Source organism: Cupressus sempervirens, chromosome 10, assembly GCF_028749045.1.
Source record: "Cupressus sempervirens isolate cs-2001-9-10 chromosome 10, ASM2874904v1, whole genome shotgun sequence".
NCBI lineage: Eukaryota > Viridiplantae > Streptophyta > Pinopsida > Cupressales > Cupressaceae > Cupressus > Cupressus sempervirens.
This window is the reverse complement of record NC_143127.1, coordinates 920,650,931-920,723,019: the sequence shown is the minus strand read 5'-3', so window position 1 is coordinate 920,723,019 and position 72,089 is coordinate 920,650,931. Positions and strand designations below refer to the sequence as shown.

The following is a 72,089-nucleotide window of genomic DNA, read 5'->3' as shown; positions in this document are numbered from 1 at the left end:
GTTTATAAGATACAAAATATGTAAGGGTTTCTCTAACATAAATTCTTGCATCACTTTAATAAATATTTTACATAGTTCAATATCTTGGTTGGCTTTGTGATGGTTGAAGTGTATTTACTATATCATGGTTTTAACGTACCAATTTTAATGGGCGATGTGTGCCTATCATATTTCCCAACCATGAAAAACTTAAAACATGAAGTCAAATATGCAATCATTTTTTTGAGATTGAAAAATAAAGATATAATATCATTTATAAGTGCAATAATAATTGAAAGAGTAAAGTTCCCATAGAATTGAAAAATTAAGAAAAGCAAAGGAGAAGTTGACTAAGGAGGAATTGATCCTAGAGAGAGATCAAGAGTATGCCCTTGAGAAATATGATGAAATTGCTAATTTAAGGCATGGTGATTAAAGTAATAGGGAAGAGCCAATAGATGATTCAAAAGATGAAATGTAAACTATCAATTTTTTAAAATTTATAGGAGAACTCTCGAATGATTCCCCTATCCTGGTTAAAGTTGAAACATGTATGAATAACCTTGTGAGCTGGGAGGAAGGTTAAGTTAAAATGGAAATCATTAATTTGAGTATTAGGATTCCCTACAAAATAGGATCTTGGCATTGAAGGAGGTGGTACTCTTGACTATATTTCTTGATTCCATTAACACAGTTGTCTCTTCTATATGCTAACTCTTTAATGGTATGCTACATAATTCAGTTGTTGAGATCATCATAGGAAGAATAACAATAAATAAAAATATGAAAAAAAAAAAAGACTTGATTGATTTAGGAAACTTAGAAAGGGAAATGGAGAATAAGGAAAGAAGGAAAATGGATGCGAGAAACCTCACCATGACTTGGGAGGCTTTTAACAAATTTAAATGATTATTTGAGTATTATTGTTCTTTATTTTTTTTTGTTTCTTTTTAAAAATTTAACAACCAGAAATATTGTGTATACTATATTAATTTATTTTCGTATTATTTTCCACTAAGGGATTAATGCTATGGCTAATGATAGTATTATATATTTCTATTTTTATAACTTTGGCAAGAACTCTCTAGTAGTTAATTGAAGAAGGTGTACTAATAAATTAAAGTGGTATTATGCCTATAAGATCTTTAACTGAAATACACTTTTTGTTTTGTTTTTTTTGTGATATTTTGAAATAGTTGGGGGATAGCTTTATGTAAGGAAACTCAGGTGTGGAAACAGCTTCCTGCACTAATCTCTTAAGAGAAGTATGGTGCAAATCCTATTAAAATCTTTTACACTTACATATTCAATATCATGTAAACAACAATATTTCAGCAAACCAAGTATAAAAAAAATTAGATAGAGAAAGAAACACATAACACAAAGATTTTTCGGTGGGGAAAAACCTCTCGGTAAAACAACCCCACCCCTCCAGAACCTGCACAATGTATTATCTTCAACACAATGTTACAATACACTTGCAATGCAAGTTCAATAGCGACAACAGAAGACACCAGTAGCAACTCATAGTACCAACAATACACTTTCTTGCATACACCTTTTTGCAACCCTAAAAAACACTTTATAACATGCGCTTGACTTTAGGGCTACTCCCAAAGGTAATCCACATTAGGGTTTTACCATTCTCTGAGAAAATAGGAACCCTAAAAAAAAATTACTATCAGTTGCCACATGTCTTCACCTATCATTGAATCTTCCTAACATAGCTCTTACGTGTCATAGGAATCCATCATAATTGTTTTAGCTATGATCTCCTTATACACAATTCAAGATGCTAACACATCAACATTATTTGTAAGAAATACATTTTAAAAAACAAATAATAAGATTAGGAATTATCCAAGGTTGAGATACCTTATTCCTAACATTCTCCCACTTGTTGAACACCTTGTAAGAGCAACAGGAACTAACCGCTATAGGGGAAAAGGCCCATAGACCTGAACACCATCTGAACTTCTCAATGCCCACTGGTTTCATTAATGCATCTGCAACATTCTTCACAATATCTATCTTCTCCAAATTTACCTTTCCATATTCCACCATATCTCTCACAAAGTGATACTGCACATCAATGTGCTTTGTTCTGGCATGGAAAGTTGGATTCTTTGTAAGGCAAATAGTGCTCTAATTGTCACACCAAATAGTAATCTATTTTGCATCAACACCAACATCAAAAAACAATCTCTTAAGCCAAATGGCTTCCTTACAAGCATGAGTAGCAGCCATGTACTTAACTTCTATAGTGGATAAAGCAACCACAGGTTGTCGCTTGCTCATCCAACTGATGGCACCACCAAACATAGTGAACACATAAGCACTAGTGGATCTCCTGCGATCAATATCACCTACCCAATCTGAATCCACAAACCCATGAATACAAACTAAATGTAGAGATCCAGAAGAGTTACCATGATAACATATGGAGTAATCTAACGTACCCCTCAAATATCTAAATACTCGCTTAACTACATCCCAATGTACCCATCAAGGATTAGCCATAAACCAACTTAGGACTCCCACTACTTGGGCAATGTCTGGTCTAGTATAGACCATAGCATACATAAGACTACCAACTACACTAGCATAAGGTACTCTACTCATGTCTCCATCTCACTAGGAGATTTTGGACAATCATCTACAGATAACTTTGTTCCCACAAGAATAGGAACACATAGTGATCTACAATATGCCATGTTGAACCTGTCCAACACAGACTTCACATACTTACTCTGACTCAACCAGAGTTTTTTGTTAGACCTGTCTCTACTGATTTCCATACCCAAGATGTACCTAGCTGCCCCAAGATCTTTCATCTCAAATTGTGCTGACAACTAAGATTTAAAATCAGAAATCATACCCTTACCCTTTCCAAATAGCAACATATAATGCAACAATAGAAGGAAATCATTTTCAACTCTAAAATAAACTCAATGATCTGATTTCGATCTTACAAATCCAATTAACAACACAAAGGCATCAAACTTAAGGTACCACATCCTAGGAGATTGCTTCAAACCATATAGAGATATCTTTAATATGCAAACTAAGGATTCTTTACCTTTAATAATGTAGTGCTCAAGTTGTGACATATAAATCTCTTCCTCCAAATCACCATGAAGGAAAGTTGTCTTCACATCCATCTGTTCTATCTCTAAATCATATGATGCAGCAAGAGATAAAAAAAATCTAATGGATGTCAACTTTGCAACAGGAGAGAATATTTCACCATAATCTATTCCCTCTACCTGTGAATACCCCTTTGCAACCAATCTAGCTTTGTACCTTTCAACACTACTGTCTACACAAAATTTCTTCTTGAACACCCATTTACAGCCAACAGATTTTCTCCCTTTAGGCAAAGGTACAAGGTCCCAAGTTTTTTTTTTCTCGAATGAAGCCATCTCATCATTCATAGCCTCAATCCAGGAACCTACATCTTCCATGCCCAAAGCCTCTTTCACAGATCTAGGCTCATGAGTGTTAGTAATCAAAGCAAAAGCACAACTAGAATCTAACATAGAATAACCAAACCTTTCTGGTTGCTTTCTTTCTCTCGTGGATCTCCTCAAGGGTTGTGGTTGAGGTTGTTCTTCCTCTTCTTCTGAACTATCAAAGCTGCTAGGGCTCTCCTCATCATTAGACCCAACATGGTCTCTCTATTCAGTCTTCTCAGGGGTAGGAGGCAACTAAAAAACATCTTTTTCCTTTTCTTTTTCATCTGGTTGTAGCACAATAGGAGAAGATGTTAGCTCTCTAAAAATAACATTTCTACTACACAACACCTTACTAGTCATAGGATCCCAAAGCTTGTATCCTTTCACACCAGCACTGTACCCGATGAGAATATATTTAACAGCTTTGTTTTCCAACTTAGATATTTTCTCCTTTGGAACATGTGCATAAGCTTCACAACCAAAAACATGAAGATGTCTAATTGAAGACTTCTTACCAGACCACACCTCTATGGGTGTCTTACCAACAAGGGCTGATGTAGGAGATCTGTTAACCAAATAGCAAGCAGTGGCCACAACTTCGGCCCAAAACCTTTGTTCTAAACTAGCTCCACTAAGCATACTCTTAGCCTTCTCCATCAGTGTCCTGTTCATTCTCTCTGTAGCTCCATTTTTCTCTAGGGTATAAGGAGTTGTCTTATGCCTCTCGATACCTTGTTCTTTATAGAATTTTTCAAACTCTGCTGAGAAAAACTCACCACCATTGTCAGTTCTCACACACTTAATCTTCTTACTAGTCTAATTCCCTACAAGGGCTTTAAATTCCTTGAATCGACTAAAGACCTGTGTCTTACTTTTAAGGAAATAAATCCATGTCCTTCTACTATAATCATCTATGAAAGATACAAAAAATATAGACATGGAGATTGAAGGAACTTTTACAAAACCAAATACATCAGAATGAATAAGATCGAAAACATCAGAAGATTGGTGCGAACTAGAGTAAAACTGAACACGATTTTATTTACCATAGACATAGTGTTCATAGAAGTCAAACTTGAGATTGCAATCATTTAACCCCTCAACAAGATTTTTCTTTTTCAGGGTTCTGAGACCCTTTTCACCAATGTGACCAAATCTCATATACCACAACATTGTCTTTTCTGCAAGAAGCTTTCCTTCCAAAGTGTTTGCATTGCCATCGGAACCAATAACCATAGAATTCTTCATTGCTCATTCAGATGGTGAGGATGAAGAACTATTACATAGAGGAATACATGCATCTAGCTAAAATAAGGTACCTCTCCTAGTACCCCTTGCAAGCACTATCGATCCTCTCATCATCTTGCATCCTTCTTTCAAAAAAACAACTTGCACACCTACATCATTGAGCATACTTACAGATAATAGGTTTCATGTCAAACCTAGAATGTGCATAACTCCATTGATTCCCTTTACTCATCCATCAGGAAATTTGATGGTGACCCTTTCGCGTCCAACTATCTTTAGGTGAGAATCATCACCCAAGTACACCTTTCCACCATCGAACTCTTCATATATTGAGAACCAGTTTCGATGAGTGGTCATGTGAAAAGATGCACCCGAAGCAACCAACCACACATCATTTGATGCATGGGCTACCAAAGCTATTATGAATGCATTGCCATCTTCTTGAGATCTTTCTGAAGCTGAATCTAAACCTTTCTTCTTTTTCTTCGGCTCTTTGCATTCTTTACGGAAGTGACCAAGTTTATCACAGTTCCAACATTTTTCCTTGGACTTATTGGAAGTCTTTGACTTCCCATGGGATTCGGATCTACCCTTATTGTCAGACTTATGCTTATTTTTCTTTCCTCTTTTTTTGGATCTCCCACGAATAGCAAGGGCTTCTTTTTTCGAAATAGAAGTCTTTCTTTGCATCTCTTCTGATAGCAGTGAAGATACCACATCATCCATTTTGAAAGTGACTAACGTGCTTTCGAGAGCCATCACAAGATGGTCCCATGAATCTGGTAAAGAACACAAAAGTGTGTAGCAATGATCCTCCTCCTCTAACTTGACACCAACTGATTTCAACTATGCAACCAGCAGATTAAATGCATTTAAATGATTCGTTAAGGATCTACCTTCCTCCATTCATAGAGAATACAACTTCTTCCTCAGGAATAACTTGTTCACCAAAGATTTGGCCTGATACACGGCCCCAAGTCTTTCCCACAAAATATATGCGATTTTCTCATCTAGAACATTCAAAAGGACTACATCGGTTAAACAGAGTCTTATAAGACCCTTAGCTTTATGGTCTTTGATATCCCAATCTGCTTGAGCTACAGTTGCTGGTCTCATATCATTTGAAGTCACTTCCCATTGGTCACAATCTTCCAACATGTCTTCCATCTTGAGTTTCCACAACTCGAAATTAGTACCATTAAATTTCTCCACCTCCATTCTTCCATATGATGAACTCACCATCTCAATCTACAAAATAAGATTTAGAATGCTCTACACAAGACTCCCACTCAACTTGATATTAGCTCAAAAAACCCTACCCAACAACTAGGATCAAAAGTTGATCAAGCTCTGATACCACTCATAAGGAAACTCAAGTGCGAAAATAGCTTCCTACACTAATCTCTTAAGAGAAGTATGGTGCAAATCCTATTAAAATCTTTTACACTTACAGATTCAATATCATGTGAACAACAATATTTCAGCAAACCAAGCATAAAAAAAATAGATAGAGAAAGAAACACATAACACAAAGATTTGTCGGTGGGGAAAAACCTTTTGGTAAAACAACCCCACTCGTCCAGAACCTGCACAATGTATTATCTTCAACAAAAGGTTACAATACAATTGCAATGCAAGTTCAACAGTGACAACAAAAGATACTAGTAGCAACTCACAGTACCAACAATACACTTTCTCACATACCCCTTTTTGCAACCCTAAAAAATGCTTTATAACATGCGCTTCACTTTAGGGCTACTCCCAAAGGTAAACCATATTAGGGTTTTACCATTCTCCGAGAAAATAGGAACCCTAAAAAAATTTTAAGGCAATGCCTCGAACCCCACTATTGGGGTAGAGTGTATAGTACTCAAATCTTTCAGTTGCCACATGTCTTCACCTATCATTGAATCTTCCTAACATAGCTCTTACATATCATAGGAATACATCATAACTATTTTAGCTATGATCTCCTTATACACAATTCAAGATGTCAACACATCAACATTATTTGCAAGAAATACGTTTTACAAAACAAATAATAAGAATAGGAATTATCCAAGGTTGAGACACCTTATTCCTAACACTTTAGATTGTTCTTATTTTGTTTTGATACTTAGTCTTTGTTGTTTTTTTTTTTTTTTTTTGTAATAGGAATCTTAATGCTTGGTCAATACCCCCTTCCAATTTAATTAATAAAAAACATAAACATTTCATGTCCATTTAGATAACTCTTTCACCTCCTCCTTTTAAGTTTTAGTGTAGTAACATAATCAAGAAACCTCTTGAGGCAATTCTTTAAGTTAGACAAACCATTCCATCTATTTCTCAATGAATAAACAAGTATGATGAGATCTCGTTGACCTAAATAATTTTATAGTTTTCACTAAAAACATAATTATTAATCCCTATCGTTAAGGAAGGAGACTTTTTTATTTACTAATATCTTACCATTAATGTTTTCCTTGGGATCCCTTCAAGTTGAAATAATCATGTTGAAAACTATATTTATTGAAGAAATTCTACAATTACGTAGACATTAGGAATATAATTTTTTCATTTTATTTTCTATTGGTGAGTGGAATTTTTCTCAGTAGTCTTTTCCATATATATATATATATATATATATATATATGCTATAATTTTCATGTAGCATCTTTCATTGAAGTTTCACAATCAACATTTTATAAATAATATATGTAATTTGTTTTTTTATGCTATTTTTAATGCATGCATAGAACTACATTTGCATGATAAAAAAATGAGTTTGTGACTATATATGATCTTCACTATGTTTTGAATAGCATAGGTAGTGGCACCATAATCCCTTCAACAAGTTGTAGTATGGGCTCAATGATCTCTACTATAGAAGCTTCCAAGAACGTCATTGCTATATATTCAAGACCTATGATGTATATTTTGAAACACTTAACTTGTAAGTAGAAGTTTCCCCTTTTATTACATTATCAATACAGGTAATTTTCCATATTAACCTTGTATTAAGGGCTTATATTTTAATTGAAATTAAATTTTCATTTAATTTTGCAATTATTCCTTCATGATTTCCATATTTCTAATCTTGTGTTGTACAAGAGCACTATATTGGGAAAAGGCCTTTCCTCACTATCAATATTTTAAACATATGTGCACAATAATAAATTACATGATTATTTTTCTCATCTATTTTTTTACAAGAGAACTATATTGGGAAATGCATTTCGTCACCATCAAGACTGTATTGTGATATCATTTTACAAATTCTTTAATATAAAGTATGGAAATTTAAAATCGATCTATTATCTCAATTTTTTTTTGGTAAACAAATCCTTGAAGAATATAGGGTAAAAAAATAACCAAAAAAGAAAAGAGAGTGAATGAAGAAGTAAGAGTCAAGGTTGTAGAAGCATTGATATGATGGTTATTACCATCATTGTTGCCAATGTTGGTGTTATCATAAATATATACAATATTTCCCTGTTTGAATGAAAATCACAAATTTATTGCTGATGATAACAACTAATTGATTAATATCAAACCCTTTCATTAGCATGCATGACATATTTTCCCCTCTTTTTAGCTATCTTTTTCTAACAATTTCTATTTATTATTGTGTCTGTATGATATTCATATCCCATTTTAAAGATCAACTAGTTATTACTCTAATATATAAAATATTTGTAACTTCATTGACCAAATAGAAATATTCATTATGGATTAAGACTTAGTAAACAAAATTCCTGTGATTTTGTATTTTTATTCATAATTATACCAAATTATTTGTCACTACCTTATATTTTCAATAGTTTTCTTACTTAATTTATGTGGTTCAAAATATTGAATCTATATTTAGTTTAGAGAGACTTCATTTTTTAAGTTATCATTCATTAATTTATTTTTCTTGATTTATCCCTAACAAGTTTCCTAGATTTAAATTATTTTCTATTTAAGAAAATCTAGAAAAGTATGAATGGATTAACATGACTTATGCAAAGAAAGGAAAATTCAAAATATGATCTCCTATTTCTAAGTGGAAGAAAGTGGAGGCAATTCAAGGGTTGATATAGATTTGAAGAAAATGGGTTTGTCTAGGAAGTTGATATGTTTCTTGGAAATGAGTCTTTTGTCCTTTTTGTCTTCTTTTTTAGTATTCTCTTCCTAGAGATAGTTGGAGAAGTGGGTTTGATGGCTCCACCCCTGGTGGTTCCTTCTCATAGTTTGGTTAGTAATTTGGTTCCTCATGAAAACTAGAAATTTTTGTTTAATAATGTGTCCAAGGCTGCCTAGGGTAGAGCTTCGGTCTCTAAATAAATAGAAAGTGCTATAATGCAGAGCCTAATCAGAGTTAAAGGTTTTTTCAACATTCCCTCCAAATTATTTCTACGAGGGTTTGGGGCAGTGCCCCCAAGATGGGGTCAAGGGGTAGCACCCCTACTAGGTCCTTGGGTAGTGCCCCATGTGCACTCCCTATCAAAATACAGGGTGGGGTTGAGGGGCAATGCCCCTATGGTGGTTTTTGGGGACAACGCCCCCAAAGCCAAAAATGACCTTATATTATACAAGACATTGGCTACTATTTTTCTATTATTCTAGCCCTAATTTTTTAAGCGAAAAAAATCTTTTATAAAAAGGCTTAGGGTGAGGCATTTTCATAAGGATGTAATGCAAAAATTGGTTCTTGTGGTGGTATTGAGCTGTAAGGGATTATAGATTGTAATTAAGTTGTAATCACTAGATCATAATAATATTGGACTTGCTATTGGTGGATGTAAGCCATGGATTGGGTAAGCCATGTTAAATCTTGGTGTCTTGTGTTCTCTTATGTGCAATCTATTATTTTCTAATATTGGTTATATTTGCATTAACTGTTATTTATGTCTGAGGTTAATCCTAACAATAGATCTTTGTACAACACTTTCTCGTTGAATATGACATCCTACTTCTTACAATCTTACAATTTTTAAAATCCCAAAACCTATAACTTAATTCATAAATTCCATATCTAACAAATATAGATATCTTTGACTTAGCTTCCAACTTGGTTCTATTTTTAGAATCTATATGTGCAAATGCTTCACAATCAAAGGTTTTGAGAAAATAATAACGTACTTCTTACTAGTCCATTCTTTGTTTGGAATACCACATCCCAAAGGAGTAGAGTGACCTCTATTAATCAAATATATATAATTATTGAGAACCTCTACCTACATGTTTAAGGGAAACCCAACATGAAACATCATGCTTCTTGTACGCTCCATTGTAGTCCTATTCATGAATTCAACCACTCCATTTTTTGGTGGAGTCCATGGAACATTTTTCTATCTACGGATACCATGATTGAAGGAATAATATTAAAATTCATGGCCGCTATACTCACCACCATTGTTAGATCTGAGACATTTTAATTTATTTACAATCTTATTTTCAACCAAGCATTTCCATTTCTTAAATGTTTGAAATATATTAGATTTTTGTCTAAGGAAATAAACCCATACTTTTCTAGTTTCATCATCAATAAATGTAACATAATAACGAAAGCCACCAAGGGAAGATACATGATCTTGTCCCCATAGATTTATATGTACAAGCTCTAATTTCTCACTTTTATTTTCCTTCCTAGTCTTCACAAAACTCAATCTCTTTTGTTTCCATGCACAAACTTTCACAATATCCATATTGACACATTTCATACCTCGTAAAAATTTCTTTGAATGAAGTACTTTCATACCGTTCTCACTCATGTGGCCAAGTCTGTTGTGCAACAGTGTTGTATCAGAATCTACATTAGCTATTTGTTCTAGCTACTTATCTATAGCAACCTTTCTTGAACATTCATTTTTCTTTAAAGCAATCAAAGTAGAAGGAACAATATAACTTGTACAAAGATATAAGGTTCCTACTTTCACACATTTTTCTACAACAAGAGGACCTTTTGAAACCTTCCAATTTTTATAATTAAAAGTAACTACACAACCTTCATCACCATGTTTCCCTACTAAAATTAAATTTCTACTTAGCCTTGGAACATGTCTCACCTTAGTAGTCTATGATTCCCATTCTGCAACTTAATTTTAACTTTTACCTTTCCAACAATCTGATAGGTTTCATTATCTCCAAAAATTCCCTTGGATATAATCAGTAAATTAACCTCTATGATGTGTAGCATGAAATGAAGCACCAAAATCTAAAACCCATCAATCATCAACCCTTTCTAAAGATAAAAGAAAAGCATCCTCTTTGGATTTGTTACTTGGGTAAAAGCACAAACCTGTGTCACCCCTTTGTAAAAGAAAAGGCTAACAAAAGTATAACTATTCACCTTCAATGACATAAAATTAGTATTATTATTTTGAATTTGAAAATGAAGTAAACTAATGAAATATGTAGAAATGGATGAAGTTTCGGATTATAATTTTTAATAATTATTTGGAAAAAAATTGCTATATTTTTCTAATTTTTATAGATTATTTTTTTGTTGCTAAAAAATTTTGAAAAGTGGGGGTCTAGTTCCCACCACAAACTATAGGAAAATAAAATTATTTCCTTTTGATCTCAAACTATGTTATAGATAACATATATATCTGTAACAGTCAAAAATAAGAATTAGCTTCAGACCTATATTTTCTCTTTTATAAAGATTTAAATTTCAACTCACCTAAAACCCATAGTTTTCATCTCTCACCATATTTTTCAAAACAAATCTATTTTATCTAAGATAAAAAAATTATACATTCTAGAAGAGGACTTTCTCCTCTAAAATATCATATAAATTTTAGATTTTTTTATATGATTTAATTTTTTTCTTTCTCAAAATTGACATATTTTTTATTGTTAAAATAGTGCTTACAGAATTTTTTAATTACAATATAATATACATAATTAAAACACTATAAACTCTATATAAGAATATTCTTGAATCTAAGCTCTACAAAATAGTGTTTATATTTTATTAAAAAACTATCATAAAAATTAGTAAGACTTCTTGAAATGCCAGTTTTCTAAAATAATTTTATTTCTTTAGCAATTGGATACAAACTAGTATAAAACAAGCATTTAATAGTCATTTCTAATTGGAAAAGTGTGAGACCATATATAACTTAGCTAGAATAAATTTATCTAGATCATATTTTTAAAAAAATTGATTTTTAGATAGAAATACTCAAATTCAGTCATTTTGATAAGTCAGCCAAAATGGTAACATAACTTTGTACTTTTACCCACTTACCACATTTACCTCCATGTTCTCTTTTGGTTTATCTTCTTCATTGTTCTTTCAAGTCAAACAATCTTTCTTGTTATGCCCTGTTTTACCACAATACCAACAATCCCTTGGTCGTCTAGATTGAGACCTCTTCCCCTTTGACTTTCCTCTTTATTTTCCATGATTTCTAGATTTGTTTCCTCTCTCAGTTGTTCTACCTCTGCTTTGTACATTCAAAGCACTTCCTGATGTAGACCCACTTGAGGATTTCCCGTGAGTTTTCTCACTCAAAATAACACTGATCACATCATCAAATTTTAGGCCATTAGATCCAAAAAAAGAATTACTCGTAGCCATTACGAAGTCATTCCAGCTTTTAGGAAAAGAACACAAAATCGAGAGAGCCTTAATATCTTCATCAAAATGAATACCCATAGAAGATAAAAAGCTAGTAACAATATTAAACTCATTTAAATCATCTGCAACAAATTCACCTTCTGCCATTTTCATATTAATTAAACTCTTCATCAAAAATACCTTATTTGAAGCGAAGGGCTTTTCATATAGTTTCACTAGGGTTACCATCAACTCTTTTGTTGTCTTTTATTTTTGTAATGTTAAATATCTTTTATGGTGCCAAGCATAATCAAATGCTTCCAACTACCTTTCTGTCTAAAATCTCCTAGTCCTTATCTGACATGATTCCTTGTTTCTTGGGGTTTCCTTCCAATGGCTTTCATAAGTCCTTCTAATAAAAATAGTATTCCATTTGCATCTTCCATAACTAAAAGTTTTTCCCATTAAACTTCTGCACCTTTAGCTTACCCTCGTCTTCCACTGCTCTCACTCAACCACGAGACTCCCACTCAACCATGAGAACTTCTTAAAGAGGATTGCTAAAAATAATTAAAAAATAATGATTGTCTAGCTAAAATTATAAGAAAAATGATGATCATCTAGGTTTGATACCACTTGTTAGGATAAACCTTAGATAAAAATAACAATTACATGCAAATATAAGCAATACCAAAAATTAATAGATTGCACATAAGAGAACACAATACACCAAGATTTAATGTGGTTCACCCAATCCCTGGGCTATGTCCACCAATAGAAAGTCCAATATTATTATGATCTAGTGATTACAACCTAATTACAATCCATAATCCCTTGCAACTCAATACCTCTACAAGAACTAACTTTTGCATCACACCCTTATGAAAATCCCTTACCCTAAGCCTTTCTATACAAGATTTTTTATATTTACCAAATTAAGGTTAAAATAATAGAAAAATAGTAGTTGACATCTTTTAAAAATATAAGATTATTTTTGGCTTTGGAGGCATTTCCCCCCAATCCCATCCTATACTATGATAGGGAGCACACCTAGGGCACTATCATAGGACCTGGCAGGGGTGTTGCCCCTTGAACTAGTCTTCTATAGAAATCTGGAGGAAAACTACACCAAATAAACCTTTGTGATGGTCAATAGCCCTTTGTGCTTCTTGTGTGAACAAGTTCACATCACAAAGCTTTGTGTATAGAGAAAATATATTCTCTAACATATTTTTTACATTTTCTGTCTTGGTTTCTAAGTTGACCTATTTGACTGCAATCGCACTAGAAATCTTCTCATTAAACTTTGTTAAAAATCTCTTCTCAAAGCATTCTTAAAGTTTGGTGTTCGTGTCTAGGTCTGCATTTTATCCACTAAATTCATGAATTTCTCAAAAATAGGTTTATCTTCATTAAGTTCTAGAAGCTTGAATGCATCAACAAACATTTTTTTGATGTCATATAACACTTGTCTTTTCTTGTGCTCCCTTCTGAGTAACTCTTGATTCTTCTTCCTTGCTAGAGATTCTTGCAATATTATCATCTATTCTATGGTGATTGTTGCTAGATCAAACTTTGGAAGTTCAATCACCTCAACTAAGTTGACATCTCCATAAGATGTGCCTTCTCCAACCTTATATGTATCAGGACTAGGCCTTGATGATTGCAATGGTGTAACATCTACACTCAACCTTTGAAGAGTTTGACTATGAATAGGAGATGAAGAGCTTGGTAGGATAACCAATGTCTAAATTTTTATCTATTCCTCTAGTTTCATGGTAAAAAATGACTCTTCAATCTTATTCTTCTTATTCTTTGTACTTTCTTCAACTTGAATGTGTGAGTTAGGTGCAAGTCTACCTTCCTAACCTAGATGGACTTGTGTCCCATCCTTCTCAACTATCAATATTGTTTGTACTAAAGCATTTGGCATCTATGTATTAACATTTTATGTCACTACATCCTTTCTTTGATATATCAAAATGGGTATTGAAACATGAGTGTCAGTAGTGACACCTTGTTGTGCTTCTAGACCTCTTGTCTCTATAAGGGGCACACTATATGTGTCAGTGTTTTATTTCTCCCCTACTGACACCTTGTTAATTTCATTTGTACTAATTAATACAAGATTAGTACAAAGTTTAGCAACTAAATTTGAATCATATAGAATCCTCTTCAAATCATCATTTGTTAAGGGATTGATGTTCTACATAGTGTTATTAGAAACATCCTTTATGTTGATAGTTTCTTGTTGACTTTCTTGGTCTACATGAGGGGGATTGGCACTTGGCATATGTACCTTAGGTACATTCTAGTCTTGCTACTACTCTTCTTTAGTTGTTGCCTCTACATCTTCTTCCTTCTCTATGCCTCCCACGTGTCCAACTTTGATAGATCTATCCTTTGTAATCTCCACTACCTCTTCATCAACTTTTTCCTCACCTACCTCCTCAGGTGCTTTCTCAAATGTCTTTTTTTTCACAACCAATAGATAATTTTCCATATTTGGGTGCTCTGTTTGACAACTTCTTCAATATTATTCTGTAAAATGTTGAAAGCTTTATATTTGGGAGAAAATTTCCCCTTGTATTTTTTAATGGCCTCAATCATAGATTACTTATCCAATTCTGGAAATACTCTGGCTAAAGTAGTCTCCCTTATATCAATTTTAGTAGTTAAGTTATATTGCTAGCTCTACTTAACTCTGTCATATAGACTTTTGGGTAGAGAGTTGGAAAGATCAATATGAGTGGTCTTGAATGTGGCCATCATATTGTATACAAATTCCTCGACCTTATTCACTTCTACCTTTCCAAATTTATCAAACTCAACATGTGTGAACCCTGACAAATCTGCATTATTCTTAATGTTTTCACACAAGTTGTCTAAATCATAAGAGGGACTATGGTTTACCAATATGAATTGATTGTTGTTATCTGACTCGGTCCTCTCCTTATCTTATTCATCTAGAGTTATATACTTCCTCCTATTTGGTTGATCTTATTTACTCTTCTCTACAATAGAAGTTGTTCTTTTGCCTTTGGGTTTGTCAAAATCCTATATTTTATTTGCAGTAGACCTTATGCTATCCCTAGTGATAGGTACTACTATCTTTTATTGTTTTGGCTTCACAATCTTATTTGTTTATTTATTGTTGGCTCCTTGGGTTTTATTTTCTTCTTTTCTCTAGGTTTAGGTGCTTCATTTTCTTCTCCCTCAACACCTTGATCATGTTCCACTTCCTCTTATTCTTGGTCCTCTCCTTGACCTTGTGTTAGTGTAAGAGGGGCTTGAGTACTTTACTCATCTTCTTAATCCTCATCATATTCTTCTTCTTCCTCTTCTTCTCCCCCTTCACCAAATCTTTCTTTAAGCTTCTTGACAATTTTATTCTTCTTTCTCACCATAGAAGTTGTCTCTAAATCGATTGTGATTCTAGATTTGGCTTCCTCATAATTTCCAAATGAGGCTGCACTATTCTCTACTTGCTCTACAAATTGTGTTGTGATGGTTATTGATGCCTCATCCACATTGATTTCATAGGGAAATGGCTTAAGCCATCTAACCCTAGGAACAACTGCTTGTACATATGTAAAATTAGCATTCACTAGAAAATAAATATCATCATAATATTTCTCTACTAGTAATATTGGTATCGTCAGTCTCTACTTCATAGACTTCTTAAAGTATTCAAAATAGCTTTTCATGACTAACTCAAAATTATCCCCAAGTTGCTCTTTGAATTCTCCAATTTGAATTGCAATAGACCAATTGGTCTTCCAAGAAACTTTTCCAAATGAAGGAAATGTGTTTTACACATAGAAGAATATGAAAACTAGTAATGAACCAAATTTTCATTATGCACTCTTTGTCTTTCTTATGGCTCCCAAGTTTTTTGATAACTATTGGAGTTGTAACTCGACAAGTTCATAAAAGTAATCCTTCTTCACTATCTTGTAGCCTAAATCAATAGTCATACAAGACACATTGTCAAATCTACTAGATTGAAAGAACTTGTGAGCAATAATTCTCAATCTAAATGCAATTAGGGAATTTGAAATTATGTTAATTGTCACCCCTCTTTTGTTCTATACTAACCCTATATTCTTCTTAATTACCTCCTTTGGATCACTTTGCATGGTCTTGTGTCCCTATTACTTTTTGAATGATCCTTTTTGTTCTATACTAACCCTATATTCTTCTTAATTACCTCCTTCGGATCACTTTGCGTGGTCTTGTGTCCCTATTACTTGTTGAATGATTTTGTTAGGGTGATTTTCAAATCATGTAGAATGATCATGTATTCTTCTCAATACTATCTTAATCCATTTCATTTTGAATACATTTAGAAAATCTAGTGCACAAGTTAACCCTTTTCTCTCTACAATCTTGTTTTCCTCCTTCAGCACTCCATCAAAACATAGTTTTCCATAGAAATTTTTGATTTCCATGTCTCCTATACTTCCAACCTTACAAGTGTAGCAACATCTTACATCTTGTGTCATCAAAACCTATGATGTTATCAATTATAACACACCATTTGGATATCCCTTGTATGCAATCTTGAGAATATCTCAGAAGGATGGTTGTTTAATCTCATTTCTTATCAATTGAACATTTTAAAACCTCTTTTTCTTCCTTCCTAATATTAGTAGAAGAACTAGACACCATATCAAATAATTAGGGTTTGTGATAATTCAGACAATGTAACTCGACACAAGATAAATACCTCATGAATCTGATGATTAGTGAAAAGCAGCAGCTAAATCCAATTCATAAATGCTTGAATCCTTCACCTCAATTTGCCTTATTCTCTTCATGTTCTCTTCAATTTCAAATGAATGAAAATGAGTCAAAAATTGACCGTATAGCCCTTAAAACTCAATAATAAATGCTCAATACTTACACAACTATAAGCTTAGCTATTAATAGAAATTTCAACTAACTCAGCTTACACATGTTTTCTTTTACACTCAGTAAGCACAATGAGCTCAACCAATACTATTACCTTTAATAGCTTGACACCAACAAAAAAAAATCATGCTTAGCAATAACATGAAAACTATCAAAATTTATAAATTTTTTGTACATTCTAACCAATACATTGCATCTTAATTCATGCATATATAATCTTTTCAAAAATTATATTCTTAGAACTGATGTAAGATATCTTAATGCAATATCAATCCCACATACCTTTTGATTACCTAGTTGGGGTTGATGTGATCACCCAATCCATTAAATGAAGTGACCTCATCTACATTTGATCTATTGAAATCTTCATTTTTCTTCCATGTCTTGTTCATCTACACTTTGACTTCCTCAACATCAACCTTCCCTTTACCTTTTTTGAATTCACAACTTGGTGCTTTTGACCTTGTTGGATAATTCCTACTAATGTGACTAGTATTCAAATAGTTAAAACATGTAGTTTGACTCAACCATCTATTGTAGTCACTTCTAAAATGTGTTCTAATGCAATTCTTGACAATATGTCCATACTCTTGACAATAGTGACAACTATACCTTTCATTCTAATCTCATTTGTAGGGTTTTCTATTGTGTTGTCCCTTTGTCTTCTTGTTTGATGTCCACTTGGCATTAGATTTGCATTTATATGCTTTATTTCCATACTTCTTATAGTTGTGGCAATATCTTGCAAATCTTTGTGTTCTTGTAGTCTTAGTTTTGCATTCATGTGACTGATGTCCTTACTTGTTGCACTTATGATGGTAATCCATGAATTTTTTCTTAGGCTCCTAATTTTCATTATTTCTCCTACAAACATTTGTTTTCTGACCTAATTTTTCACAATAATGACAAGTGTGTTTGTAGTTCTTACCTTTGTTGCTTCTTTGTTCACCACTTTTAGATGATTCTCCTCCCTCAGTACTGGTGCATCACAATCTATTAGTATCATTATTAGATCTAGGGATCTCATCAATTTATCAAAGTACTTGATGGCTTCATTAGGTCTAATGAAACTTTTAGTAATTTTATTTTTTTTCTCTTTCTAGATCATTTCTCAGCTGTTCATTTTGTAATTTTAGGGTTGTGATCTCAATATCCTTACCATTCAATTCATGATTGGAAATCATCACTTGATTCATTATTTCCAATTGCATTCTAGTCATCCTATATACCTCGGATGTCTTCTCTTCTAGTTCGTTGATCAGTATCATTTTGTCATCTTCAATCATGAACATTTCTTCCTCATCTTTCTTTTTCTACTCAGTTACCTCACATAGAAATACTTATTGGAATTCTTATTATATCTTAAGATTTCACACCTCTTTAGTTAGGGCACCATTCTTTTCCATCAAATCTACAACTGCTACCAAATCCACTTGAGTTTCCATCTACAAACAATTCAATAATTTCTTCCTTTTGGTAATTTGTATCATTATTCTCTTTTTTTCTCTTTAATAAGTGCTTCAACTCATATCTTTCTTCATTCAACTAATTTAGGGAAAGCTTGATTTCCATCTTCTAGTTCTCAATGACTTTTCCCAACTTATAGACTTCCATCTTCAAGATGTTTCCTCAAAGATGCAAGGTTTTCCTTTTTAGAGAACTAGGCTCTCATACCAATTGTTGGAAATACAATAGGGAAAGTAAACTCTTGGGGGGGTGGGGTGGCGGGGGGGGAGAGGAGGGAGGGGGTGAATCAATCCTTCAAAAAATTATCCATTAAATAATTCACCACATATCCATCTTACAATTTGAATGTATATTGAAATACCAAACTAAGCATGTTCATCCATAGAATGAAAACAATAAACATTCAACACATATATGACATAAGATATTTGGTTACTTAGAAACCTTCCAATGAGAAGGTAAACCTGGGGTGGGATGACACCCACAAATATTAACTACCATAGTTGTAAAGTGTATCCATTGAAGGTTACAATATTTGATCATGCACTATGGTCTACCTTGTGGTAGGTTTATCATGTTAATGGTTTACAAAAATTGTTAGATCTTACCATGTTAAGGGATCTAAACACCCTATTAGAAGTGTGCATGGTTAAAGGAATTCAACTTGCAATGAAGTAAGCACTTGGTTAAGAGATTTATATAGAATTATGCTAAAACTTGAAACTTGTTAAGGCTACTCTATTAAGAGAATTTACTAATTCACCTATTAGAATGTCTCATCCTTGATCTTTTGATTAACACTTCTTTGCTAGGTAATGGACTACCTCTTTTCTTATGTGTACTTGATCCTCTCTAATTAATTCCTTTGTATTTTCCTCTATTCTCTCTAACTAATTCAATAATTCATATCTCCATTCACAACTCGTTAGTCACCATGAATGCTTTATTTGTGCATGCAAACTTCTCTCTCTTCTCCTTAAACTCTTTAGATTTTTCCTTCCTTAATAAGACTTAGGTGACTTAGGGTTAGGTGGGATTTAGTGATTGTGATTCACCCATTTTGCTACTTAGAACATCCCTTAATCTGATTGGTTGAACTTATTGCATAGAGATTCTCAATATAGATTTATTATTATCATCTAGAATTGCAAAGCAATCCATAATTTGGTCTAAAATAGCTTGCATAAGTGTTTGTGCCATTACAAACAACTATGTCCAAAATTGGTTACTTAGCATTTGAAGCCTCTAATGCTTGGCATCCACTATATCTTTAAAGATGTAACTCATCTTCTGAATGACTTGGCATCCACTGTCCACTTGACATCTAAATGACTCAGAATATACTAACTTCCTTATCATTGGAGTAACTTAGCACGAACTATTTACTCATCTTACATTATTTGACAACATATTCTCGACATACACTACTTACTTGGCATACACTTTAAGCATATGACTAAGTTTGTAATCCTCATATGCCAAAACCAATCTAAGATTGAAAATTAGTTCTTAATATTGAAAGTGCAAAATCCAAAATTTGCATACTGATAGATGAATAAGGGAAAATTTAAAGTTTGAACTTGGTAATGTATGAAAGTTGAGTAGAAAAGTTTACAAATGTCGAGTACCAATATTGTAGGATGAAAGTGTTATGTGGTCAAGTGTGATTATTAGTATTGACTGAGTTATAGTACTAGCTGAGCTAAAGAAATTGTGAAGTATGATTGGTGAGTTCTATAGTGAAGGTTGAGATAACTATCATAAATTTTCTATATGTACTAAGCATTTATGAGGCCCTAAAATTTATTTTTTGACACTTATTATGAATTTTTATTATTATTTTGATCATCTTGAATTCAATATTTTAGAGAAGAGCAGAGTTGGAGCAATTCAAGAGTGAAGCTAAGTTATTTGTGTGAAGATCTCACAATGTGCCATTGATAATTAGAATGATTTGAAGGTTATGTTATCAGTGAGTGAACCTTATTCAACTTTGAAACCCTTAATGCAAAAATGACATCAATTTTGACAATTTAGAAGGGAAAAACATCAAAGGTGAGTGATGTGCAATTTATTCAAAATGAATTTAACAATTGACAAGGGCAAGGCATCAAAGGTGAGTGATGTGTAATGTTTTCAAAAAAAAATTCTAAAGTCACCAAATTTTAAAGCATGTCAAGTAAAATTTCATTTAAAGGTGATGTATATAGTTCCTTGACATCCATGCCACCTAAGGTTATAATGATCCATGATGTAAGGTCATGCTACACATGCAATAATGGTCATGTAGGTGATTTTGAGTTAAGGAATGCATATGATAGGTTGTGTATTGATAGGAAACATAAAGATGAGCACAAACATAGTGCTAAGTCCACACTCACTCATTGTAATGAAATAACTTGCACAATAGAAGAAATAATATGAAATATTATAGGAATACTTGATAATAACTCAAAGTAATAAGCCACTTCAAGGGGGAAATTTTCAAATATCTCTAATGAGAACACGCTTCACAATGTGATGTTAAAACAAGACACACAACCTCCTACATATACCTAATTATGCTTAGGTTGAATAGACACAACCCTACATAACACCTAGGCCTACATAAATAATAATATGATAATGATAACATGACTTAATTAAGGATTAATATAGCCACAAATTGACTATTCATAATCCTATACACACCAATATTAAGGGTGTAGCACTCATTCCTTAGACTTCCCTAAGGTTTTTAAGGTCAAATGAATTAAGATTGTCCTAAGTCATGTACATATTATGAAGCTATGGCTCAAGGGTGAACTAGCTAAAATTGCAACAAAAATTATTTGTCAAGTGATTGGTTACCCTACAACTAACAAAGTAAAGACTATCAAATGCCAAAGAAAAAAATGTACTTGAGGTTAATATACTGGCAATGTGGAACAAGTATGGAATGACAATTTCCACTATTTGGGATGCTAAGAAAAATTTTGTTGTGAGGGTAATAGCTCACAAATTTTGTTGGAAGTAGCCGACATGGTAGCCGACATATTATGGCCGACATATGGCCGACATGTTATAACCCTAAAGTGGTTTAATACTTGTATAAAAAGGGCTTAGGGTTGGGTATTTTTTGATGTGTGGTGATACGAAATTGGTTCTTGCGGCAGTATTGAGCTGTAAGGGATTACGGATTGTAATTAGGTTGTAATCACTGGATTGTAATAAGGTTGGACTTGCTGTTTGGTGGACGTAGCCCAGGGATTGGGTGAACCATGTTAAATCTTGGTGCCTTGTGTTCATTTCTGTGTGTTCTATTATTTTTGTTATTGGTTATATTTGCATGTAGTTTTTATTTCTGTCTGTGGTTTATCCTAACAAGAAGCCCAAAATAATTGATAAGTTGTGTAAAAATATTAGGGGCGGTGTAGGATTATCAGGATTTAATTTTATTAAGTTTGATAAATTGAATAATGAGGAAAAGGAAAAAGTAGAAGAAGAAATGTTAGGTATGAGGCTAACTTAAGTATACACCATTAGCAATAGGGAATATAATACCCAAAGATCTCTATGGTAGAATAGATGAAAAGTAGAAGTATGCATTGAAAAATAAAAGGTAAATAAGAGAAAACTTATCCAAGTCATTCCTAAGTTGAATAAGAAATAAATTGTAAAATTCATCAAAAAGTTCAATAATAGATTTGTACCAAAGAGGAGGGATTTCCTAATATTGAATAATAAAATAAAAAATGTTGTTGAGGACAGAAAAATGATATGGAAGAAGATATATAGATAAAAATTTTATGATGAACAAAAGGATGAGGAGGAAAAATATGAATAGGAACATGCAGAATTAGATAATGCTAAAGATATTTATGATCGCCAAGATAACCTTGCTAATACAAATCACAATTGGTGCAATTGAGTGAAGGAAAGATAGAAACAATGGGCATAGATGATGAACCCGAAAAGAGCAGTAACAAAAATGTGTTAAGGGAATTTCATAGTTGAGGCAATGAAGAAAAGTGAAGACGTGTACAAACCAAGTCAGTACAAATGCTAGCTTGTGAGAATTTATTGGACCCTAATCCTATGATTGTACAAGTGAAGGACTGTCTAAAGATCAATGCATAAGAGTTCATACATGAGGTAGAGAATACACCTATTATTTCTACTATTCCTATTTTTACAATCAATCAATAACAAGGATAAAGAGATATAAGTGTTGGTTAGGCCAAGAAATAAGTTGTACTAGCCAATTAAGAGAAAAATATCCAAGTGCAAGAACAACATAATAATGCTAATGAGGGAAATGTAGATGAGAATGATGAATTGAGAAGAATGAAAAGATAAAGATTGATCAAGTGGATTAATCCACTATAGGTGTGAGCCCAATTACCTAGAAACCTCATATTGAAGGATAAAATGAGGCTATACAACCCAGATCTATAGGTGAACTCAATTCAAATATTGAGGATAAAAAGGAGAATGCACCTGAATAGTAGGTGACTACTACTATTAAAGGACAAACAATGTTTGTGGAGCATAAATAAACCAAGGAGACACATAGACTAAGCATAAGTGTATACAATGGAGGTATACATTTGACTATGTTGACCTATAGCACCCCTAACTCGAAGGGGAAGGGGATAAAGAAAAAGAAATTTTTTGGAATGACAATTGCTTATATGATCCAAATACTATCACTTACTTGATTAATAGGGAGGATTTAATCAATAAAAGGTAACTAAAGCACCTAGAGGAAAGGTTGAAGTTATGTTGTTATAATGAAGTATAAGGATTAGCTAAGACATTGATGAAATAATGTATTGATGATATATTCTAAGATACAGAGGATGGACACACTTAGATACATTAGAAGTGTAAGTTGTATCAACGTCAATTACAAAGCTTAACTAAGTTCATCTATGAGTGTTGAGCAAACTAGTTCAAGCTGAGAAAAATTTTAGATGGAATCGAGCAAGTGCAAAATCTAGTGTGTACCAAGTAAACTTCAAGTGCTGAGTAAAAATTCTTCAAGTGCTGAGTAAAGTTCAAGTGTAGAGAATCTAGTGAGAATTGAAGGTAATTCTATTATCTTAGATGAAGTGATTGTGATCCCCAATTGGAACCAAAAAAAAAAAATTGACAATTTATTAGTTGAAAACATTAGTTATGCTATTTGTACAGAAAACCAAGAAAGAGAAAATGAGGAGAGAATTTCAGCAAAAGAAACTTTGAATGGTATCCAAGATATATTCCTTGAAATCATTAATGTTGAGTACTTGAACTAACATGCCCCAATCATTGAATAGTTGGTTCAAATTATGGAGAAGTTGAATGACCCTGATATTGATACAAGAGAAAATATTATGCAAAGGTCAGAGAGAAATTTTGACAACAAATTGGTGGAGAAAGTTGCAATAGAGATTGTTATGAAATAGGTTGAACTTTCTTACCTTGTAAATTATTTTGATAAGATTTTTCAAAATGTAAATACATTATTTATGAAGCTATGTTATATTCTATCATTTACAAAAGAAATAATATCAGGTGGACAAGATTGATGTTGATTTTCAATAGAGTGAAGATACACTGACCTTGGATGCAAGTTCGAGATTAGTACATTTTTCAAAATTGAGATTCTTGCAAGACAAGAAATCTAAGTTACTATTGAAAGAGAGAAAAATAAGTGAAGAGGTTATCGTAGGAGGTTATGCAAAAACATTTGTACAAGACTAAGAATTTTATTCAAAGTAATCAAAATTCATCCATTATAGATAATATGGTTTAGCAACAAGAATGGAAATTAAACTCTATATTCTTGAAACACTCAAGAAAATTTGGGATGCTACTATGGATCTGATTTTTTTACTAAGTATGGTTTAATTCCCCATCCCTAGGTCACTATCATAAGGCAATCATGGAAAAAATAAGGGGGAAATATACAGAGATCGAAGATCACAAGAAGGGGGGAAATTATACTAAGGAATAGAGTAATGTATATAGTTACCAAATGAAGGTATGGAATATACCCAAAGGGGGAGTTTAGTTTTGAAGTTATGAAGTTTTAGTATCAACATTTCTAATAACATGATAAGTGTTTTTCCACTAATGCAAAAGGGTGTGATTTTTGACCCTAAATGAAAACATGTCTATTAGCACAAAACACTTAGTCATTTACTAGGAAACTTTGGTTGGTCATAACTACAAATGAGTCATCATATAGACAAAGCTATTAAGTAAAAAAGTGAAAAAAGCTAGTTTGTGCCTAGTCAAATATAGTTTTCAAGTACACATGAATGTCATTTAGCATTTCAGTGGTTGTTGAGTGATTTAGGAGGTAATATGTGCCAATAAATCTAGAAGGTTGCAAAATCAATTATAGCAAGTCAAGTTCATGGCAAAGGATGGCATGTTAGAACAAAAAGAGCCAAGTACCATAAGCTATATGAGTTGAGTAACACAATTTAAATGTATTTGAGTTTGGAATGATGCAAAATCATAGGCAAACTATTTTTTTAGTTGTGTGTTTATATAATCAAGTAATCAATGATAGAGGTACTTACACCTATAATTGTAAAAAAATTGATCCCTAAGTTGTGGGCTTAGCCAATCATAAAAATGGAAAAGTCAACTAGAAAAATAGAGTTATTTTGATCATTGATCAGGATCTAGAAGCTTTATTAGATGGTCATTTAAGGATGGATTAAGCCCTAATTTCACGTTGTCAAAGTGTAGTTGAAGATGGAAGATAGAGGATTGCTAAGTTGAAGGTAAATAAAAGGTTGGAGGACTAAGGAGGCTGAGAAATGCAAAGAGGAGATAAAGTATATCTATTGTATTGAAATGATTGAATATTGGAAATGGAATATTTGTCATTAGTAGCCAAGTACAAATTGAAGGATTGTTCTACTAATTACATTCTAACTAGTGTATCAAGTGAATCTCTTAGTAGAGTGGTGAATCTCATAATTTGCATGTATATTGAAATACCAAACTAAGCATGTTCATCCATAACATGAAGACAATAAAAATTCAACACATATATGACACAAGGTATTTGGTTACCCAGAAACCCTCCAAGGAGAAGGTAAAGCTAGGGTAGGGATGAAACTTATAAATATTAACAGCTACAGTTGTAAAGTGTATCCAATGAAGGTTGCTAGGTTTGATCATAAACTATGATATACCCTGTGAAAGGTCTTTCATGGTAGAGCCTTACAAATATTGTTACATCGTACCATGTTAAAGGATTTCAACACCCTATTAGGAGTGTACATGGCTAAAGGAATTCAACTTAAAATGAAGTAAGAACTTGATTAAGAGATTTATACAAAAGTTTGCTAAAACTTGAAACTTGTTAAGGCTACTCTAGTAAGAGATTTTACTGATTCACCTATTAGAATGTCTTAGCCTTGATCCTTCGATTAACACTTCCTTTCTAGATAATAGATTGCCTCTTTCTTGATGTGCACTTGATCCTCTCTAACAATAAGCATCAGTTATTTCCTCTCTATTTTCCTCTATTCTCTCTAATTGATTCTATAATTCATATCTCCATTCACAACTCCTTAGTCACCACAAATACTTTATTTGTGAATGAGCCAAGAAAAATAGTGAAGATGTTGGAAATGATTGAAGATCATTGAATGATGGATTTGCCAAAGAATTTTTTCAATCATTCTTTTGTCATTGATGTCAAACTTGCTACTTGTAGGAATGAAAATTGCTTAAGTGATCCAAGTACTATCACTTAGTTGATTAACAAGGAGGAGCTAACCAATAAGATGTAACTAGAGCACCTAGAGAAAGGTTGAAGTTATGTTATTGTAATGAAGTATATGGATCAGCTAAGACATTTATGAAATAATATATTGATGAAATATTCTAAGACATAGAGGATGGAAACACTCAAATACATTAAAGATGTAAGGTTTAACTAAGTCAATTTGTAAAGCTTAACTAAGCTCATATGTGGGTGCCGAATAAGCTAGTTGAAGCTAAGAAAATTCTCAGTTGGAGCTGAGCAAATTTAGATTTTAGTGTGTGCCAAGCAATCCTTTGAGTGCTGAGCAAAAGACTTCATGTGTCAAGCATAAGGTAACTATAATAGGTGTCAAGAAAATTTCTTCAGGTGCCAAGCACTAATAAAATATAGTTGGAGCTGAGTAACAGAATAAGTGTCGAGCATTAGTAATCCAATGATGCTGAGTTGCTACATTAGTTAAAAAGTCAAATGATTTGCTAGATCAGTAATGATAAGTTTTTTGCATTAATTTTTGTGATCTAGTAAGATGATAAGGATGATAAGTTGGTATCATAGAATTTTATGTCAACTAATTCCAAGCAAATACAGATGGATTTATCTTAATGTTTCTAGAAGAAACAATTAGGAGGGAAAACAATATCATTTTCTCAAGTCAATTCAAGTTGATGAGCAAGAAGAATTGAGTGAGAAATAAAGAACATAACTTCTTTATAAGGAGTTACAGGTCAGAAATCAAGTGTGGTCATGTGTGAGAAAGAGTGTGGTCACAGGTGAGAAGTGTGAAGAAGCCAAGTGAAGCCAAGTGAAAAGTGTCAAGAGAAAGGACACAATGTGGAACAATAGAGCAGTGTGACTTTGATTTGATCAAGTGATCATAGTGTGCATTGGCAATACAAGTTGATGTACTCAAGGAGATAGATCTTGAAGGGTGAACAAGCTGTCTTAACTACAAGGAAGGAAAGCCAAGCAAGGAAGAGGAATTGAAGAGTGATCTGAAATCTGCAAGGTTTGAGTTGCAATCTATATCAATTCAAAAGCTTTCTAATACTTTCTTACCATTTTATTAGACATTGAAATCCTACATTGCTAGATTAGCTTAATAGCTAAGTGGAGAGACCTTTGAGAAGGTGATTAAAATTCCCATGGATTTGGGTGGACCTCATAGCCTTATGTAAATCCTTTAACGTAGTGACATTCCAAGTTGAATGTTCTTAAGTCCTCTAAAAAGGAACACTCCTGACAGGGTGTTGAAATCCTTTGACAAGGTCACATTTAATAGTGTTTTGTAGCCTTTAACAGCACAGGCCTTTAAGAGGGCATCACTTCAAAAGGGTAAGAAAAGAAGGTAGCATGTTACTGGTGGTTTACCCAAATTGTGCATTCACATAAATCCTTGTGTTATGTGTTGATTCTTTCTGTTTCATTATTGCATATTGATTTGCAGTAGCTTGCTAAGATAAAGGATTAAGCTTGAATGAATAGTCGAATGCATGGGCCTACTATAGTTTTGTTAAAAAATTGAATTGGACATTCTTTGACCTTGAATAACTTATTCACCCCCCCCCCCCCCCCCCTCTTAGTTATTCTAAAGAATACTAACAAAAGAAGTAGAGGAGAATGCATATAGTTTCTAAAGAAGATAATGACCTTGAATTGGACATTCTATCTAACAATTCTAGAGTTAATATCTTTTTCTTTTGAGGTTAGCTTCATATACTAGACACTTAGTAGTATCTCCCCTTAACCTCTCTTAGTGAAAATGCTCAAATATTTTCCCATATCAACTTGATCTTTACCAATGTTCTTCTATCAGATACCATAGAAAATGGTTACGCTGACATCAATGAGAAACATAGTCATGAATGTAACATATAATCATGATAGTGATCTAATCATGTTTCTACAATGTTCCCCCATAGAAGTATCATTAGAATTCATGCTTCCAACAATCTCCCCCTTTGGCATTGATGGCAACATAATGAAAAACATATGGTTCCAAGAATACCAACATAAAAGATTGTTATCCTTTCTTTTCAAATCCTCTTCATCAATCATTCTTTCTATGTCAGTTGTAATCTCTCCCTTCAAATTACTTTATGTTAAACTATTTTTCATGTTGTAATCTCTCCTCCATTGACATCAATGTTAAAGGTTTTAGCAACCATCTATCTCACCAACAACTATCTCTAACTTGCTCAAGTGTCTAAAGACACTATTCAAAATAGCATCCATCAAGAGTCCTAGATGACTTTGTCCATCATAGATACTCCCCCATATAGGAAGCATTAGCATTTAGTCTAGATAAATAATAGTGCTCTATATCATTGGTCTAATGCACTCTTACATCATCTAATCTGATGTAGGTAGGGGCATAACCATGTCCTCCTTATTGTGAGTAACCTTTACATACCAATTTTGATTTTGTTCCTTACAACTTTGCCTTGTTCATTCATCTTGTTCCTAAATATACATTTTGTTCCTATCATAGTCTTGTCTTTTGGTTTAGGGAGCAATTCTCATATCTCATTCTTCACTATTTGATCCAATTCTTCTTTCGTAGCTTGCTTCCAATAGTCATCTTTATATGCCTCATTTTCATTCTTTGGTTCTACTTGAGATATCAAACATAGTTGTTTTCTGATTCTACTTCTTGATATCACACCTTTATCTCTATTGTTGATGATCTACTCTGGTGGATGATTCTTTTTCATATTCTTACAAGAAGTAGGAGTTGTTATCTCAACTCTTAGCTCTATTCTAGGTTACAATGAACTTTCTTCTCGCCTTTTTTCACCTTCATTCTACAAATAAATTTTAGTCTCAAAGAATGCATCACTATTTTGTCTAACAATTCCAAAATACTCTTCTTTATTTAAATTATAATCTACCATCTTCTCTTTAGTACCAAAATTTACATGAATAATAATTACCAAATTTTTCTCTTCTAATAATTCTCTTTTTAATTCACTCTAATCATCATAATCATTCAAGAATCTTTCCATACTTGCTTTAAATTCTTTATCTTCGTCAGAAAGTGAACTATTTCTATATTTTCTTACTCTCTTAGAATAAATGGATGAAAAATGACCAAATTCTTTATATGTCCAACAAGAAAAAAAATTCATACCTTCTTGTTCTCTTTTCATAAGTAGATCAATACCTTCCTTCATCTTCATGTCTTCTTCAGATCTAGATCTTTCTTTACTTGTGCTTCTATCTAGAAACCCAATGCTTAATTCTATAGACAATGCTAATCTCTCACCAAGAATCTACATCTTTTGGGTGTCAAAATATACTACATCAGATTTAGGACTATCTTTTCTAAAATAACTCATCACTAATCTTCCAAAGCTATTAAGATTATTCTTTAAGGACCTGATGCTTTGATACCAATTGTTAGAAACAATAGTCCACTAAGATAACTGAGATGGGGGGCTGTGAATTAGTTATCCAATTAAAACATTTACCAACCTTAATTAATGCTAACCATCCAATCAAAGTAAATAGCAACCATAATTACAATGGATTTGTTAACTAAGAAAACCCTTGATCAGATGGAAAACGTTGATGGGAATGATGCCCACAAAGATATACTGATATATATTTATTCCTTGTTAGAGGATGGACCATATTAGGAGTCTATTAACATATTTAGTACATAAGAGTCCCTGATAGGAGACATTGAATCCCTATTAGGATATTCCAACTCTTTTAAGAGTTGTGCCATCCCTATTAAGAGTTATAGAAGATAGAATGAACCACTGTCCAAATAGCCTCTGGGGTAAAACCACTGAACTCACTGTCCAACTAATCTCTCAATTATTCCTTGCAAAATAATTGTTCATATTGTGCTTTAATCTCTTTCCGCAGTCCTGTCAACTAGACCAATCATTGTTAAACATTATAGACTAGGTCACAAACCTTGGATCCAAATATCAAACCATGGACCTCATAATAAAACCTCAAAAATGAAGTTTTCTCCAACTTTTCTCTGCTCTACTTATCTATGCATTCCTCTCTTTGTGCTTCTTGAAATCATTCATGCATTCATACAGAATAAAGGAAAATTTTCTTCCTTTATACTAAATCTATAAAATAACTCTCTAAGTCAGCTATTACACCTTCTTAATTAATTATAATAGGGCCTCATTAAGAATGTGTCATACCTAGCAATAACATTAATGTTTCACCTTGAAACGTGAACAAATTTTCATATGTGTAATATCATGATGAGTGAGCTTAGCTATGTCATCTAAAACATGTCTTCTACATGCCTTTAACCTTGCATCTTAGAATAATAAATCTATTAAGAAGTATGACAAATTTACCAGAACATGCTTCTGTAAACTCTATCTTAGAACATTCTTCACCAAAATTTGCATAACTTCATCTAGGCTTAATATTTTATGATTCTAAGGTTATCTTTATACACTATGTACTTATTAATATCTCTCTTTAACCTTTCTTAGTGAAAATTCTCAACTATATGTATCTATCAACTTGATCTTTACCTCTGTTCTTTTGTTAGATACCATAGAAAACTGTTATGTTGACATCAATGACAAGAACATTCATGAATGTAACATATTTTCATGATAATTATCTAATCATGTTTCTACAATATTACCACATAGAAGTATCATCACCATTCATGCTTCCAAAAATCTCCCCCTTTGGTATTGATGGCAACATAGATGAAAAACATCTAGTTCCAAGAATACCAACATAAAAGATGGTTATCCTTTCTTTTCAAATCATCTTCATCAATCATTCTCTCTATATCATCTATAATATCTCCCTTCAAAGTACTTTATATGAAACCATTTTTCATGTTGTTATCTCTCCCCCATTTATATCAATCTCAAAGGTTTCAACAACCATTAATCTCCACAAAAAATGTCTCTGACTTGCTCAAGTGTCCAAAGACACTATTCAAAATAACATCCATCAAGAGTCCTAAATGGCTCTACCCATAATAGGTACTCCCCCACAGAGAAAGCATTAGTATTTACTCTAGACAAATAATAGTTCTCTATATCACTAGACTGATGCACTCTTGCATCATCTACTCTGATGTAGTTAGGAGCATAACCCCTAATATAAAGCACAAATACTCAAAAGTCTCTTTAGGAAGAGGCATGGTGAAAATATTTGCAATCTAATCTTTGGTGCTTACATACTCCAATCTAATTTCTTTTTCTACAAATTTCTCTCTCAATATGCGATACTTGATAGAAATGTTCTTAGTCATATAATGCAATACTAGATTCTTTGACATATTCACTATTATCATCTTACTCTCCCTATTATATTTCCAATATTGGTATCATATTTGAGTTCTCTAAGGAATATATCTAACCACTTGAGATTCAAACATATTGAACAAGAGATCCTACAAGTTGAAAAAGATTATTGCAATCAAAATATTGATTTGCATATTTCATTTGAGCAAGTCAATATTGCAAAGAAAAAATTAGAGGAATCCTTAAAGAAAAGGAAAGAGATGGAAATCTAGAAAAATTACACACAATACAAGGAAGAAATAATTGAGGTCATATGTGAGGACAAAAATCTAGTGAAACTCATGTAGTAATAGAAGATCTGTTAGAGAAGAATACCATTATGAATGAAGAAATAAGATCACTAAAATGAGAACATGAAATACAATCAATGAAGCTATGTGAAGTGACTAAATAAATAAATAGGCTAAAGAAGAGAAGGTGATTGTTGATGAAGATAAAAGGATGATGAATATAAGTCTTGATGAGAGGATCAATGAAGTACAAAGCCTAACTCATAATCAATTTGATATGATCAATTAGTTATTAAGTGTCAATCATGAGATTGTTGAGAATAATCAAATGAAAGGAGAGTTACATCTAATCAAGAAATTATGGAAGGAATGAACATATCTAGAGAATCTATTAGACAACTTGATGAATAGTTAAGAGCAAAAATAAGATCTCATAACACTACTAGTCTAGGTTATATAGAGTTCATATCATCTACCAAGATAGGAGAGTCATCAAAACATGGAGAAAAAAGGAATGCTAAGAACAAGAAGCCTACATACTATCACTATGGAAAAATAGAGCATACTAACAATTGGTATCACAGCCCATTGCTGATTTGTTTCAAGGTACTAGTAGCAGGAAGATCAAGATGTCCAAAAGAGAAGTCCCCAAGCTGAATAGAGACAACTTTATTGATTGGCAAAGTTTGATGAAATTGCACCTTGGATCAATAAGTGACTATGCGTAGACCTCAATATTAGTTGATCATGTAACCCTTGTAGGACCCCTCATTGCAGAAGATCTAAACAAAAGGAAGGAGCACAATCAAGCTATGTTAGAGATTGTTTCAGCTCTAAGCTATGCCGAGTATGATGATATCAAAGGATGTGATACTACACACAAGATGTGGGAAACTCTATCAAACATCTATGGAGGAGATGATAATGTCAAGAGAGCTAAAAGAGAAAGCTTAAGAGGAAAGTTTGATGACATGAAGATGGAAGAAGGAGAAAATACTGCTCAATATGGTGCAACGATGAAAGAAGTGGTAAGTTCAATAAGGAGTCTAGGAGGTCAGCTACCAGAAGAAATAGTAAGTAGAAAATACTTGAGAACTTTACTTCCTATTTATGCTATAAGAGTTTCAGCCATCCAAGAGCTAAGATGTGTACCAGGTAACACATTGACATTTGAAGGAATAATTGGAAGACTCACTGCATTTGAGTTATTCAACTTTGACAATTACAAGCCAGACAACTTTGAATCTACATTCAAAGCCAAGATGATAGTAAGAGATAATGAGATAGTACAAACAAAGAAAAATAGTGGAAAAGGCAAACATCTATTAAGTGATAGTAGCACTAATGAAGATGATATGGACCAATTGGAGGCATTTCTAGCAAGAAGATTTCATAGACGAAGAGGCTAGTTCAGAGGTAAACTGCCTATTATTTGTTTCAATTGTAATGAAGTAGGTCACATTGTAGCCAGATGCACACAAAAGAAGAATTACAAGGATGGAAGTAAATTCAAGAACAAGAAAGAAGATGGTAACAAAGATTAAAAAGAAAAAGGCAAGAGATGCTACATTGTTGAAGAAGACTCAGATGACAATGATGATGAAGTAGTCTATGTGGCTATGAAAGATGAATCAGATGAAGATGAAGCAACTGCCTTGGTAACCTACATGAATAAGAATGATGAGTGGATCATAGATAGTGGATGTTCTCATCACATGACTAGTGACAAAAGTAAGTTCACTTCCTTCACTCAATATGATGGAAATAGTGTTAGATTTGGTAACAATGCTTCATGTCTAATCAAAGGGAAAGGTAGCATTAGGCTTACTAAAAAGATATCATGTGATAATGCATACTATGTTGAAGGCTTGAATTATAATCTGTTAAGTGTCTCACAGTTAGGCAACATAGGATGCAATGTAGAATTTGAAAATAGAACTACCAAGATCTATGATTCCCATGGAAGTCTAATAGGAAAAGGTGACCAGACTAGGAGTAATATATTTTACCTAGATATGGAAGATGCTTCTTGTCTTATGGTACAAACAGATGTTGTATGGTTATGACATAAGAGACTATGTCATGTAAACTTTGACAATTTGATCAGCATTAGTAAAATGAAGAAAGTCAAAGGACTACCAAAGTTGAAAAAGCCTGAGAACATAATGTGCAAACAATGTCAACTAGGAAAAATGACTGAGTCAAGTTTCAAAAGTAAGACTTATACTTCCAATGAAGTATTATAATTAGTACATATTGACTTGTGTGGTCCAATTGAAGTACAAAGCTATAGAGAAGATAGATATATAATACTATTTGTTAATGACTACTCAAGAATGATGACAGTCATTTTCCTAAAACATAAATAAGATGAATTCCAAATGTTCAAATGGTACTTACCTAGAGTTGAGAAAGAAATAGGAAAGAACCTAAAATGTCTCAGATTTGATAGAGGAGGTGAATTCACATCAAGGGAATTTGAAGAATTCTACAATGACAAAGGAATCAAGAAGAAGACATTAGCACCTAGGACTCCACCCCAGAATGGTATAGCAGAACGGAGAAATGGAATAGTGATTGACTATGCCAGAACTTTAATGATGGAGAAGAATGTTGCACTCAAGTACTAGATAGAAACTATAAGTATTTCAGTATACACTCTCAATAGAGTTCAAGTCAAGAAAGATACAAATGCAACACCTTTTGAATTATGGTATGGTCATTCTCCTAATGTTAAATATTTCAAAATATTTGGATGTAAATGCTATATGATTAAAGAGTCTAGGAATAGAAAGTTTTATGCAAAGAGTGAGGAAGGCATATTTCTTGGCTATTCTACTAGAAGCAAAGCTTATAAGTGGTTAAATATCAATACTAACAAAGTAGTAGAAAGCACAAATGTAAAATTTGATAAGCTTGCAGAAGTCCAAAATGCTGAAAGTTCCAAGAAAAAAGAGGAATACAAGACCTTTGTATACTTTTATGAAGGAATGCCTAATATTGGTCAAGTTGCAAATCAAAATAACAATCAGCAACAAACTTCATTATCTGCCAAGTCATAGACAATGAATGTCAAGATCTAGATGCATTCAGATGTCGAGTTGCAAAATACAGAAAATGCTCATTCAGATTTAGAGAACAGCACACATGAAGAAAATGAGGAACTTCCTGATGAAAACATGCATGATGATTTAGAGGCTGGAAGAAATAATGTGGAAATAAGAAGGGAACTAGTATTGGCAAAATATGTAAGAATACATCATCTGGAAGATTAGATTATTGGAGATAAAGGAGGCGGACCAATGACAAGAAATAAGAATAGAAGTGAAACATGTCTGCTTAGCAAAGTAGAACCCAAAATAATAAGTGAAGCACTACAAGATGATGACTAGTACAATACTATGAAAGAGGAAGTAGAGAAAATTGAGAAGAACAAGACATGGACTTTAGTCCCAAGACTAGCTGATAAGAATGTGATTGGAACCAAGTGGGTGTTTAGAAACAAGCTAGATGAGAATGGTGAAATCACAAGGAATAAGGCATGACTAGTTTGCAAGGGATATGAACACGAAGAAGGAATAGACTACAAGAATAGAAGGAGTAAGGACCTTACTTGCATATATAGCCTACAAGGGATTCAAAGTCTACCAAATGGATGTTAATTTTGCATTTTTGAACATGGTATACTGGAAGAGGAAGTCTACATAGAACAACCAGAAGGATTTGTTGGTAAAAACAACAAGGAGAAGGTTTTCAAACATCACAAAGCTCTATATGGATTGAAGCAAGCCCTTAGAGCCCGGTATGAGAGACTTCACAAGTATCTAGTGCAAATAGGATTTGAAAGAACTGGTGACAATAGCAACATGTTTATCAAATCAGAAGAAGGTAAAGACATCCTTATATTAGAAATCTTTGTGGCTGACATAATCTTTAGAGGAAAAGAAGTGCTTAGCAAAGACTTTGCTGAAAAAATGAAGCATGAATTTGAGATGTCTATGTTTGGAGAAATAAAATTCTTTGTTGGATTACAAGTACATCAACTAAAACATGGTCTATTTGTAACCCAATCAATGTGCATCAAAGAGATACTCAAAACATTTGGATTAGAGGACTCCAAACCTATCAGCACACCAATGGCAATAGGCCACAAGCTATCCAAGAATGATGACTTAGCTAAAGTCAACCAGACAATGTACAGATCTATGATTATAAAGCTACAATATGTTGTACATAGCAGACCAGACATAGCATTAGCAGTTGGAATAGTAGCAAGATTCTCTACTAATCCTAGAGAAAATCATCTCATGGTAGTCAAAAGGATAATGAGGGAGACATGATACAAAGAGGGAGATATGGAATGGATATGTAATGACAACAAGTTTTTTGTTTGGTATATCAGTTTGGTTTTGCCATCAATGCTAAAGAAGGAGATTGTTGGAAATGATTGAAGATCACTGAATAATAGATTTGTGAAAGAATGTTTTCAATTATTATTTTGTCATTGATGTCAAATTTTCTACTTCCAAGAATGAAAATTGCTTAAGTGATGCAATTACTATCACTTAGTTGATTAACAAGGAGGAGTTAATCAATAAGATGTAACTAGAGCACCTAGAGAAAGGTTGAAGTTATGTTATTGTAATGAAGTATACAGATCAGCTAAGACATTGATAAAATAATGTATTGATGACATATTCTAAGACATAAAGGATGGACACACTTAAATACATTAAAGATGTAAGGTTTAACTAAGTCAATTTGTAAAGCTTAACTAAGTTCATATGTGGGTGCCGAGTAAGCTAGTTGAAGCTGAGAAAATTTTTAGTTGGAGCCGAGCAAGTTCAGATTTTAGTGCATGTGTTGAGCAATCCTTTGAGTGCCAAGCAAAAGACTTCATATGCTAAGCATCAAGTAACTATAGTGTGTGCCAAGCAAATTTCCTCAAGTGTGAAGCACCAGTAAAATACAATTGGAGCCAAGTAACGCAATAAGTGTCGAGCATCAGTAATCCAATGGTGCCAAGTTGCTGCATTATTTGAATAGTCAAATGATTCACCAAATTAGTAACGATAAGTTTGTTACATTAATTTTTGTGATCTGGTAAGATGATAAGGATGATGAGTTGGTATCACAAAATTTTATGTCAACTAATTCCACACAAATACAGATAGATTTATTTTGGAGGGAAAACAATATCATTTTCTCAAGTCAATTCAAGTTGATGAGCTAGAAGAATTGAGTAGGAAATAAAGAATAGAACTTATTTGTAAGGAGTTACAAGTCAGAAATCAAGTTTGGTCATGTGTGAGAAAGAGTTTGGTCATAGGTGAGAAGTGTGAAGAAGCCAAGTGAAGGCAAGTGAAAAGTGTCAAGAGAAAGGACACAGTGTGGAAGAATAGAGCATTGTGACTTTGATTTGATCAAGTAACCATAATGTGCATTGGCAATACGAGTTGATGAACTCAAGGAGGTAGATCTTGAAGGGTGAACATGTTGTCTAAACTACAAGAAAGGAAAGCCAAGCAAGGAAGAGGAACTGAAGAGTGATCTAAAATCTGCAAGGTTTGAGTTGCAATCTATATCAGGTCAAAAGATTTCTAATACTTTTTTACCATTGTATTAGACATTGAAATCCTACATTGCTAGGTTAGCTTAATAGCTAGGTGGAGAAACCTTTGAGAAGGTGATTGAAAGTCCCATGGATTTGGGTGGGCCTAATAGCCTTATGTAAATCCTTTAACAGGGTGACATTCTAAGTTGAATTTTCTTAAGTCCTCTAACAAGGCACACTCCTAACAGAGTGTTGAAATCCTCTGACAAGGTCACATTTAATAGTGTGTTGTAGCCTTTAACAGGGCATCACTTTAGAAGGGTGAGAAAAGAAGGTAGCATGTTACTAGTGGTTTTCCAAAATTGGGTTTCCACATAAATCCTTGTGTTATGTGTTGATTATTTGTGTTTCATTACTGCATATTGATTTACAGTAGCTTGCTAAGATAAATGATTAAGCTTGGATGAATATTAGAATGCATGGGCCTACTATAGTTCCATTAAATAGTTGAATTGGACACTATTTGACCTTGAATAACTTATTCACCCCCCCCCCCCTCTCAACTATTCTAAAGAATACTAACAAAAGAAGCAGAGAAGAATGCATATAGTTAGTAAAGAAGATAATGATGAGGATAGAAATTAATATGAGGATAGAAGACAATTTAGAGTGGTTGTGTACAAGAAACCAAAAATAATTGATGAGTTATGTGAAAATATTAGGGGCAGTGTAGGATTATCAAGATTTCATTTTATTTAGTTTGATAAACTAAATAATGAGACAACGAACAAAGTCGAAGAAGAATATTAGATATGATGGCTAGCTTAAGTATACACCAATAGCATTAGGGAATATGATACCCAATGAGCTCTATGGTAGACTAGATGCAAAGTAGAAGCATGCATTGACAACTAAAAGGAAAATCATAAAGGGAAAACTTATCCAAGTCATGCTTGAGTTGAATAAGAAACAAATTGCAAAATCCATGAAAGAGTTCAATAATAGATATATACCTAAGAGGAAGGATTTCCTAATATTGAAGAACAAAATAAAAAATGTTGTTGAGGACAGAAAATGATATAGAAGAAGATACACACACACACACACACATATAAATTCTCGATGATGAACAAAAGGATGAGGAGGAAAAATATGAATAGGAACATGTGGAATTAGATAACACTAAAGATATTTATGATGGCCAAGATTACTTTGTTGATACAAATCACAACTTGGTGCACCTGAGTGAAGGGAAGATAGAAATAGTGGTCATTGATGATGAACTAGAAAATAGCCCTAACAAAAATGTGCTAAGTGAAGGGAATGTCACAGTTGAGCCAAGGAAGAAAAGTGAAGACCCTTTACAAATCAATTCAATACAAATTCTAGCTTGCGAGAATTTGTTAGACCCTAATTCTATGATTGTAAAAGTGAAAGAATATATGAAGATTGATGCATAAAATTGCATACAAGAGGTAGAGAATACACCTAGTATTCCTATTTTTACAATCAATCAATAACAAGGACAAGGAGATATAAGTGTTGATTAGGCCAGGCAACAATTTGTACTCGCCAAATAAGATCAAAATATCCAAGTGAAAGAAGAACAGAACAATGATAATGAGGGAAATGTAGATGATAATAATGAATTGAGAAGAATAAAAAGAGAAAGATTGATAAAGTGGATCAATCCACTATAGGTGAGAGACTAATTACCTAGAAACCTCATACTGAGGGAGAAAATGAGGCTATACAACCAAGATCTATAGGTGAACTCACTTCAAATGTTGAGAAAGAAAAGGAGAATGCACCTGAACAGTAGGTGACTACTACTATTAAAGGACAAACAACATTGTGGAGCATACATAGACAAAAGAGACACATAGATTGAGCATAAGTGTATAAACTGAAGGTCTACACTTGACTATGTCAAGCTCTAGCACCCCTAACTCAAAGGGGAAGGGGATAAAGTAAAAGAAAATCAAATCTCTAGTGGGATTTGAAGGCTAAAGAAATTGGACAAAAGGTTAAAAGGGTTGGCTTAAACATGACGTATTAAGGTTTGATTCTTAGACTAAAAGTGTTACAGTCAAAGTTACTTATTCTTTCGAGCATGTGATGTCTAAGAGTGTTTACTTTAAAGATGAAAACAATTAATAAATATATATAATTAATAAACAACAAAGTATAACTTTGAATTTTTTTTCTTAAAGAAGGCCAGGCCTCATTCATGTTCAACGGTCGTTTCAGCGTGTTCAATGGTCGTTTCACGTGGGATAGTGGTCGTATGCTGTTGGTAAATGACGAGGTTTAGTATTCAGGATTAAAAACATGTATGCCATAATCAGTTAAATGAAGGAATTAAAAGGCGTGGAAGTAAATACAGTATTAATTATCCACGTAGCAGCAACTATCGTCTGCACGCATCTTTTTAATTGAATGGTCAAAGTAAAAATTGGCATTCTCATAAGTGGGGACAATGCAATGACTTCATGATTATTGTAACACATTGTAACACAAACTCAATCTCTAATATGTCATGCTTTGATAATGATCGGAGGGCAGAAGCCGCCGTGATTCTTCTATATATAAAGAGACTTCGACCTTCCCAATCAAAGCAAACCAGTACTCTGGATTAATCTTCGGTTTCCTTGACAATGGATCTCAATATGAGTGTTTGCATTGGAATCCTATTTTTTTCTGTGTTTCTCTCCCTTCTCACGAGGAAGAGCAAGGGGAGGTTGTCATCTTTGCCGGGGCCATCAGCGCTGCCCATCATAGGAAACCTCCACCAGATGGGAGCTCTTCCTCATCGCACTCTGGAGCGGATGGCTGAGAAACATGGGCCAATTATGTCTTTGAAGTTGGGTTCTCTTGATTTTGTGGTCGCCTCTTCTTCTGAGGTGACCAAACAGATTATGAAAACCCACGACTTGAATTTTTCAAACAGGGCGCCGTCGACAATGAGCAAATACTTGCTTTACAATGGGAGGGACATCTTAACTGCTGCCCACGGAGAATACTGGCGAGACATGAGAAAAGCAAGCGTAGTGGAGCTGCTGAGTTCAAAGAAAATCGATTCATTCGGGAAGGTGATGGAGGAAGAGGCGGTGGCGATGGTGAGATGGATGTGGGAGAAGAGCGAGGAGGGGAGAGTGGGAGTAAATGTGAGCGAGAGCGTTGCATCTTACGTGTCCAACACGACATGGCGGATGTTGACGGGCAGCACAAATAGCAATCTCCAATCCGGCGGTATGACGTTTGGGGAACTGGTAACGGAGGTTACTTATCTGATGGGACCTGTGAATATTGGCGAGTTCTTTCCTTTTCTTGAGTGGCTGGACTTGCATGGGCTGAGGCAACGTATGAAGAATGCCCACCAGCGCTTGGATGCAGTTTTTAGCAAAATATTAGATGACCGTGCGGAGCGCAAGAGGAGGAGCGGCGCAGAGGAGAGTGAGAGGCAGAAAGACTTGGTTGACGCGCTTGTCGACATGGAAATCACAGCAGAAGATAAGAGAGCAATCATTTTTGTAAGTTCAACTTTTCAGTTTTGCTAAAGGTAAATAGATTAGTGTGGACGGTTTAAGCATCACACTAAGGCTAAATTTATAGGTTCAAAGCATTGAATAGGTAAAGTAGATTTTTATTTTTTTCCAAGCTTAATTTCTTTCTTAGCGTGTGATGTTTAAGGGTGGTCGTGTTAGTGTACTTGAACTAGATGATTGAATTGGAAAATGCATATACATATTTTGCATTGCATAATTCTGATTATATCTATTGATGTATAAAGTTTAAAGTTACTCTTCAACAAATCTTTAGAATGTTTGAGGTCGTTCTTTGCCGTCAATCATTAGAAAGAGGAACATATATTGATTATTTCAAATATTTTAAAACTTGTGTGACCTCATTTATTTTGATTACTGTGCCACATTTGTTTTAATATATGCATTCATTTATATGACTGATTTTGCAGATAATGTTTATTGGTGCAATAGATACATCAACAACTCTACTTGAATGGGCAATAAGTGAATTATTGAGAAATCCAAGCATGATGAAGAAATTACAAGAAGAAATTAATTCTATTGTAAAGGATGATGAGAAACTAACATATTCTCATATTTCAAGAATGCAATACTTGCATTGTGTTGTGAAAGAAACGTTAAGATTATACCCACCAGCTCCCTTGGTTGTGCCACGTGAATCTACAGAAGCTTGTATTGTGAATGGACCTGATCGTGACTACTACATACCAGCAAAAACAAGGCTTATAATGAATGCTTGGGCCATAGGAAGAGATCCAAGGGTATGGGAAGAACCTTTGGAGTTTAGACCTGAGAGATTTATGGATAAAAGTCTCAATACAATGAAAGATTTAGAATTAAACATGATTCCTTTTGGTGGGGGAAGGAGAGGTTGTCCTGGGTCTTCCATGGGAACTGCAATTGTTCATGTTGCACTAGGACATATCTTTTACTACTTTGATTGGAGAAGTGAAGGTGATATAGATATGAATGAAACTTATGGAACAGCAATTCCTAGAAAAGAACATCTATTTGGCATTCCAAGTTGGAGGTTAGCACCATTATCCACAAAAATATAGTTAGTATTAATAATATAGTCCATTTTCCTTCACATCATATAAAATCGTATATTTAGTAAATAATTACCCATCTTATTAAAATGTGAAATGTTGTAGTGGATTACAACATGTTACATTTAAAGTATGTTGTAGTTGAAAGGCTCCAAGGGTGGTTTACTTTCCATATCTTTGGTTTTTCCTTTAGTAGTTAATAAAAGATTCCAGTTCCTCTTAGAAAATCTATTGACTCTTTTGAATTTCTATTCAACAGTTGTTCTTTGTCTCGATGTTATCTTTTAGTAGTGTTCTTGTAATGTCCCAACAGAAATATACTTGTATAAGATTTTTGGTACCTTAGAAACCGTCTTATCTTTAATCAAGATCAAACCATGAATTAAACTACTTGAAACAAAGGAGTACATCATTATTCCTATTTTATTAATATTCTATAGTTTAAATATGTAATAAATTATTTCTTCTATATTATGTCTGCATGACATAAAAATATCTAATTGTTTTTTACGAGTTATGATTCAACACATAATAGAATTTTCTTTATAACTTGTTTTTAAGTTATATTTATTTATTTATCACTTTGTAAAGAACTTATATATCTTAATACCATTTATTAAGCTCAAAAGTTATAGGATACCAGTATCTATCGAAGAACATTTATCAAATTACTTGGTTGACATGCTTATCAACATAAAAATTGTACCAAAATATAGAAAGACAATAAGTTTCCTAAGTTAACTTTAATTTTGGTAAAGGTAAATAGGTTTGCTTGATTAACATATATTCATTCATAAAATGCATATGCACTTGTATTATACATTGTATACTTTTTATTATATGCATTAATTAATACAATCTAAATTTATGCTATAACGATTCAATAATTTAATACTTGTACTATTTTGTCAAATATACATTATAATAATATTGACTAGCTCCCTTTCTCACATTTATTAATATTTGAAGCTTGTAAATTATTTTTACAATTGTATTATAACTCAAATATGGTCATTTGTGTCGTATAATATAGTTCATGGTTGAAATTCAAAGTTTATAAATGTATTTGCTCCACCTTTTTATTTTTATACTTATGAGTTTTTGAAGTATTAGATAGTAGCCAAAAAGATGGGCGGCTGACTCCAAAGTACAAAAAGGGTAAAGAATCAATCTAAGGTTACCTCCCAGTCATCTACTCTATGCCAACTTTAAACTTTAAAAAACTAGATATAAGCATAGCATAATTACTAGTACTATCAATCCTTAAACTAATATGCAGAAAAGATTGTAAAATAGACCAAAAAAACCAAAAGAAAAATTGTTGCAATTTGTCCCTTTAATCATCCAAAGCATAAAAAATAAGACCGTGTGGGGTAGCGAACTCATAGTTATGATCATAAAAATAAAAATATTAAACACCAAAACCATGGATATCTTCCCTCTTTCTACCCATGCTTGTCCTCCTTCTCTTCTTTAGGCACATCCTTGTCCACATCCTCCTCTCCACCTTACCTAGTTTGTCCAAGATGGTCTTTAGCCAATCCTCTACCAGATACACATAGATGGATCAGGTTGTCTTGGTAGACTTCCCCAAGTCCTTCTCCTCTTTAATCACTTGCAAGAAGTAGAGGATTATGGCTACAAATTGCATGACCTTGGTGGAAGACTCAATCAATGTTTCAAATCTTACACAGATACCAATTTGATTGTTAGCTAGGTCCCTCACAGGCTGCTCGAGCCTTTCTAGTCTCACCTTACTATGGCTATGCTTACTATTCTTCCCAACATATTTGGTGGTTTTCTTCCTTGGGGATGTGATATCTTCTCCCTTGCCTCTAGCTAGGGTAGCCTCTAGAGTATCAAGGATATGGGAAGGGCTCAAAGGGCTAGGGGCAGGCCTAGTGTCCTCAGGCAATCTCTTCTTTCTTGCAGGTTTGACATCACTTTTTTAAGACTTAGAGGTGGAATCATGTTTCTGGGGGGCAGGGGGCATAAATTTATCCAACTATGGACATTTATTGTTTCTCCTAGCACTCTATGTACCCTTCCTAGTATCTGAATCTGACTCTATGAGGCTAATTTTAACCTCGAGGTCAATTTTGACCTTTAGGCTAGGGTTTTATTGAATTTCTTTTGGCAAGGGCTAGGGCCAAGGTCCAAGCAGACTTGGGGTGTGATAGAGGCAAGAGGGCTAACCAAGAGAAATGGGTTTTGGGATAGATGTTGGATAAATAGTTTGTTCATAAGTCCCTAATGGATAAAGTAGAAATTTTTACTGTCATGAGCCCAAATTTATGGATATATGAATATTTGAATAACATATTAATTAATAATAATATAATCTATTATAATAGGGATATATTTGACAATATAAACATAAAACAATATATAAGATTATAGCATAATTATAATATAAAATATTATATTATAATTATAATATTAATAATGATATTAAAATAATATTTTTATAAAGTCGTACTACATTCTAATTATATAATAATATCATATCATGTTATAATAATAATAATCCAATATAATATAGCAACGTACTATATTAATAAAGTACTATAATCTAATAATATAGTTGATATATTATTAAATTAATATATATTATAATATAAATATTTTGTGATATTATTATAAATAAATAATTATATTATTATATTATTATATTATTATTATTATATTGAGAAGTGACAAACCAAATAAATATTATGGATGAAAGTATCAACCAATATTGTTGATGGATAATAATAATGACATTGAGCATCGAATATTGAAAGAATCCTAACTAATAAGAATACTGACGAATACTATATAATAACGATGATAACTCAATATTTGATAATATAAAAGGTAATATAAAAATATAAGTCAATATTGAAATTCATCTAGTTTACACCAATACTTGATTTTATATATAAATAAATCATGAAACATTAATTGATCATTATACAATAAATAAATGGTAATTGATAAATTAAGAATATTTAATATATAGAGCTGCTAGACTAAAAGGTCGTGACTTTTGGCCAGCAACTCATAGATTTCCCTTGCTCATATATAAGAGTAACAGCGGGGAAGAAGATCAGGGCATGCAGGAGATACAATTAGCAATGATAAAGATGGACTGCATTTAATATAGTTGGGTACTGATAATGAAAGGAAAATAAAGAGACTTACCTATTGATCGAACGTGTTTTCTTCCGATTCTTTGACTGTTACCTGATAAGTATTGGAAGAGAATGAAATAAAGAGCATTATAATTTACACATGGATTTATGAAGATAGGAAAGTCACTTACGGAGATAAAAGTATATTTAGATATCCTATGAGCAAATAGCAGAGCCACCATAATAATATTAGAACAAAGAAAATATAATTAGCAAACATGATCTGTATAAGGAATTGAGGTTAGTGGTGAACATATAAGCTGTCCAAGATGGAGACATTCATCGCTCAAAGAGGATAGATGTTGTATGCTATAGAGAACTCTAGGGGACCACTAACGACCATCATCGTATAAAAAGAAGAAGACAACGATACAATATCACAGCGATAGGAAATCCAGCAGAGTCTATGGAGAGTTTGCAACATCTTCACATCATCCCTCATGCAAGGCAATACGTGAGCATGAAGGAGAGAACAACCATAATAAATCAGAAAATATCCATACAGAAAATTAATCATCAATTATTTCTAACTGCACATTTATCCTTATTGGATTGCTCAATGGATTGAGAACTTGTCTCTGACAAATCAGGTTACATATAATCTAAATATCAGAGAGAGCAATAACATCACTATAAGTGACTTGCATACTTATAGAGATGAATCCAAACATTAAGTTAAAAAGAAGAATAACAAAAACATAAAAATGAATAACCAAATAGGGTCATCACAAGTGGTATCAGAGCACCGATTCTGCCATCTTGTGAAGAAGATTTGACGACATGACATTAGAAATCCATGGAAAGGAAAACATTGAAGTGGCAATATTAAAATCAGGAGCAGTTTGAAAGAAAAACACACCAGACAGACAATGTGGACGAACATCAGTGCACAAGAGGGAAGTATAGATGCAGACCATCTGAAGAATCGACCCATTGTATTTTTTATACCAACTCAACAAAAGGGTGGATATTGCATCTACAACAAAGAGTAAAGGATACTTGACGAAGAAGGAGATGCTACAAGTCATTGCAGAAGATATAGAAATTCACGAGTAATCAAAAATTAAGGAAGGCAATATACAATAAAGTAAGGGCATAGAAGGGGCATTACACATGATTATTGCTTATTAGAAAACGAGCTCAAAGGTAATGGTCAACTGGTTAGCCTTCCTCATCGCGGATGTACATTGTACTCATGGATATCATCACTGCAAAAGAAATCGTGCCTTGGTATGTGTTGTGAACTGTGAGGAAACCTTGATTATCTCATCTTCGGCTTTCGACTTGAAGGTTCTTTGTTGTTATATCCTAAAATACCGAGGGAAAGATGTGCCGCCACAAGGAATGTAACCAAATGGTCTACAATCGGGCTTGATGCATTATAACAAACAATGAGTGAATGTCTCCATGTATCAGCTTTGGACCTAAAAGGCATCAGACACTTCCTATCTGTCATCCATGCCTCACGGGTCTCCCATTCTGCATTGGCTATCGCCACCAGGAGTATGACGATTGATGATGTTATCCCATGCCCCGAACCCATTGAGGGATGTCATCGGTTATCTTATAGATATTGGTTGGGAGTTGACCATGAGCGAAGTGTTGGGGATTCTACTGTCTGAAAGTAGGGAATAAATACGTGATTTAAAAATATAGTCTTCGAACATGACATATTTAATAATCTTCTTATCGTTACCTTCTATATAAGCTCCAATAGTCGGATGACATAATAAGATCTACAAAGGTACTTATGAATTCAACAGTCATCATCAAGCAACTTATCTTCTTAAGTATAAGATTGTTACTGCTACCCATTGCATCCAATAGATTGAAGGAAAACATGTCTAGTCTTATACGGAGAACCATATTACTTCATGCGAGAAATTAGTTGTATTTTTGTACAAGGAGGCTGTAGGCGATCTAAACCCTCTCCATTTGTCACATCAGAAGTCTTATGTATGGAGGATGTTCAAAATTCTTAGTATGATCATTAGCAGTCAGTACCAATCTGATATTTACAAATAGATGATCGTTAATATTGAAGTCGTCAGCAGTACACATGATCACGAGAGACCAAGAAGGAAATCATTAAATGGGGAATGTAACAATAGAATCTAAACTTCGAGGAATGTAACAATAGAATCTAAACTTCTTGGAGAAAAAGAAATAAGAATGTTATAGACATGGACTATTAATAACATGGATAGAGAAGGAAATACTGGACTTAGAACAGGAACAGGGAAAATAAAATAATAACATCTGAAAGTGTAAAATTGAATCATGGTGCTGAACCTAACCTTTGGTAGAGCCTAGCTAACACCTCAAAGTAGAAAAACTTAAGTCGTTGAGACAAACATTGAAGGTGGGGCCGAATCCCAAATAAGGTAACTTTCAAATTATGTGACAAGGTATCACTTACTCCCCTTTGTTATTTATTTATATGTTGCAATCAATATTATGAGGTAAAATATACGTGATATTTGTAATTTCAAATATTAGATATATAGAGAGTTAATATTTGAATGATATCTTGTTCATAACTCATGGAAGCTAATATTGCCTCTCAAGAGGGAGAATACCTAATCTCAAGTATTAATATTATTATGAAATATGATTGTGAGAAATATAATTGCTAATATGATTGTCTCTCACAAGAATTCCAATATAATAACAAAGACTATGGATAAGTCCATCTACCAATCTAGCAATGGTACTATAATTATGTTACCCCTTAGTAAAGAAGCATTTGACAATATTAAGATTTTCCCAAAGTACACAATGTGCATCAAACTCTCAATGACCACTCGTGTTGTGTTGGAAATCACTAAAATTAGTAGATAATCATAGTTAGTTATTTGATAAGGAAATAAAATGTTGGAAAGAAATGTATCAAAGTATATATTTCAATTAGATTATTACATATGTTGGAATTATTTATTGTGACAAGTTATTTATTCTTGAGTATGATATAAATCTTTCTCTTATTTCTTGTTTTTTCTGTATGAGCACTTGCTTTGATCTTTTCTCTCGAGTATGTCTTGTAGAAAAGGAGATATTAATATCAGATTCAAAAGGAGTTTGACACTTCCAAGGTAAAGGAGCCTAAATTTCATTAGAGGCAAGCTCGTAAAGAAAGGGAAATACACAAAGGAAAATCATTAGTGCAAAAGTATTTCGGTACATCTCCATGATTGACCTATTCTCCCAAAGTGCTTAATTGACATAGAAGTGGGGAACTATTCAGCAAAGGTGGTTGCATCTATAAGGATCCTTAAGGTAGTTAAGAGTAAATAATGGATAAATATCCTTTAATCACCACTTCAACACATAAGGGTAATGAGGTAAGATATATATTTTTGTATGTATCGCTATGAAATAACTGATACTATCTTTATTATTACTGACACATTTGTTATTGTGAAGAATATTGAATAATCTATCAATGAATCTAGTTACAAAGAAATGAAATCAGAATATATGAAAAAATAAAATATAAATTGACAATATATATGTGAAAAATGAAATATAAATATGTTGATTTAAGGAAAACATAGTAATTAGAATACATTTCAATTATATTACAAAGAGTCTATCTCTCGTCCAAAATTATGTAATCTTAGATAGGGAGTTGGTTGAGGGAAAGGCGGAGTAATTTTGAGCACTTGTCAGATAAACTTGGAGCTTGTTTCACGTGCCCTCTGCACCATCATTCTACCATCAAGATGATCGTAACAAGGAGAGCGAAAGTTGTTTGTGTACTATACGAAGAAATCTTTCAAATCAACTAAGTAAATTAAATTTAATACTCATCTTCTCATCCACATTATGATATCCTAAGGTAGGGAGTTGGTGGAGGGAGAGGTGGAGTAATTTTGAGCACTTGTTGAATACGCTTGGAGCTTGTTTCATGCGCCCTCTGCGCCATAAATCTACCATCTTATGATGATCATAATAAGGAGAGAGAGAAAAATTCCTTCCAAAGGATTATGTAAATGAGGAAAAGGACTCATCTTTCTTTTAGAACTATTATATGCTAACAATTATTTGTGTTGTAGGTCCATGATCAAAAAGCATATTAGGGAAGTATATTTTATAAATCATTTCCTTTACTCTATTTCATTATGAAAATCAAATTATAAAGAATCAACAAAGAATGTATGATGTGTCTGCATCGTGTATGCTTTGTGCCTTCATTGCATCATCTGTCTTCATCGTGTATGCTTTGTGTTTTCATGCACTTATGTGTCTACTTTGTGCTTGCTTTGCGTCTTCTTGCATTAAGGTATACTTCATGTCTACTTTGTGACTTTATGCATTAGTAGTTTATACATTTTATATATCTATATTTCATAATCTTGTTAGCATAATCATTATTTTAATAATCCAAAGAAAAATGATCAAGGAATGGGCCATTGATCTTTAAGTTGAGTAGAAATTAGGAATTTCTTGAGGGCAAGCAATTTGTGAAAGGGCGGACTTGTCATGAGCCCAAATTTATGGATACATGAAAATTTGAATAACATATTAATTAATAATAATAATATTATAATCCATTATAATAGTGATATATTTGACAATATAAAAATAAAACAATATATAAGATTATAGCATAATTATAATATAAAATATTATATTATAATTATAATATTAATAATGATATTAAAATAATATTTTTATAAAGTCGTACTACATTCTAATTATATAATAATATCATATCATGTTATAATAATAATAATCCAATATAATATAGCAACGTACTATATTAATAAAGTACTATAATCTAATAATATAGTTGATATATTATTAAATTAATATATATTATAATATAAATATTTTGTGATATTATTATAAATAAATAATTATATTATTATATTATTATTATATAATTATTATATTGAGAAGTGACAAACCAAATTAATATTATGGATGAAAGTATCAACCAATATTGTTAATGGATAATAATAATGACATTGAGCATCGAATATTGAAAGAATCCTAACTAATAAGAATACTGATGAATACTATATAATAACGATGATAACTTAATATTTGATAATATAAAAGGTAATATAAAAATATAAGTCAATATTGAAATTCATCTAGTTTACACCAATACTTGATTTTATATATAAATAAATCATGAAACATATAATTGATCATTATACAATAAATAAATGGTAATTGATAAATTAAGAATATTTAATATATAGAGCTGCTAGACTAAAAGGTCATGACTTTTGGCCAGCAACTCATAGATTTCCCTTGCTCATATATAAGAGTAACAAAGAGGAAGAAGATTAGGGCATGCAGGAGACACAATTAGCAATGATAAAGATGGACTGCATTTAATATAGTTGGGTACTGATAATGAAAGGAAAATAAAGAGACTTACCTATTGATCGAACGTGTTTTCTTCTGATTCTTTGACTGTTACCTGATAAGTATTACCTGGAGTAGCATTGGAAGAGAATGAAATAAAGAGCATTATAATTTACACATGGATTTATGAAGATAGGAAAGTCACTTACGGAGACAAAAGTATATTTAGATATCCTATGAGCAAATAGTAGAGCCACCATAATAATATTAGAACAAAGAAAATATAATTAGCAAACATGATCTGTATAAGGAATTAAGGTCAGTGGTGAACATATAAGCTTTCCAAGATGGAGACATTCATTGCTCAAAGAGGATAGATGTTATATACTATAGAGAACTTTAGGGGACCACTAACAACCATCATCGTATAAAAAGAAGAAGACAATGATACAATATCACAGCGATAGGAAATCCAACAGAGTCTATGGAGAGTTTGTAACATCTTCACATCATCCCTCATGCAAGGAAATATGTGAGGATGAAGGAGAGAACAACCATAATAAATCAGAAAATATCCATATAGAAAATTAATCATCAATTATTTCTAACTACACATTTATCCTTATTGGATTGCTCAATGGATTGAGAACTTGTCTCTGACAAATCAGGTTACATATAATCTAAATATCAAAGAGAGCAATAACATCACTATAAGTGACTTGCATACTTATAGAGATGAATCCAAACATTAAGTTAAAAAGAAGAATAACAAAAACATAAAAATGAATGACCAAATAGGGTCATCACATTTACCCTTCTCATGTTTCCTCCTGGCTTTACAAATATAATCCTCCAATGAATGCAATAATAGAAACAAGAAGGAAATGTGATCAAGATTCTTGAAGTGATTCAAAAGAGGGAAGTGGTAATAATAGATTACTTGAAAATGGTCATCTAGAGTGATATGCCACACAATTACATAGCAGATGACATCCCAAGGCTTAGGAAGGGCTTCTTGAGAAAACCCTTTGTGCTTTCACATCGATTCTTCCTTGAGTTTTAAAACTTTCCACAAACTAGCTTCCTCATTAACCTTGGCCTACCTCTACCAACTTTTGCCTTCTATAGAAAATTTTCCAACCCTTGCAGTGGTTTCCACCAAGATTTCAAATCCCATTACATTAGTAGTCATCTTTCTATCCTTCAAAGTTTGGGAGAACTACATTGAGACATTTACATCATGCTTCACCATATCCTTCATAAATGGTGAGAGGTCACCCTCCTACAAGTAAACCATCATTGCCTCACTGCTATGGATACATTACTCCACACCTATTAGCTTAATTAGATCACTAGTGTCCATGCTTTCTCCTAGCTCAACTACCAATTCTTCAAACGACATATACTTGTTGCAAGTTTTGGATTTTCCAAATATAAAATGTAAAGCCTCAATGATTAAAATGAAAAGGTAATGCATAAACATAATTATTTAGCAAGGTCTCCCAAAAAACAAAAAAATCCACCCTTCACGGCATGTGTTAGTGATTTATTTCCATTCGTAAATGAACCTTGCTAGCTATAGTTTGTGCAAGGATTCAACAACTTTTCACTTTGATCATTAGTAGGTCACTCTCTATATCTAGCTAAATCCATTGTCAGCATCCTTTTTGGTAGTAATCAATACTCATGGTAATCTCATCATACAATCTTTCAAAACAATCAATTTATGAAGTGCCTTTTTCTTATGCCCGTGTAGAAAAAAGAAATATGACTAGCTTCTTCACAAATATGACCGGCTTCTTCACAAGAAAAGCATATTAGAGGAATTTTACCTTTGCACTTTGCTCTACCTTTGGAATATTTATTTGTAGGTAGGGTGACAAAAATTTCAAGATCACTATCAAAAATTTCCGTAGTTTATTCTTCACTTCCTGATTGATTGGCCTTTGATTTCTTGCTCTTTTCCTTAAGTGAGAGCTTGGCTTCAAATGGAGACTCAACATTTTGGGAAATTGGAACATAGTTATCATAGTTGTCTAATTCAAAAGTTGTTAGTCTTCCAACTAGAGCATCCAAGGTTATTTTGTTTTTTAGATCACATCTCATTTCTTGAATAGTAGACACTCTGATTTCATAAATAGGGAGAAGAGTTCTAAGTACCTTTCTTACAATACTTGTGTCCTCAATGTCTCCTCTAGATGCTTTGATTGCACTTTCACTCGCCTTGATTCTTTCCACATATTTTGCAATATTCTCATTTTCTATCATTTTCATTTCATCAAATTTTCCTTGAAGACTTTTTCCTTTGGCTCTTCTTACATTGTCATCTCCTCCATAGGTATCTTTCAGTTTGATCCACATTTCATGAGCAGTTTTACAGTCTTTTACCTCATCAAATTTAGCATAACTGAGAGCAGATGCAAGATTAATCATCATAATGTTATGATTCTTCTTTTAAGAAATACCTTTAATTCATAATGTTCCAATGGAAGTTTTATATTCAATATCAAAATATTTACAATCTGAATCACTAATAGTAGCTAGATGTAATCTCATAAGTCCTTTCCATGCTGCAAAATTGTCTCTGCTCAGCTCGAGAATCTCTCTTTTGTAAGACATCCTAATATTTAGCTTAGATCCTTGAAACCTTCTCTGTGAGCACCAAATGTTCTAATACCAATTGCTAGAAATATAAGAGGAGTAACTGAGAGGGGAGGGGTGAATCAGATACTACAAAAAAAGAAAATTCCTAATCTATTAGGAGCCAACCCTTATTAAAGGTTGTTTGACCGTTTTAGAGGATTTAATCACCTTGATAGGAGTGGCCTTGTTAGAGGTCTTTAAAAAATTCAACAGAATTGCCACCTTGTTAGAGGATTTACAAATAGTTGCTAAGTCAACTCTGTTAAGAGATTTAGATCACTGCTACAATGGTTAGAGAGCAACAATGAAATAACCCAATTTAGATGTAATTGACTTGATAGTTATAGATCTCTATTTTGGATTATACATGATCCTTCCTAATTGAACGTATCATTTTAGCTTCTCAAACACATCCTTCTTATCTCTTGATTCGCTTCCTTAGAGCAATTCTCAAATCTTCAATATTGTCCTTCTTCACACTCACTATCCCACAACTTGACCTTATATCTTTTCTATTGTAAACTTCACTAGAATAGAACTTAGAATAATTAATGTTCATCATCTTAGTTGGCTAGAATCAATAGATAAATCAATTAAGCTTAATATGCCAAAATAGGAAAATCCTTCATTAGCCAACCCAGCTCGATAGACACTAACTCAAAAATGATTTCCCTGTGTTACCAATAGAAGTTTGGTTAACACTAAAAATTGAAAAATTCTTTTAGTAATTGAGTGAGCTTGGTTAGCACTAGTTCAATCTAATATTTCCTTCATTAACCAAGAGAGCTTAGTTAACACTCATCTTCTACAAACTTTCCTTCGAGGCCTGAGTGAACTCGATAGACACTATTTTCTGAACTAGGCAAACATAGGAAAACTTCATAGACATAGAAAGTTGTCTTCACTACCTTAGTGATCTAGGCATTTACTAAGTGATAATGATATGACATTTTTGTAACATCAAAGATAACACACAATTAATCAATTGTATCCAACAGAACAAACTAGGATGAGTTTTATAAACTTGGAAAAAGTCTATCATCCTAAGGACCTCAAAGGTTTGAATATAAGAAGGTTTGGACATATAAATAAAGCCATATTGTCCAAAGTTTGCTAGAGGTTACTAAATTAAGTGGGGAATTGGTAATATTGTGATGGCTAGGTACCTTGGAGGAGATTTGTTTCATCATGCCCTATGCACCCAAGCTCTTCTCCAGGGTTCTAAATTTTTGAATAACTTGGTGCACATAAAAAAAATTATGAAGATGGGATGCCATTGGATTGTTGGGAATGGTGGCACCATCAATTTTTGGGAAGATCAATGGCTCCAAGATTACCCACTCAAGTGCACTGAATTGCTCCTGTTGCATGAGACATATACAAAAGCTTATAGATCCAGGACCTAATACGATATTACCCTAGATCACTCATGGATTGAGATCTAGCACCATGCTCTTATGGGGTTGGGTCTTGTTCTAGAATTTCAAAACCTACTTAATAATTATAGGAGTACCCTCATCTCAATTGAGGATTCCATGGTCTAGAAGCTTACTCCCTTGGGGGACGTCATAGTGAAGTTAACATAGATTTTTTGCCTTTGGGGGGGGAGGCACAAGGATATTTGAGAAAGGTCTTGTACTAATGGAACCTTCCAAAGATTAAAAAAATTTGGTGCATAGCTTTGCATGGTTCTATCCTTGCAGGTGGCAATTTCCAAAGAAGAGGATGTCATCTTGCAAAATATTGATTCCTTTGTCTTTAGGATGAAAAATATATATCACACCTTCTTCTTCACTACCATTTTTCCTTGGAGGTCTTAAGGGAGGTATTTTCTTGATGGGGAATCTAGTGGTGTACAAATGAAGATCTACAACATTTTGTTCACTAGAATGGCCCATCTTCCCACCAATATCTAAATAACTTATGGTCAGTAATTATAACTTGTGTTTCATGGCAAATCTGGAAGGAATGAAATAATAGAATATTTAGGGATAAGTTTTTACCCCACTCATACCTCACTTCACCGTTGGCATCATGTAATTATGGATAGAATGGGACATTTCAAATGTGTCAGGGAAAGAGATTTTATGGGATTGAAAAAACCTTATAGCCTTATGATGCCTTTCTACTACCGCTACTTTCACATCTTTACCATATTCTATTTAACTTTTGAAAATTATCTTACCTACAACTCAATAATCTCAAAAAATTTAGAGTATTTGGTGGAAAAATCTAAAGCATTGGTTGTTGACTTTGTTGGCAATATGGGAACCATCGATCATATTGAACCCATGGAATTGGAGGAGTACATTTGCAAGAGTGGCAAGGACTATTTATCTATGGGATGGCAGCCTATTACCCTTTATGGAAGGGATGATAAAACATGAGGAAAATATCTTTGTGCAGTACATTAATTCATGAAATGATAGAAGGGTGGTTGTCAATCGGATGAGTTTTTATATCACTAAGGATCTTATTGCTAGGGTTAGTAGGTTCCCCATAGGTGGAAACTACTGGCACAAACAAGCTTGAATGAATGATGAAACCACCCTACAAAAATTCTTAAAGGACACCTTTGGAAGCCCTGATACATCATGTTATATGCTATTATGAGATATATAACTCTGGAGGACTAGTTTTAGGTACTCTATTTTTACCATTTTCCTATACTCGACCATTTCAAAAATTTGGATCAAATCACTTTCCCATTCCTTTTTCTAAATTCTTTGAAAGATAGTATTTTCAAGGCTAGGAGAAAGAAGGAGGAGGGAAAGCTATTTTACCTCATCCACCAGGGCTTAATGAACACATTGTATACTCATCACCTTTCCCAAAATCCACACTCCTAGTTAACCCTCTAGCTACTTCTACCCCCGAGCTTCACTTGACCTTGGAACCTGGGCCTAGCCATTAAAAAATCAAGAAAACCCTCGATCTTGAGGTCAAAACTAGTCTCATAGACTCCAACATGGATACTAGGAAGAGAAAATAGAGTGCTCAAAGATCCATCAAATGCCTCCAAATGGAAAAGTTCAATTCCCCTCCCAAATAGGTCCTTAGCTCAGAGTCTACCGAAAGTGGGATTAAACCCTCTAAGAGGAAGAAACCCCACCAAGATATTCTCAAGAAGTTTGGGTCCAACTCTCCCAGCCCCTTCCAGATTTCTAATACCCTAGAGGCTAACCCTGCCTAGGCTAGAAGCATTGGTGAGGACATTACTTCCATTAGGAACACCCCTAAAGGGGTTGGGGGGAGGAAAGCATAGCCACAACCTGAGTTAATGTAAGGCTTTCAATTTGACGGGCTTGAATAGTCAATGAAGGATTTGGTAGATAATCAAACTGGCATCTATCAAAGTTTTAAAACTTTGGATGAGTTCTCCACTAAAGTGATGTATTCTATGGCTACCACCCTAGATTTTCCTCAGATGAACAAGGATGTGAAGGACATTGGAAAGGAAAGTGAGACTTCCTGCACTATATATAGCTTCTTGGTGGAGGATTGGATGAAGAACCTCCTAGACAAACCTTTCAAGGAGGAGGGGGTGATAGGGGATCAAGATGGACTTGAAGCGATGGATGTAAAGGGGCTAGATAAGAAGGAGGCCAATAAGCCTAGTTGGCTATTTTTCTTTTTCCTTAAATATTATCATGTAATTTGAACTTGATGCCCTATGGGGATTTTTTTTATTTGAAAAAGTTTAATGGTTGGACTGATAGTAGTAGTATGGTGTTTTACTACAAGAATACTTTTCCTATTTATATGCTTCATCTCAAAAGTACTAATGTTTTTAGGGATGCTTTGGATTAGGTTAGGTTTTTGAAGTATAAAATTGGTAATTATTAGATGATAGGAAGGTAACCTCTAGCTAATCTTTCATCCTTTTTGTAGTCTAGTGTCAACCCCTCGACTCTTTTGGCTGCTATCTATATACTTCAAAAACTTAATCATTTTAAACATAAAAAATAAAACTTTCCAAGTTGTGAAGAAAAGTTGGGAAGAAGGGAAAAGAAAAATCAAAATAAAAGAATCATTTACATTTTTTTCTACCAAATAGGAATACGCAAGGGCCACCACCTTTTAAAAATTGGTAAAAATTTACCTTTGATCAAGTTATTATAAAAGGTTTTTAAGTCTTATTGTATAGAATTTATGTCAATAATTATACATCTATAATGACTTCCATGAGACTTGGAATGGTTTTGATAATGATAACAATGTTATTCTTATTATCTAAGAACACATAGAGTGCATATGCATCCAAGATTGTGGGCATCCCTGATTTTGAAAATAATGGGGCTATTATTAGGATCACACACTATTCTCTAAGTGATTGGAACACTGCCCATGTAATAACCATTAATCATTTCACTCTTCTTTTTTCCTTTTGTTTTCTTTGATTTGAAAAGTTCTAATCTAGGTTATGAGCTTTAGAAATTGGGAAACATATTATATATTCTAATGATTAAAGTGTTTGTGTAATTGTGCATTTCATCTTGGATTTCTTTTGTTGGGTAGAATGTTGGTCTTACATTTGAGAAGGCAATTGGAGCACTAGTGCAAGTAATTAAAAGGAAAGAGGTGGTCTATTATGGGCTTATTCAAAAATACCTACTGTGGTTAGGCTCAGTTGTGTGGGAAAGATGAAAAGCCAAAGATTTTGTCATATTTCATGTTTATGTCCATGTAAATTCATAACTCATAGACCTATTTGGAATTTGATTTCACCACTAGAATAGAAAAGTGTGCAATATTTAAAACACTAGCTAATCTACAAATCTATGATGCAATCAAAAGCATGAGTCATACAATATAGAGGAAATGGTATACTTATATCACAAGGGCATCACACAAAAATTATGTAGGGAAAGAGAATGATATAAAAAAGAGAATGTAGATCCACACTCAGTCGGAGCTCTCCAAAGCCTTGTATAGTTGATCTCGACACTCGCTCAAAGCTCTCAAAACTCTTTCATGCATAGTTGATCTCCACAATCGATCAAATGGGGAATGAAATGATGTTACATTTTATTTGTTTTTATTTATAAACACTTAGACATCACAATTATAACAACAACATCAGTGTTGTGACAATATTGGAGACACTTGCTAAAAACATCAAAATCACAAACAAATCACATTGTCATCACAATTTGATCCCAAATGTTTAGTGAATATTGATATCCAGGCTAATGAACATGTCCAAGAGAGGCTTCATTTTATCAACAAGAACCTTAGAAATAGTTTTATGCATCTTGTTATAAATACTAATGGGTCAAAATCCTCCATCCTATTAGGTTCACAAATTTTAGGGACTAGGAAAATATAAGTGTTATTAAGCACCTTCAAAAAATCTCCCATTATTAATAAAATCTCTAGACCCTAGGGTAAGGTTGTACTCTATAATTTACAATAATTCCTAAAAAAAGTAGGTGGCGAGCCATGATGGCTTGGGGCCTTAAAAGCCCTAACAGACAGTATGACCTCTCTCATCTCATCAATATCCACCTTCCTAAATATGTTTTGATTCATGCCCTCATACAACATCAAGATGATAATCCTCAACAATATCTCACTTTTGTTTTGATTCTAAGGAAGTCCTGGCTAGTTATAAATGTCATGAAAATAATTGGAAGCTCAATTCCCCAAGTCTAATTCCTTAGTGAGCTCTCTATATATAATTAACTTTTAGCTTCAATGTGGTGTTTGTTTTTTGTGTGTTTAGAGGTTGACCTGTGCAAAAAGAAAACTATATTCATGTCCACATCTTTGGGCCACTCGACCCATGATATTTTTTCCAAAAAATATCCTCATTCCCCACAATTGTCTTCAACTTATTTCCCACCTCCCTTTCTTCTTTCTTAATTTTATGAGAGAAGTCCCCATTGTTCATGTCGTTCTGTAAATCTTTGAGCTCTTTCTCAATATCTTGTTTTTCCTTCAAGATGTCTCCAAAGTTTGATTTGGTCTAGCTACATAACTCTTTTAAAATTTGATTAATTTTCCTTGATATTCTATATGTAGTTCTTCCCTCTACCCAAATATTCCACCATTGGTTAATTAACTCACTAAATTGGGAGTGTGAGTGCCACATAATCTCATATCTAAAGTGTTTGTACGTAGAGAGTTATATATGACCTAGCTAAATATATCATGGAGTGATAATAAACTATTCTTGCAAATATGCACAAGAAGAGAAGGGGATAATATCCCAACCAACCAAAATTATGATTCTATCTAACCTTACATGGATAAGGTTATTGCCCATCCTATTAGTAAACAAGGTGAAAGGAGAATATTTGAGTCAATATGTAGGAGGTCATTGTGTCTAAGAGATTCATTCAAATCATACATACTATCAGAGTAATCCTCTAATCCTCCCAACTTCTTAGAAGGATAAAGGGGCAAGTTAAATTTACTCACATAGATAAAATTATCATCCTACAGAGAACCTATAGCCCTAGAGGCCTCCTCCTAGACCTATAACCTTCCCTCTCTAATGTTTGGGATATGGAAACTAAAGAGGATCCATCTATAATTTTTATCATTAAACTCTAGAGAAAGCAAATGGGGATTTGAGAGGACCTCCCTACCCATTACCTTATTAGGGTCCCACAAAGAAGTGATACCTCTAGAAGCACAAATCACTTTTTTATAAGAAAAAATAGCATAAGGCTAGAGGTTGGATGCCCATCTTCCAAAGTTCCTACCAGTCATCTTAACCGCATGAATAAGAATGATAAGCACTTTATGTTCAACTCTCATCTTCTTAATAATGTACTATTTCCTAGGGCTACTCAGGCTCTCATATTCTAGGAAATAATATAAATTTTCTATGTCTCTAAGTATCTTCCAAGGTAAGTCAAGTACCTTTAGCAATGCCCCTTGTAGTTTCTTTAATCCTTATAGTCATCTATAGATGTCTCCTAATATTATAATCCAAAACCACATCATCTTTAACCACTCTACTATACTTTATTTTCATAGTATTCCAACCTTCATTAAGGCCCCCCAAAGAAAAGGTAAGGGACAATATATAGTCTAGGCTTATCTTAGATGAGGAGAACACTTCCTCATTAATTGGAAGAGCCACCTTTAGTGAGATAATAGGAGAAAAATAATCCCACAAATTGTCTTAATTTATCTCCCTCCAATCATTATTATCCAACTTGTAAGACCTTCCATCCTTAGACCCCCCCTCAATGATCTTGGAGCCCACATTCAGGGGAATATTTCTTACCCCCTTTAGTAGAATCACTTTCTTCTACTCTAGAGTCATGGCATGGTCAACCATTAGGGTTTGTATCCATAATGGCATTATAATAGTCTCCTCCAAATGGAGAATCTCATCTACTAAGATTTCACATTCTTCTAGATACTCCAGAGGCTCCATCCTTCTTTAATTTTTTGGTCAAAAGACAAGATTAGCTATCTCCTTGGGGAATGAGTAATCCTCCATATCTATCTCATCCTCCATATTGGTTTAGTTCTTTTTCATTGTATTCTCCTACACACCAAATAGGTTATTATTCACTATACTTGCCTTTGCATTAGCTTGGCTATCCTATGCCTCATTCTCCTTCACAATAGTTTTCTTCTCCTTTAGCCCCTTTACCTCTTCATCTTATTGTTTCTCTGGTAGATGGAGAGTGCTAAGATCTCTCTTGACTAAACAATTGAGGCAATATTGTCACATTTTCCTTGCCTTTCTCCCTTTCCTATTTCAAGTGATAGTCAGAGATAAGATGACCATATGTGGAACATTTTTGATAGAAGAGAGAAGAACTCTCATAGGTGATTAGATAATTTCATGTCCTCCATTTGGATTTCAAAAGTGAGAATGATTTTTTTAAGGCCTCATTAACAAAAAATCTAGCAAAGAAAAGTCTAAATTCTATTAAATTAAAACTAGCGGTCCTAATAAAATGTCCAAATGAATCACTAATTTATTTAAGTACCTTCTCATCCGATAAATCTAGTGGGAGACCATGGAGTAAAATAAAGACTAAAACCATACAGAGAAGGTCTATTATCAAATTAAAATTAGGTTTCTATTTGACCAAAGTCAGTGCATGCTTATCTAGTCTCAGAGATCTTGCCAAGATAAAACACATGTCCTCTTCTAATGAAGAAATAAATGAAAGAGGTCTCTCAAAATTGTTGAGACACTAACTAAGTCCTTAAGCCTCCATCTTATGGAGAACCATCTCCTAACAATTTCAATAGATTGTCAAAAAGAAGAAATGTGGCCCATAAAAGCTTGATAAACATCGAGTGATTTATTTATGACTAAAAAGTCTAGAAAAAAAATCTCTGGCCCTTATTTTCCATGATAAATCTTAGGGACCTGCTCTAAAGTCATAGTAGCCTTGTCACAAAGAATGACATTCTTCCATCCTAGCTTGGATATCTCTATCATCACTAAGTTAGTTTCCTTTTGAGTCTCCTTAGGGGATGAAACAACCCCCTAGATGATGACATTTGTAGCTTGGGGTAATAGGAGGGCACAACAACAATAGATTGAGCAGAAAGGACAAGCTATAGATCTGGACATACTTGTACCAAGTCTAGAGGGGGAGGAGTCTTATCAAAAGCACACGCCATGTGCAAAAGTTGTAAAGAACTTTCAAAAGTTTTTTTATTGATAAAAATATATATAATGTTATTTCATCATCTTTATAGGTTTTTGTAGGTAATTACATATTCAAACATACTTGCACCAAGTGTAGAGAGGGAGGACCCTCACTAGAAGCACACAACATGTGCAAAAATTAAAATAAACATTCAAAACTTTTTTAATTTATAAATTTTCTTATAATATTATTTCATCTTCTTTTAAGGTTTTTGTAGGTAATTAGATCAATCGGTTGATATGCTAATAGTATTTTCATTATCCCTGAGAGTTGTATAATAATTCTTTGGTCTGACTTTTGTAGGGATGACAAATGAATCTTATTATATAGTTAACAAGATAAGTATTTATTTTTCATATATATATATATATATATATAGATATATATAGTCTACTACAGTTTTTACACTAAAAATAGTACTATCCAACCATTCTTAAGTCCTAATATACCTCTTGACTTACATAGTATAAAGGAAAACATTATACACCTATAAATTCATTACATCATTATTGAACAAGTTTGATATGAATTAGTAAAACTATAATCAAATGACTCTATGTTTTAGAGTTGGCTACATTACTTTGATATTGTGAAGGCTCATTAGTAATGTTTATGATAACTATCTTTGATGTTCCTAAAGTTAGCAATATATAAATTTAACACTTTTACATATTTTAATATTCTTATCACTAATAATGAAAGATATAATCCTATGAGTTGACATAAATTTAAAATAATTAGTGTTTAATTTTTAGTCCAAACTTCAATTAAGGATACTAATTATTTTTGTTCCACAATTTTTCAAGCATTGAGAATGTCTATCATGAGAGATATGAAGATCAAAACTAAGAAACATAAGGGTAAAATGAGTTGTGTTGTAATAAATTTATAGCACATGTTTAAAATATAATTAAGAAAAATAAAAATACTTCTACAAACACAAATACAAAAAAAACTATTATGGTTGATGCAAATATTCTTTTCCACATTAGTTAAGAACTCTTGCAATTAATTTCATAGATTACATGTGATAAAAGCTATGCTAAAACTAGGGAAATGGAATCATAATTACTTGAATAGAATTTCTTTTTTCAAATCTAAATCAATTTTGAAGGAAAAATAGTGATTTTAACAAGATTATAGCTCCAATATATCCATGTTCTTGTGAGCTATTCAACTTTAAGTGTTGGGCCATTTTTAAAATAATAATATTCAATATATGTTCACAAAAGTTCACTAAATAATATTAAAATGTGTCATGTTCAATGCTAGCATAAATGAGAAATTAATGAATTTAGCATGATTCTAATTAAGAATAACCAAATCTTACTTATTAGGGACGATGAGAAGAAAGTCCTATTATTCTCATTCTTTAAATCTCAATTTACCCTATTTATTAATTACCTTCAATGCTCTTTCTATCTATAATTGTTTTAGCAAACAAATATATTTAGTGGGTTGTAGAGAAGACTTAAATTATCAATAAGAGATACATACAAACACAATAACATGGATATGATAGAAAAGTCAACCACATGAATAAGTTGGAGAAATAATGTACTTAGAGAAAGAGTGATTGGGTCAAATTTGAAATTGCACCCAACACTTAATGAGTTGATGCAAGTTGCCTCCCATTAAACAAGCAAGAGGTGTCAAAGTAGAATCAAAACCTCTCTAATAAACTCCTAAATGATGACAATGTGTATGAACAAGTTTTTCATTTGCACTACTGACCAAGATAAATGTTTCACTAAGCCTAAATGTAGATAATGAATATAATTCTACTAATATGCATTCATCATTAAATTGGTAGAAGCTAATTAAATGACCTCCTCTAGTTGTTTTCACCTCATGAGTAGGGGCCTATAAGACTTTTTAAATTTTATTTTGGTTTTTTTTTGTCAAATAAAATAAAAGGATGTATAAGACTTTGAAAAATATATACTATATATTTGATATAAAATAATTCTACTTTATTTTGTGTCAAATGTTGTTGTGAACCCATGTCTAGTTTAGCATAAACAAAGAATTAATATTTCATCACCTGGAGAATCAATGATGAAAGAGCTACTGCTTATGTTCCCTCAACAATTTTAATTGATAGCATATTTTGGTAATGTGTGATTTAATTTATTTAAATAAGTTCTTTACATGTTGATTTTCTATTATTGTTTTCTATCTAATTTGGTAATGTTTCTCATTACACAAAACAATTGTGTGTGTTGTGTGTGTTCTATTATATCCAACTTTTATATGTGAAGCTTCAATAATATATTATATTCTAAAATTAGATAGGAAATTAATAATATTTCTTTGAAATCTTTATCAGTTTCTATCATTGTTGCTTCTATTAGTACTCCCTAACATAATTACTAACACGTCCTATTACAATGAGAAATCAAAAAAGGAATGATTAAGTTTTCCATTTTACATAATTGCTTAGAGCTTAGTTGCATATCATTTTCACTTATCTTATTAATTACACACCTTAGGCAAATATCTCCAACATCTTTCGTTAGTTCTAAATTTGAAATTAACAAGCTACAAATCCAATTCTTAGGTTAAAACCACAATACAAACGTACTTTATTTTTTCCCACAATTAGATGAGTTAAGTGATATAGTTTTGTTTTTTTTTTCTAAATGGAGTGCTTTATGTGTAACCTAAATGAGACAGCACAAGAGTTCAATTGACCATAGCCCAATGGCGTCTGACTTGTCCTGCGTTCCCAGTGAGGACGTCAATTGTACCCATCTTCTCCATTAATCTTCCAAAGTCGGTAAAGAACCAGCTACTAGAGTTAGAAAGTGAAGATTCTAGTGCAGAGTCTATGAATGAGTTTGCCTCAGCATCCGTCACAAGCGCAGCATCTGACGCAAACAGACCCCGTTTCCTTTTCAAGTTCACGTAATAATGGTTGTCAAATGTTCGAAAGCTTCCAGGATCCATCTCTACTAAGCTCCTGCTGTCTCCAGCCTTGCATTTTATTCTCAATGTCTTCGCATACGATTCAGCTAAGGAAGAGTCTCTTGATCCAGAGATTCTACTCGCAAAGGGTCCACAATGGGAGGTGCCGATAGTGTGCGCCCCAGAGAGCACAACCAGATCTTTCACTGTTAACCCCTTTTCTGCGAATGAAGACTTCAGTTGCTCGAAGCTTGCGAAAGGAGACTGCAAGTTTGATGCGTCTTTCTTCAGAGATATAACGCTGTTCCGTCTTCCCATGGGAACCTTCCACACTGGCCCTCCAATCTATAAATTGCAAACATCATATGATAGGCTTAGAAGTAATTCCAGTATATCAAATACAAGGATGACTTGACCTAGGAGAATGCTTGTAGTTTTGAAAAGATAAAGAGTAAGTGCTATCAAGTAATATACCATGTCCACTGCATCTCGCGTAACAAGGACAAGAATATCGGCGCAAGACACCACTCCGGGACCACCTGAAATCCCCTCAAACTCAAATTTGCAATTGCGTCTTTCTCAGCGTCATTGTTCGTTGAATTCAGCAGAACAGAGCCGTCGCATCCCTGCATTGCATTCAAAATCAAAATGGGATCGCATTGAAACTTAAAGAAGAAACCCAGTAAGAAGTAATGAAATCATAACTCACCCTGACAAAACAATCGTGAAAATGCATCCTTAGAATTGGAGCAGCCAAGGAAGGGGCCCGAGATATGTACTTATTCACAGTGCTTCTCACTATCAGCTCCTTTCATAGAAATCCAACTTCCGTTCTGATTTTCCAATGATGAAAAGAAGAGAACGAAAGAGCCCAAGTACGATAGGCTTCTTAGTCGACATTGTTATAGCTTTTTTCGCAGTATCAATTTGGAACGGGTCAGATAATACTAATCCAAACGGTAGCAAATAATGATTGTGTCTCTGATGTGACGGGAATCACTGAATTTATAAGAAGAGAAGAGAAGAAGAGGGAGAATTAAATCACGTCAACTTTCAAGGCAAGGCAATCGGCAGAGACATGCTAGATGAAGGGATAAACAATGGTAGACTAATTTATTGTTTTTCTCTACTCCCCAACGTGCTCCATGAAGGTATAGTTTGGAATAATTAGCCGCACGCCTTTCTGTCTTTCTATTTTTCTAGTATTTGTCTTGGCTTGTGTTTTACCCATTGAAGCTACGCCTACCTCATCTGCTCAAGAAGCAACCCGAGGAAAAACTTAGTAGGCCAGCACTGTATTATATTCTTCTCCTTGCCAGCTAACCACGCTGAGATGGCCTCTTCTAGCAGTCACATACTTAGTTCCTAAGGTAGCTACTCTTCATCTTATCGAAGGGAATAATATCCATGAATTGTGATTGCAGTTTTATTCGGTACAGATATGACTGTTTCACCGGAAGATATGACCACAACTTTCTCATGCTTCCATTTCACTCCGAAAATAGAATGTCTGAACGCGCATCAATATTTTACCTTACGAAGACAAAATAACTGTTCTTCAAGGCTATGATACATTCCGCGCTAGTTAATACTCGAAGTTGAGAATGACACTCCCTTCTTCAACGACAAACTATCGTAAAAGTTAAGGAAGGCAACTAAAATAACTAGGTTTTCAACGAAAAATATCAAATTATATTGGTCGATAATGCAACTTTTAAAGTACAATATCACTTCTAAATATGATGATACAATTGAGAAAATCTAAAACTGTTTTATGTGCTCTGGGTAGGAGAGAAAGAGGATTTGGTTAATTGTATGGAATGTGGTGGATGAAGCGGAGAAAATCAGCTGCCTTGTATGAAGTAATATTAGAACCTTTAACTAGGCTCTTCTGTGAAGCAAGTCTAGAGAACCTTCTCTGATCCTGGGAAAGGTAATTCTATATGTAAAAGTAAATAGTTACTGTTATGCTAATTCTTTCAAGGATTTTCTTTCCTTTTTACCGGGCCTTGAATTTAATCAGTTTGGATCAGCTGAGCTTGCAGGATAAAGTGGCTTTCAAAGCTTCTTTTATTGGGGCCTTCTCCATGTCTCCATAGTTTCATTATTGTCTCAATCTAGTTTACCTCCTCCCTCCTACACACAAACTTATGTGAAATATCTAATATATAGATAAATAGATCCACACATGTTTATATATATGCATGTGTTCATACACATATGCATGTTTATATATGTGTGTGTATATATATATATATATATATATATATGTATATATATATATATATATATATATATATGTATGTATATATATATATATATGTATATATATATATAGATGTGTGTGTGTGTGTGTGTGTGTGTCTATGTGTGTGCGGGCACATATCCACACAGATCCACACACAAGTAGATATTCATATATTTCTTAGATTATACTTCAATATAAACTCTAAAATATTGATACAAATAATGAGTACTTAAAGAATTTATTTTGAAGCATAATATAACACATATATAATTGTGTGTTTGTGTGTGGGTGTACATATGTGTGTATAGAAATGTACACATATGTATACATACATATAAAAATATATGTATGTATATGTATATACATATATATATATACACACACATATATACACATATATACACATATACATACATACATATATATGTATATGTGTATATATATACATACACATATATACACATATACATACATACATATATACATACATATACATATACATATATATATACATATACATATACATATACATATACATACATATATATATATATATATATGTATGTATATGTATATGTATATATGTATGTATATGTGTACATATGTGTATATATATGTATATACATATACATATACATATATATTTTTATATGTATGTATACATATGTGTACATGTCTATACACACATATATACACCCACACACAAACACACAATTATATATGTGTTATATTGTGCTTCAAAATAAACTCTTTAAGTACTGATTATTTGTATCAATATTTTAGAATTTATACTGAAGCATAATCTAAGAAATATATGAATATCTACTTGTGTGTGTGGGTCTGTGTGGGTATGCGCATGCACACACACACATGTCTACATCTACATATAAATATATAACTAAATGTGTGTGTGTGTGTGTGTGTGTGTGTGTGTGTGTGTGTGCATATATGTTAAAGTTGATAAAAGTTCAACTCCATAGCTCCCAATAATCACATGCATGCAAACACTTGTCATAGATAGAGAGAAGCAAAATCTATGGAGATTAAAATTCAAAACTTCATAGAGGAGACATTCTTGATGAGAAAAAAGAGAAATTATTACTATCAAAATTGAATGAATGTGTGTCACAAAAAGATATCATCTTGATCAAGGATATCAAAAACCTTAAAGATAAAATCTAGGTTACATGATAATAATTAATAAATGAATCCATTATTATATGCCTAAAGTTTAGCTTAAGTAAGATAAAGTTAATTAGAAAATATCTGATTACTTTGACACCCCTTATTAGATAAACTAAGGGAGTAGCTAAAATCCTAGAAATTACTATTTATAGTAGATTTGGGTCTCAAAAATAAAGCTTGATGAGGTACCCAAACACAACCAAATCTCTAAAAATAAGAGAAATAGAAAAAACCACATGCAAAAAATTGTACTCCAAAAGAGATGGAAAGAATGTTGAAGATTAGTGAAGGACTAAAGAAGCCTCCAAACTAGAGAATGTCCTCGAAGAAAGGAAAAAAAGATGATCATGAAGAACACCACTGAAGCATGTAGAACCTACTAAGATCTCTCAAAAGTAACTTTTGATCTGACAAATCACCATTGAAATAGAACTTGACTAGGGAGAAGACTATAATTTTCATGAGTGGTTTTAGAAGTTACTGCTCAAATTAAGAAAAAAATAGAGAAAATAACTGAACTCAAAGATACAAATGACATAAAATACTAGAGCCTAAAGATTTGATCAATTGAACATGAAAGGCCACAATCAACATAGGAATGAAAAGAAAGGTGTCTATATTGTAAAATACCCATCTCACCAAAATAAATTGATATCTGACCATTGTATCTTTCTAGTACATAGGAACAAATACTAGATACATAGCTCACTCCATCAAGCTAAGGAAGCATAAAAACCACCCTTAATGTAGATGGAAGATAATTGAAAAAGTGGGACAAAAGAGTTGTATGTCTAGGAACCATGATCAAGATACATGAAAGAATGCATAATGTGTAGTTAAGTGATCAATCTTGAGACACATAATAAGGGAAATATCATGGAAGGTAAACTCATTTACATAGGTCCAAATAAAGGTAGGAGGGCAAGCAGGTTGATGATGTAGTGCTGACATCGCATTGACATCAACAAATGCTAAGCCCAAATTTGACAGTCACATGGACATCAAGGAAAAATAATGCTAGCAAAATTCCCTTGTAGAAAAAATAAGTTCACCATTGGAAGTCATTGAATAGTGCAAGAGCTATAGTAGGTAAAATAAACTAGTGCAATTAAAACACATGGGCAAAAAACTAGTTTTAACAAAAACTTCAAGAAAGTCATTGATTGGGCAATTTTTGCAAAAGAAACTATGGTACCTTAACTGAATACACCATGTTAGCACATGTGTAGTTATATGGGGCATATTTTTTTAAAAACATATGTTAGGAGCATGGGGCACAAGTCCAAATGTTGCCTAAAATCAAGAAATAATTTTGACCTTGTGGAGCATTGAAAAGTGTGAGGGGGCCAATAACATCTTGAACTCCCAAACAAAGAAGCATAGTAAAAATGGCCCAAGCATCAATAAAAATCAAAAATATATCAAAGAATAAAAATAAAATTCATCACACTCCACATAAGCAAAAAGTGCCCACGGAAAAAATTTTTGATCAATGAGAAGGTTTCACCAAAAATATAGTTAAATTGGTATTGGAAAAAAACCAAAGTATATGTGAGGCTTTTGATTAGTGCCAAAAATGTGCACCATTGCTGCTTATATTAAAGGTTGGTTCCCAATCAAAAAATTCTTTCCTAATTAGCTTCAAATATCCTTTATGCAAAAGAGAAACATAGGCTCATGGCTCAAAAGGGGCAGGGGTGGTCCCAAAAACAACAAAAATATTGCTACAAAAGAGATGTGTTCTACAAGTTGACTGAGGCATTTGGGTTGATTGTAGGTGCTACATGGCATAAGAGAGGAGGGTAGATGTAGGGCTCAAGGTGTAGGTGTCTTCAATAAAAAATTTTGAGGTCCAATCATTCTCCACAAAAAAGGGTGCACAAACAAATATGTATAGATGATGCCCAAGGTGAGGGAATGAGGTGAGGATTTCATCCCATGCCTCACAATAAATGCACCTTTCAAAATTCTTAAAAATATTTACCTTAAAATTGCTAATTTGTTCCCCATTAACAAATGTTGACTTGGATACAAGGATCCATTGTCTTATTAGGCTGAATGTACCTACTTAAAGTACATGGAGATGGAGGACTGACAATTACAAAAACCAAGTAATGCAGCTGAATTCACTAAAAGGTAGCACATATAAAATATGCACTATTTTTTTAATGCTACATATACTATAACACACACACACACACACACACATTTGTGTGTGTGTGTGTGTGTTATTATTCTTCAAAATAAACTCTTAACTAATGATAATTTTTGTAACAGGAAATACTTTTTTATGTCATGAATGTTATCTTTTTTTGGTTGATGTAGCGACTTCATCTCAACTCTTACTCAATTTTACTTTTCACCATGAGGCCTAGCATCAAGTTTTGCAACCTCTAAAGCTTACCTGGGGTATTCATGAATTAATCCTAGATTTTAATATCAATGGAAATTTCCTTCTAATCAAGTCTGAAGTTTCTTCAGGCCTACATTTTCCCTCATTTGGGTTGGGGGATTTGGAAACAATGTAAAAATAGATTCTTTAGAGTAGTTTCCCTTCCTTCTAGTACCCTATTTGTATTTATCTTAGAGACATAGGAGAAAATTTTAATAGTCTTTATGTCAACATTTTGATTGGCTAGTCAAAGATATGTCATGCTTATGATTATAGGGTGTCCACTTTCCTACCTATAAAATTCTTCATAACTAGCAGTTTAAGACCATTCAAAAAGTTTACAGGTGGATGATTTTGGACTCTTTATGCTTTTAGTTAGGTTAAATTTAATTGTAATGGGAATTCTAATCATGTTCCTAGGTTGGTTAGATATGGAGCAGTGATTAGGAATAAGACTAATCTATTTATTTTACTAGTGGTACTTCCTATGGGTGATAGTATAACCACCTTCATAAAGCCATAAGGGTCTATTGAACATTAAAAAATGGCTCTTTATCTCAATGAAAAAATAGTTTTCCCTAATATTTATTCTAATAATATAAGTCAATGCTTAAAAGGTGAATATTCACCATCTCTAACCATAGATATAGGTTTTTTTTTTTTTATCAATGGATATGATAAGCACTTCTAATGAAATTGACTTTTCCTATCCTTTTTGAGAAACCAACATGGAGGCATACATTTTTGTTGAAAATAGGATCTATCCAAAATAGTGTATAATATGGAGCAAGGGAGATAAATTTATATGATTATATCACTACCCTACTCATGGATGATATAAAAAATAGAAAGGGGAAATATATTCATACCAAATATTTATTTCAATGATATCTAAAATACTTTTTATTTTCATTTACAACATCATGTATCATGCTAGAGGATTATATGAAGGAATTTTCCTTACATTAATTCCACTCTATCTAGATGTTCTAGAGGTTTCTATGATTAATCATCTACTATTATTTTCTTAGTCCATTTGTATTCTTGACAACACTATTTAGAAAATAGAAGGAGAAAGAAAATATATTGAGCCAATGGGTTGTGAAGCGCTCGAGATCAATTTTTGAAAAATATTGGGTGAACCCCTTTCATTTAGAAGATACATGTGTGCACCTTAAATTGAAATAAATCTTCTCAAAAAAGTGGAATAGAAGGAAATTTTCCCATTTTTAAGAGGAATTTGACTTAAGATGATCATTTGATTACTGAGGTTAGGGTCTTCTCCATTAACAACCTCCAGCTTTATAGACATTATAGATAGTATCTTATTTGGTAGTTAAAAAAATTCCAAAAATTTATAAGGAGACTAGAACTTTTTTTTAATCTCTTTAAGATAAGATATGAAATGAATATATGATTAAGGTAATGTAGAGGCTTCTCTTGATGATGATTAAATAATATGTTTCCTTGCGGTGACACTTTACTTGGGGTTCTAGCCTACATTTCATTCACCTCAAACATTTTAGGCATCTGGAAAGTGTTACTTTACATA

The 72,089-nt window shown here is 33.1% G+C and overlaps 1 protein-coding gene and 1 pseudogene across 1 annotated transcript; one reads left to right on the top strand and one right to left on the bottom strand.

Moving 5' to 3' along the window:
• The first annotated feature begins 40,048 nt into the window (after positions 1 to 40,048).
• Positions 40,049 to 42,264, top strand: LOC149537017 (cytochrome P450 750A1-like). The gene is made up of 2 exons (XM_089806870.1): positions 40,049 to 40,973; positions 41,417 to 42,264. The coding sequence occupies exons 1-2, from the start codon at positions 40,098 to 40,100 to the stop codon at positions 42,044 to 42,046; spliced, it is 1,506 nt and encodes a 501-aa protein (XP_089662996.1). The 5' UTR covers positions 40,049 to 40,097; the 3' UTR covers positions 42,047 to 42,264.
• Positions 42,265 to 64,490: 22,226 nt separating this feature from the next.
• Positions 64,491 to 66,287, bottom strand: LOC149537016 (peroxidase 1-like; annotated as a pseudogene).
• Between the last annotated feature and the right edge of the window lie 5,802 nt (positions 66,288 to 72,089).

What these genes read in the sequence shown, in the direction of transcription:
- LOC149537017 (XM_089806870.1), top strand. Translation starts at nt 40,098, where the DNA reads ATGGATCTCAATATGAGTGTTTGCATTGGAATCCTATTTTTTTCTGTG. An exon ending in ATAAGAGAGCAATCATTTTT is followed by an intron (nt 40,974 to 41,416) that starts GTAAGTTCAACT and finishes CTGATTTTGCAG; the next exon opens with ATAATGTTTATTGGTGCAAT.